The 72,089-nt window shown below is 37.0% G+C and overlaps 4 protein-coding genes and 1 non-coding gene across 5 annotated transcripts in view; all 5 read left to right on the plus strand.

The window, feature by feature from the left end:
• LOC133825634 (uncharacterized) overlaps window positions 1-771 on the plus strand; it is a 1,805-nt gene extending 1,034 nt beyond the window's left edge. Inside the window, exons 2-3 of the mRNA XM_062258548.1 lie at window positions 1-81; window positions 432-771. The exon at window positions 1-81 is cut by the window's left edge and continues 445 nt beyond it. Coding sequence (XP_062114532.1) covers window positions 1-81; window positions 432-771 — 421 coding nt within the window. The remainder of the gene's footprint in view (window positions 82-431) is intronic.
• Window positions 772-5,203: 4,432 nt separating this feature from the next.
• On the plus strand, window positions 5,204-11,527 carry LOC133823999 (dolichyl-diphosphooligosaccharide--protein glycosyltransferase subunit STT3B). Its single transcript, XM_062256860.1, has 6 exons — window positions 5,204-6,365; window positions 6,772-7,308; window positions 8,605-9,059; window positions 9,574-9,696; window positions 10,434-10,493; window positions 11,078-11,527. Exons 1-6 carry the CDS (start codon window positions 5,436-5,438, stop codon window positions 11,205-11,207), a joined length of 2,235 nt encoding a protein of 744 aa, XP_062112844.1. The 5' UTR covers window positions 5,204-5,435; the 3' UTR covers window positions 11,208-11,527.
• Window positions 11,528-45,318: 33,791 nt separating this feature from the next.
• Window positions 45,319-47,768, plus strand: LOC133824001 (17.8 kDa class I heat shock protein-like). The gene is made up of 2 exons (XM_062256862.1): window positions 45,319-45,526; window positions 46,169-47,768. Exons 1-2 carry the CDS (start codon window positions 45,424-45,426, stop codon window positions 46,633-46,635), a joined length of 570 nt encoding a protein of 189 aa, XP_062112846.1. The 5' UTR covers window positions 45,319-45,423; the 3' UTR covers window positions 46,636-47,768.
• On the plus strand, window positions 46,976-47,048 carry TRNAF-GAA (transfer RNA phenylalanine (anticodon GAA)). Its single transcript has one exon. It is a non-coding gene; the product is annotated as a tRNA-Phe (tRNA).
• LOC133825635 (protein BOLA1, chloroplastic) lies at window positions 47,209-47,535 on the plus strand. The gene has a single exon (XM_062258549.1). The coding sequence runs from the start codon at window positions 47,209-47,211 to the stop codon at window positions 47,533-47,535; it is 327 nt and encodes a 108-aa protein (XP_062114533.1).
• Window positions 47,769-72,089: the final 24,321 nt, after the last annotated feature.

Raw genomic sequence — 72,089 nt, forward strand, 5'->3', positions numbered from 1 at the left:
TGCCTATCACGGTGCTTGCTACCACCACATTATTATGAATGTGGTTGCTAAATTCAAGACTGATCATTGTCATGTGTTGATGTATAATGCGGCATATGCTTTTAGGAAATCCGAGTTCCATGCTAACTTCGAAAAAATCAAATCAAAAGACCCAGCCATTGCTCAATACCTAGAAGGCATGGGTTTTGATAAGTGGTCCCGTGCTTACTTTCCTGGAAATAGGTATGTCATTGTGAATTGTATTTTAATTTATGAAATCTTCTAAATGTATGTTACTATTAAATGTTAGTTTTCCTGGATACTAGGTATAATATAATGACAAGCAATTATGCTGAAAGTTTCAACAATAAGACCCGGGACGCTAGGAGCTTTCCGATAACTACATTCGTCGAATTTATTCGCTTCACACTACAGTCCTAGTTCTGTGATAGGAGAGAAACTAGCGAGAAGACAACTACAACTCTTGCACCGACCTATGAGAAAAATTTGGTGGATATGGCTGAGAAAGCTCGATTCTTGATTCCTTATGCAATAGGGAGGCATGAGTTCCATGTGTTAGATGGTGAGCTGAATGGTGAAGTCGACCTCTTGGATAAGACATGCACATGTGGCCTGTTTCAGATTATTGGTATCCCATGTGCTCATGCACTATCTGGATCCCTTAAGCGAGGGGTGAACTTTTATTCGTTGTGTTCAGATTACTATAAAATTGAGACATGGAGGTCCTCTTACACAGAATCTATATATCCTACTGGTAACGAGGAAGAGTAGATTGTTCCACATGACATTATGACAATAAAAGTGAGAACACCTGCGCAGAAAAACCCGGTTGGTCGTCCAAAGAAGAAACAAGGTAGGCCTAAGACGAAATGCCATCCTTCCAATGGAGAGAAATGTGTTGTACAACGCAAGTGTAGCACTTGTGGAGGTCTACGCCATAATAATTGGAAACTTGTAAAGTTCGTGTTTGAAATTTATGGCATCAATGTTAAACTTTTTATTTGGGTACTAATGATCTTTGTTACTCTTTTTATTTGTGTATTGATGGACTTTGTTACTCTTTTTATTTGTGTATTAATAGACTTTGTTACTCTTTTTATTTGTGTATTAATGGACTTTGTTACTCGAAACGACATTTTTTATATACAATACTAAGGAGAAATATACTATTGCGTGTCATCGAAATCAAAATAAATGTTCTAACATCAAGGGTACACATTCTCATAAAAAATGTCGATGCATAATTTATCCCTAAAGTACTGAATGTTGTCCTCGATAGCATATGATAAGGGAATGTCTCCAAGAATAAATTCCAAGTGTTTGATGGCGAATACGCCGCAATCTCCACTAAAACCAAGAAATCTTGATTGTGATTGTATTGAAAATTAAAGGAGAACAGTATTGAAAATCTGAATTTAGTATGTCTACTTGGTTCTAGACTGTGGGACAATATCAGTGGACATGCGCCGCCAATCAAAGTTTGGAACGGTGATCTTCGGTCTAGCTATTTTCAACTTGGGGTGTCCTTTAAACATACCAGAAGCGTTGAGTAAAGATGGAAGCATCCTAGTCCAAGGCTCGATCAACTCAGACAACTTGTTATGGCTAAAGTTGGAATGATCTGAGTCAAATACAGTGATCATCTAATCAGCGAAATTTATTTCTCAAAGGACCCAGTGCCGATTTTCCATGCACCAGTGGAAGTAGACCTCGTTGCAATCACCCCAAGGCTTCTTGTACTTTTTGGCATCTCCTTTCAGGAAATCAAGAATGTCCGAGTCCCATTGGTAAGTCCTGCCATTTTTCTTGAATTCCTCATATCTAGCAGGAATATATTGTGCAAATGATGAATCAAGTACGGTGGCTTTCACGGGGTACGTCTTCGGCAACTCAAAAAGACGTCTCCATATAAGATAATTCGCAGCGTTGAGATGCTGCAAATAAATAGAGTAACATTAAGGAAGAGTGGATTGTTAAAATGAGATAAATGTTCTAACAAACATAAGAGACTTACAGTTTCTGCCAACCATTCTTTTGCCACCTTCAACTTCAAGAACCAAACAGGGGTCCCATCACAACATTCCAACTTCCTCGGTCTGCTGTTGTCAATCTCACCGAGTACCCATCAGTTAAAAGTTGTCAACATATCATGATCCAACACCTTTAAAGGAAGGATCGTAACTGGGTCCTTGAACTTTGGTTTCTTGGTTGCTGGAGTATAGTCCTCGTACCTTACTGGTCTCTGTCTAGTGCGCTTACCTATAAAGGAGCAATTAGTATCTAATCTCTTTAAAACAAAAAAAAAAACTCATGGATTAGTCATACCTAAGACCGTCTGCACTGGCTGAGAAGGTGTGACTTCTCCAACAGAAGGCTCGTAACATGAGGGGAGAATGTCGTACTCTACATCCTTTGTTGGAGTAGGTGCATGAGTATGTGCAGGAGTAGGTGCAGGAGTAGGTATACCACCTAGTGTTGCCAGCTTCTCTAATATGACTTCTTGATTTTTAAGGACGATACCTAGAGTGGCCTTAACCTCGTCCATTGCACTTGATAGTCTGGCCATCTCACCCAACACCTCCTCATAAGCCCCATGAGCAGGAGCAGAAGTAGGTTCTGTACTAGTATCTGCAGCAGTCTCTGTCGGGGCATCCTCCACAAATATGCCAGCCTCAACGACTATCTCAGCCACCGCAACAGCCTTTGCCTCAGGATCATAAGGTCTTCCATCCTCTGGTGTAGGCTGGATCATATTCTGCAGCATCGCATACCTAGGAGCATCCCCCTCTGTCCTCTGATATATGGCATCGAAGAAGTCTCGCTCATTTGGTCGAGGCCTTAGGATAGAAATGCATGACAATTGTAATGGAAACAAAGCAATCAAATTAGAAACGACATAAGTTGATTAGTATAATTCAAAAGTTCTTGAATTATTTAAATGTAATATAACTTACATGTCTCCTCGCAAGTACATCCTTCAAATGCAAATGCTTCGGCTAGCCTATGCTCTCCCACTATAGCATCCTAGGGAACTTTAATCACAGGGCTTGGCGTGTTCCTTCTGTAAATCAAGAATCGTCTCGTATGCCCAATATTGCAAGGCTGGTGGATACCCCTTGCAAGTGTACTTTGCCTCCACCTTAACACCCTTAGAAGACTCCACCTCAGTGATCTTCTTCGCCTTCTTACCTGGTATTGTAGCACCAATTGCTTTCATATCTCTATTGAATTGTTTCACAGTTGTATCGAATGAAAGGGATCCCCATGGATACTTCTCAAAATAATCTAAATCCTCGACCATCGACAATAAATCTTGCCAAATAGCATTGTCGTTCTCAGTGCCCAATAGTATCCCCTCCACAAAGTAAACCAAACCGAGCTTGTACAAATCATCAGGTACATCGCACATACTAAAAGCTCGTTCCAACATACTGAACTGAATGTCTTTCTCGGGTTCCACACTGAAATATGTATCAACTAGGCGGGAGGAAGTAATGTGAGGTTCAATGTCAACGGCAAGTGGTGGACAGGAGCAACTCAGGCCGGTGATAATGGAAAACTCGTGCACCCCAAACTTACATAAGTTTGGCCCATCAAGAAGTGCACCTCATCGCCACGCAGAGACTTGACCTTCCACAAAAGCAGTGTGTGCACCAATGCCCCAGAGAACGAAAAGGGAGGGGCTATGAAGAATGGTCCAAAAACAGACTCATTCACCCTCCCCAACAATCCATGCTCCTCAAATCTTTTCTTCAATTTTGTTAACCTCCCGGAACCCCTATAGGTCATACGACCGACATAATGATCCTCCATAGGGATCTCAAGCGGTGGGATACGTTTGGGTGGCATCTGCAAAATATAAAAAAAAAAAAAAGAAGAGAATTAGTTGAATTTATAAAAAATACTCAATCTATTGTTGTCATCGAAATACTATCGATATACCATCGAAATAGCATCGATGGAGCATGGAATCGATGCCATATATGTTGATTTGGTTTAGCATCGAAATGGACTCAATATACCATCGAAATGGAATCGCGTACAGATGGCAACCATCAGCATCGATGGTATTTCAATGGTACATCGATGCCATTTCAATGGTACATCGATGGAATGTCGATGCTGAGGCGAACATCTAATTTAGATGTTATTTTTGATGTAATATCGATGGTGTATCGATGTTGAATTGATGCCATATATGTTGATTTGCTTCAGCATCGATATGACATCGATGTGGCATCAATATACCATCGATTGCGCATCGATTATGCATCGATGTGGCATCGATATACGATCGATTGCGCATCGATGGACTATCGCCTTCATTTACTGGTCCATTGAAATACTATCGATGGAGCATCGATGAAAAACTTTTCAATATTTTAAAAATCTGCACATGCACTGTATGTCATCGAATTACCATCGATGAAGCATCGAAATGGCATCGATGTGGAATCGAATGAACATCGACCCACAAAATTTTTGCAGAATTTAAACATAATCTTCCAAAATGATGCACATAGAATCAAACCCATTTTAAGCTACATTTTTTGCAAAATAAAGATTAACAATCAAACCTATTTCATCGATTTATACATTACGATTCAATTTTTTTTTTTTAAAAACCACATGACAGCTGTCTTACCTTACCGTGGCTGGCGATGGAGAAGAAGGTGGCGACGGCGGCTGTGAGGAGAGAGAGAGCTTCGCCTGAGAGAGATGGTGAGAATGTGAGCTCGGTTGAGAGAAAATAATGAGAGAGAAATGAGAGAGTTTGGTTGGGAAGAGAGAATGTGAGGGGTTTGCTCGGTTAGTGGTAGGAGTGTTTTTGTCCAAAAATTTAAAAATGGCATATATTTGAGAGAGTATGTTATGTTGGCATTTAAAAAAAAAATTAAGTATGTTATTGAACATACAGTCTAAAATTTCCCTAGTAAAATTGTTATTTTTTATTAATTTTTGGTTATAACAAAAATTTTTCAAGAATTATTAGCCTTATTGAAATAATTTTATATAATATCTTTATTGATGAAAAATAAAATAACTATGGTAGCCATTATATATAAAAAAAAATTATTTATTGATAGATCACATTTATTAATTAGTAATTAAAAAATGAATGAATATTTACATAACAAAAGTAAAAAAAAAAAAACATGAGATGCTCTCACTCACTCACACACCCACACTCAACTCGCTCAATTTCAGTTTCCAGATCGAGTCATTTGTTAAAATGTCTCCGTGTAGGCCGTACTGTGGTTGAGACGTACCACTATTAATTTCTTAGGGCTTGAAGTGTTTCTATTCAGTGCTCCTCCAATGGCATATTCACTTATCTAGTCCCAAGAAAATAAAAATAAAAAAATCTCCCAAATCATAAAACCAAACTATACTCAATTTCATTTTCTTTTCCTTTCTTTTCTTTTCTCCCAAACATGGCCGGGAAATCCCAGCCCGAGCCGGTCAACGGCAGTACCAAATCTGGGTCGTCCTCACCTCCTCCCGCCAATCTCAAGCCCGATCTGTTCAGCCATTTCTCCCTCAAGTCTTTCAAGCTCAAGACCAAGCAACAGGAGCTCCTGATTCGAGTCTCCATTCTAGGCCTCGTCTACATCTTGGCATTCATCACTCGATTGTTCAGCGTCCTTCGCTACGAGTCCATGATCCACGAGTTTGACCCCTACTTCAACTATCGGACCACTGTCTACTTGACTGAGAAGGGTTTCTATGAGTTCTGGAACTGGTTCGACTCCGAGAGCTGGTACCCTCTCGGCCGGATCATTGGTGGGACCCTCTATCCGGGTCTAATGGTCACTGCTGCGTTCATCTATTGGACGCTCCGATTTCTCCGTTTCGCCGTCCATATTCGCGAGGTCTGCGTCTTGACCGCGCCTTTTTTCGCATCCAACACGACGGTGGTGGCATATTTCTTCGGGAAAGAGATTTGGGACTCCGGGGCGGGTCTCGTCGCTGCGGCATTGATCGCAATTTGCCCCGGTTATATCTCGAGATCGGTAGCCGGGTCGTATGACAATGAGGGTGTCGCGATCTTCGCGTTGTTGCTGACGTTCTACTTGTTTGTGAAGGCCGTCAATACTGGTTCGCTTGCTTGGTCTCTGGCTTCGGCTTTTGGGTACTTCTACATGGTTTCCGCTTGGGGAGGTTATGTGTTTATCATTAATTTGATCCCGCTTTACGTGTTGGTGCTGTTGGTCACTGGGAGGTACTCCATGAGATTGTACGTTGCTTATAACTGTATGTACGTGGTAGGAATGTTGCTAGCTATGCAAATTCGGTTTGTGGGTTTTCAGCATGTTCAGTCTGGGGAGCATATGGCTGCCATGGGAGTCTTCTTCTTGATTCAGGTTTACACAAATTATTCCGTTATAAGTCTCATTAAGTATGTGGTGATCTAGTACACTCTAAAAGGTCTTATCTTGTTCCCACATTCATACATAGAAATCCGAGTTTGAGCGACCACCGAGCATCTTTTGCTAGTTAGTTTTTCCTGAAGCGTTTTTATCTTGGCATCTCACTTTTTGGTTTCTTAAATATGCTTTAGTTATATTTTCTTACTTGCATCTTTTTAGGCCATTTATATATTCTTAAGGAATGCGTTTTATTTGTATATGCCTTTCTGTTTTTGGTACGGTAGAACAGTTTCTTGATTTTATGCATAAACCAAAGTTGTGCGGGTTATTTGGGCAAAATTTTGTTTTGTTCAATTTCCTGATTTCTTTTCTTGGGCTAACTTGGATAATTTTTGCTTAGGTGTTTTACTTTCTAGACTGGGTTAAGTACATGTTAAGTGACACAAAATTGTTCCAAGCCTTCTTGAGGATCACTGTTACATCTGCAGTTGGTGTTGGTGGTATTGCTTTGGGAGTTGGCATGGCTTCTGGTTATATATCTCCATGGACAGGCAGATTTTATTCTTTGCTGGATCCAACATATGCAAAGGATCACATTCCAATTATTGCATCTGTCTCTGAACATCAACCAACAGCTTGGTCGTCTTTCATGTTTGATTTCCACATCCTTCTCTTCCTTTTCCCAGCAGGTCTCTATTTTTGCTTCAAACGGCTATCAGATGCGACAATATTTATCGTAATGTATGGGCTCACAAGCATGTATTTCGCTGGCGTCATGGTTCGGTTAATTCTTGTTGCTACACCAGCGGTTTGCCTTATTAGTGCCATTGCTGTGTCTGCGACAGTAAAGAATTTAACACAGTTGTTAAGGGCAAGTAATAAGGTTTCTCAAACTGGTTCTAGCAAAGGAACTGGTAGTGTGAAAAGCTCTTCCAAGGTTAGAGCCATTTGCTACATGCATAATTGTTAATGTTATTAGAACTTTTTGCTACATGCTCACTCGTATTAAGGATTTATTTAATCATCTACTGCTACAAGCAGCTACTTTATGTCCTGGAGTCTGAATGAAACTACATGTTCTTAGCCATTTCATTAAGTTGAGTTGGAGGTTATCAACAATATTGAGGATATGCCCTTGTTCTTTTGGAATTATGATTATGAACTCACTGTATTTTTTTTACTGTAATTATTTCTTTTTGTTAATTATTTATGCTATGTTTGTAAATGTGCTTCTTTCAAATCTGTAAGAAGTTTTGAACTCTCTGGTCATTTGTACACTCGTATTGTCATATAGCTGGTATTCAGCTAATATTATACATCTTCTACAAAATCAAGAAATCTCAGTTTATATGTATTGAGTATTTGTCCATTTTATATGTCAAAACAATCAGTTCTCAGTTTCATTAGAAGCTCTTTCTTTCTAGGTGAAAATCCAATAAAATCTTCAATTCATGTTCTGTTTTTGTTTTTTTATTTCTGAGTGATCTGGTTGTGGTGCATTTGTAAGAAGCATTCTTGAATTTATTATTTGCTGGTCTAGATGAGTAGGAAATGAAATTTTAGGGATCTAATGGTTAAGAGAGGTATTGGCACTTGAATCAATTGAGAATTATTTGGTTAAAGTTTGGTCATAGATGGTAGCGTAAATTTCCTATCAGTGGCTATGTAAATGGTCATGGTCTGATATCGTGGAATGGCTTGGCAAAAACTTTGGTTTGTTATTGTTTCAAAAGGAAGAGGGCCTCAGTAGGGTTAATCAAGGGAAAAACACTTTAACGTATGTGCTTTATAGGATTCAGAGAATTGATGTTATCTTGCTCTACTATACAAGCATTTTTTTTTTAAAAAAAAAAATTATTAGCTTTAGTTGTAGTTGTGTGTTACATTTCTTAGTTTTCCTATTTTCCCTATTAAGTATAATTTTACAAACAAAGTTATAAAAGCGAAACACTAATCTTATTCTTACATATGTTTTACTTTGTAGTATTAGTACCTAGAGCTACAATTAGTGAAGTTATGATAGATACATTGTAATATACAAATAAGAGTATATTTTATCTTCATTTTCACAATGGGGAGTTTTTAATGCTCGGTTCTTGTTCAATCATTTAACATTTGTGAAACATCTACTTTCTTATCTTGCTTTCCTGGTCATTGTAGTATTGGTTTTCTTACTTTAGTTAAATATAAATATATATTTAGTAGAATTTCTCACATTTTGTTGTACAAACAGGTTTCCATTGATCAATCCCAGCCTTTCCAAAAGAATGGTGCTATAGCCTTACTTTTTGGTGCATTTTACTTGCTCAGTAAGTACGCTACCCATTGTACCTGGGTCACATCGGAAGCATACTCATCCCCTTCGATTGTCTTGGCTGCAAGGGGTGCCCATGGCAACAGAGTCATTTTTGATGATTATCGTGAGGCATACTTTTGGCTTCGTCAAAATACTCCTCAGGATGCTAAGGTGATGTCATGGTGGGATTATGGATATCAGATCACAGCAATGGGAAACAGAACTGTTATAGTTGACAACAACACCTGGAATAATACACACATCGCTACTGTTGGACGTGCAATGTCATCTTATGAAGATGAGGCGTATGACATAATGAGATCACTGGATGTTGATTATGTTTTAGTTGTATTTGGTGGTGTGACTGGTTATTCTTCTGATGACATTAACAAGTAAGGCCATAAAAAATTGCATATTTTTTTATTTTTTAACAAAATGATTAATATTGGATTAGCTTTTAGAGACATGTAGTTATTTTCTTCTTTGATTTGAATAAGCTTGTTTTTCAACTTTAATCCCCCCCCCCCCCCCAAAAAAAAAAAAAAAGAAAAAACTAATAAACAATATATGGCTATTAGATATCTGTGTAACGTGCTTATTTTATTTTATTTTATTTCTAATTAGTATTTTTTTTAATTGCTGATGTGTGTTGAGATCATCACAAATTGACCTTGGCAACATGCCAATGTATTCAAAAATAGGTTACTTTTAACATATAATTTTACCTCTTTAGTTGAGGACATGTTACTGGTGAAAACTTAAATGAACTGAGAATAATATTATGAATTCTTATTTGTTATTGTATACTTTCATAGGACTTTTTTGTTGTTGTTGCTTTTCCTTGTTATTTTATACTTTATACAAGTTATGATTTATCATATGATGATGGGAATTACTTCATTCTAGATTTTTGTGGATGGTGAGAATTGGTGGCGGAGTGTTTCCCGTAATTAAAGAGCCTGAGTACCTTGTTAATGGCGAGTATCGTGTTGACAAGGGTGCAGCTCCCAAGATGTTGAACTGTCTCATGTAAGTTGCTATCTCATAAATCCATGCGTGGTATATATTTTTATATATATATATATATATAAATCTTTTCATGAATATGGTTCTCTTTTATCGTGCTTATTCTTCTAGTATTATATTTATTTACCATATTGAAAGAGGCTAGTGTCAGCTCCTCAGTCTTAAAGTTGAATGGGCATCTTTTATCTGCTTTTTCCCCTTCATTTCCTCTCTGTCTCTCATTGTATTGATTGAATTTTCCATATTAACAAAAGCTGGGTTACGTTAATGTGGATTTGGCCTTTTATTTAGAATCTTTTTTTTTTCTCTAACAAACAAATTAAAGATTAGGATTTTTTTTTCCTTCCTCGACATAATGGAACGTAATACCTTTTTCCTTATCACCCAAAATGGGAAAGGAAGAATGGGAAAATGTTAACCATACACCTTAAACACATTCAGTAATTGTACATTTTGCAGTGTTATTATTAAATTAGTTGATTAATTATGATTGTAATAGACCAAATAATCTGGTTACTAATGTCCTATGTTATTCTATTCAAGAAGATAAGCGAATTCTTAAAAATTTTATCATGTCTTTTTCAATTGGTCACTTTGCAAGGTTGTTACACCCTCACATACATACCCAATGATAATAGATTATGTTTATGGTTCTTAGGTACAGAATATATCATACTATCGGTTCCACTTTCAAATACACAATGATAATATGTTTTCCCCTCATTGTGTGTGGTTATTAGGTACAAACTATCATACTATCGGTTTGGAGAGCTGACAACAGAATATGGAAAACCCCCTGGGTAAGCTCAATATCTTGAAATTATTTTGTAAAATGTGGTAATAATCATGTATGATGTATGCTCTCATCTCACACAGATGCATGATTAAGAACAAGGTTGTGTTCTGTGTTCTGTGTGATTTGTGCTAATGCATATTTCTTTTACATGGGGCATGAATTTAAGAATGACGACATTTATGCTCTCTCATTTTAAACTATTAACAAACTTTACTTCTTGCTTTACCTTTCACCTTTTCTTTTCTATGGGAAGCATTGTATGGAGAGCAGTTGCATTGTTTATTGGCCAACTTATTTATTAGGAAAGATGAATATAACTATGCTTCTTAGAATTTTTGTTTTGTTTTGTTGGTTTATTTAAAGTGAGAACAAAAATAATGCTGAAGATTCTCAAAGTATGATCTTTGAGAACTCTACCTTTCAGTTCACATTTTGTTTTCTTGAATAAAGAATGGTGCTGAACAGTGACTTGTTTTGCTTTGTTATGATACCCATTTCTCAGTTGGCCTGATCACATGCTTTAATGTGTGCAGAATATCCATATTAACTTGCTACCATTGGTTTCTTTATGTTTTTGGGTGATAACAGGTATGATCGCGCAAGAGGGGTTGAAATTGGAAATAAGGATATTAAACTAGAACACTTGGAAGAGGCATTCACAACATCCAATTGGATCGTTCGTATTTATAAAGTCAAACCCCCTAACAACAGGTGGTGAGTATTTCTCAGCGTTTCTTGTTCATGCCGTGGTTGTTAGAGAAAGGAGGTGGTAGATAAAACCGCGAGAGGTTAGAGTCTTGAAACATAGTTGTAGTAATAGTAAACCGTGAGAGGTTAGATTTTTAGTGGCCAAGGCTCTTCAAGTGTTCCAAAATCCCGTTTTTGGAGATCCTCTTTTTCACACTTAAGCTATATTTAAACGGTTTTGCTTGATTGTGTACCGTTGAGAGACGCTATAAATTCCGAATGTAACTCATTGGTTTTGTGCAACTTCGAGTTTTATACTAATCATAAATCTAATGCTCTTCTTTTGAATCATTCTAATTGAAAATGGAATAGAAGTCTGTTCGTTGATGGGTGCATGTTAAAAATTTCACTAATTGCAGTTGCTCTTAGCTCTGTCCGAATCTCCACATATAAAATGTGCACATATCCAACACTGCATTGTATTTAAAAAATTGCACCTCTTTTTGTTGTGGGTATATTGTCAATGAGATTTTTGTTTTTCCAAAGAGAAAAATATTACATTTTAAATAAATCTCTACTATATATATATCTATAGACGGATTACCTATACGGTGATCGGTTTTTTCTTATTTTGTTTTTTCCTTTCATTTTTTTTATATTTCTTCAGTCCTAAATTCATCACACCCATACACACTATACATTACATTATATTTTACCGAATAAATAAAAATTTGACACTTATATTTTATTATTAATGTTATTTACTTATTATATTTTTTGTTACCCTATTTTTGTTTTGTCAAGTTTTTTTTTTCTTTTGGAGAACCATCATTCACCATGTATTTTTTTATACTATTATTGTATTGTATATTTTTGTTTTTTCTTAAATTAATTATTCAGTAAAAATTTTTCAAATATTTTTATTTTTCATTATTATTTTTATTTCTTTTCTTCTCTTATTTTGTATTGAGGTTTATTTTTTAATAGTATTTTTTTTAATTAAGTAATTAAAATGTGTTCTCTTTTCATCATTTAAATAAATATTAACATTATAATATGATATATATTAGTTAACTATTTAATATCATATTATTTTTTTATAATATTTTCTTTTTAAATTTAGTAAATAAAATTTGTACTCCTTATGTCATAATTAAAAAAAAATATTAACATTATGAAATGATATATGTTATTTAATTATTTATTATCATATTTTATATTTTTAAAAATATCATATTACAATATCTAGCAAAATTATAAAAAATATCTATCAAACATAATTTTGTTTAAGATTATTTTAAATAAAATCATACTATTTGTAAAAAAAAAAATATTAGTTTCATATTAATTATAAACAAATATATTACAACTTTGTAGAATTATTTTCAAAATAATAAAGAAGAAATAGTATTTTATGATTTTTTTTTTTAAGGCAAATGCGATCATTCATTTTATTTATCTGTTATTGTTTTTTTTTTCTTTTAATTTAACTGTTTTTACATCATTAAAACCATATATGTGTATTAATTTTTGCTGAATATGTATGTTATTGTATGTGTATTATTAACTTTGTAAGATTATCAAATAAAATATATTTTTTAAAAAAACATTAAAAAAATCTATTTTCACTAATTATACTTAATATTTTAGCTAAAGAGTCCTTGTATGTTTATACATTGTTATGTGACATATATCTAAATTAATTTGAAATATATTCTTTACATACTAGATCATTGTGATAAGTGTGTTAGTTTTCTTTTGATATTTTACTTGGTGTTTTTTTTCCAATATATTATTATGAAGTTTTTCCAATATATATAGTTATTTAAAAAAAAAAAAAACTACTTAACGTAAAAAGTGTGTTAGTTTTTTTTTCTATTGGATCTCCTCATTTAAGTTTTCCTTTACACTTTATTGGAGTTTTTAAGAAAAATTATATATATAATTTATTGATTTGCAAGATAGTTATTATTATTTTTTTAATGGGAGAATGTCGCTTTTATTTCTTCCAAATTAATAAACTATTTGTGAAGTTGTAAATAGTTGAATTAAATATTTAGAAAATATTAGTTTACAACCAAGTTATCATCTCACAAAATATCAATTTATTAAACAAAGAAAAATTGTCATAGAATCGAGGAGTGACAAAATAAATAATAATAATAATAAATATCAAATTCAATAAGTAACACAGTTAATTCAATTTCCAACCCCAAGAAAAAAAAATGATTAATTATGAACTATTTGTTTATATTATTATTTACTTTTTTCATCTACAAGAATTCTAAACAAGAATATATTTCTTTACTTGTTCATTTTTAAATTTATTTTAGTTTTCTCAAAAGAAATAAAATGCTAGAGAAAGAGTAACAGTATAAACGGGTTGCCCTTTACTAATATATATATATATATATATTAATTACCTTTTTGTCAAAATTGATTTTTTAAAAAACACTTGCTTTCAGTTTTAAAATTTTAGATTGATTGTGCCATTGATACTCAAAAGCTACTATTTTTGTCTTATGTGCTCGTTTATTATTCTTTTAAGTTTCAACATCGGATCACTTGAAAAAATTGACACTAAAATTATGTATTATAATTCCATGTGTAATATCGTGAACAAGTACATTTTTCTCTTTATTAATTAACTATATCCATAATACAAAGTTTTTAACATGGGTGTCGGTGGAATTTTATGCATTAATTAAAATTTAATTTCTTTGAAATTTTATTTTATTATCAATAAAATAATAGAAATTATTTTTGAGTTAGTCAATCATTTTGCTCACATGTTTTATTTTCATGATTATTTGTTTAATATAAACTTCTATTAAATCCTAATCATATAACTAATTATATTTATAGTGACGTAACCACAGTGAAATATAAATATGATTATATGTTCAAAAATAAGGTAGTCCTAAGATTAGTAGTGCACATGATTTACATCTCCTTCTGGTTCAAAAGTCACCATTCGTCGCTTGCAATCAATCGTTGCTCCATACCTCGTTAACCAATCCATCCCTAATATCATATAAAAATCATCCATGTCTAATTCAACCAGATCAACAAACAATTCCCTACCATCTATCTCTACTGGTAACGCTCTAATCCATCTCTTAGAGACTACCAGTTCTCCTGTTGGTAACAAAGTCTGGAAACCCCTAGCATACACAACACTAGGTCTACAAAGCTGGTCTATCAACCTAGCAGATACAAATGAGTGAGTAGCCCCTAAATCAATCAATGCAGTATACAAAGAACCAGCGCTAGAGATCTGACCTGTCACAACTGAGGGACTAGCCTCCGCCTCAGTCTGAGTCAAAGCAAATACCCTGGCAGGAGCGAGACCATCTCCCTACTTTGGCTCCTCTTTCTTGGCTTGTGGGTAGTCTTTCCTCAAATGGTTGGCACTTCCACAAATAAAACATGCCCTGATCCGGCACTCACCCTGATGTCGTCGTCTGCATCGAGGACACATTGGAAAACTCCTCCAGTTGTCACCTTCGCCCTGACGGCCACCGATAGAACCTCATACCCTCCTATCAGAACTAGGAGGAATAAATGAATCTGGAACTCTTCTTTTCTGCTCACTGGGGCCACTGCCCCGACTAGACCCAGTAAAAGGAGGCACTGTCCTCCTGACATCGCGCCTAACAGCGCTGTTTTTCCATATCTGATCCTCAGCCCTCTCTGCAGTAAGGGCCTTATCCACTACTTGAGCATAGGTAGTAGTCTCCGGATTTAAAGTAATAATCACGCTATGGGCGATCATCACATTCAACCCCCGTATAAACCTATCTCTCTTGGCCGCATCCGTCGGCACTAAGTCTGGCGCAAACTTCGCCAATCTATCAAATCTCAGGGCGTACCCAGTAACTGATAACCTGTTTTGAGTCAGGTTGATAAACTCATCAACCTTCGCAGCTCGAACTGCTACACTGTAGTATTTCTCATTAAAGATACTCTTAAATTCTTCCCAAGTCATAGTTGTAATATTTCTCCACTGACTCACTACATCCCACCAGATGCGGGCATCCTCTCTAAGCATGTAGCTAGCACAAGCTACCCTTTCATTTCCTTCAACCCTCGTGAAATCTAAGATTAAGGAAATCATATTCATCCACTGGGTCTGATCCACCCTCAAAGGTGAGAGGTTGCTGCTTTCTGAATCTTTCGTACAAAGGTTCCCACCTGTTCTCAACCACAGCTTGAATCGACACTGGCACTACATTCTGCTGAATTGGTAACCCAGAGACCTGTGAAGGGGCCTGCTGCCTCAACTGACGAAGTTCTTCCTCTGTTCTTTGCAATCTAGCCTCCATTTCGGCTAATATCTATTACCAGTTCTGTGGGGTAGGTGGAGGGTCCTGACCCTGGCTGTTATCCTCGGCTTTGCTGCCGCGGAGTCTAGATGATTGCCGAGGCATTACAACTATATGCCTGCAATCAATGACGTTGCTCATCAAGCATGATAAAAAAATCCATTTCCACCTCCCATTCTTGACAACCAACCAAGATCGACAATCCAGATAACATACAGATAGCATATACCACACAACGGGCCATGCCCTGACATCATGCATATGTTATTTCATTCATCATGCTTTTTTAAACTAAACAGACAAACAGGGCATTCAAGCACATATTCAAGCATAATAATCAACCATACCAATCAACCCTGAGTCGAGCTTTTCAATGACAACGAGCGTACATGTTCGGTCAATCTCTAAAACCAATAAACCTTGGCTCGCTCTGATACCAAGTTGTAACGCCCTACTACCTTAGAACCGTTACTAAGTGAGTTTAAAATGTGCAATTAACCCGCTAAACGAGGTTTTTAGAACAAAAGTGTGACTAAGCAAAAGTCAAGGCTGTAATATTTGAAAATACTCTAATTCATTGAAAATTTCAAGTGCCTAACATTTGGGATCCCAAAATAAGGTTTATAAAACATTTACAACTCAAAATAGGTTTACAGATAATTAACTATCAAAATCACAGTCTAATATAGCCATTTCTCAAAAATGCCCCCAACCAAAACAGACGGGCAGGCCAAACATGTACGTGCCGCTTCATGCTCTCCGTACTCATGGCTGGTTGACTTTTCCTTTGCCCTTACCTGCAACACAGAGCACCCGTGAGCCGAAGCCCAGCAAGAAAACTCATACAGCACATAACATATGCACATTATATAATCAACATATCAGATAATCCACAGATAAACAGATAGTCCATCAGACTAAACAAATACGGCCATGCCGCCCCAGAAGCGTTACCAAAGCCTGGGGTCTCGGTTCTCACCGTAAGGATATCCCATGTATCCATTGGGGTCTCACCCTGAAAATAAGCACTCCATGTGCTAAGTGTTATTCCCGGCCCTACTGCCGTTCTCGGCCCTTTGCTGTTCTCGGCCCTTCGCCGTTCTTGGCTCCTTGCCATTCATTATACTATAATCACATATAGCATAACTCAAACAACATTCAAGCATATAATAATTCAATCAAGGGCTACACCCTAACAAGTAAATCAATCTAGGGTCATGCCCTGCAACAATACTATGGGCCCATGCCCTGCTCTACGGGTACTACAACTTTCTTACCTGTATCCCGAGCTTCACAATGCACCAAAGTCACGAGCACGGTCCTCTAACCCGAGCCTCTCCGAGAACCTAGTCACAACACATATAAAACACTCTTTAATACTAATCAATCCAAAACCACTTCCCGGAACCAATCCCGTACTCTTGGGACTTCCAATTTCGCAAAACAACGAAACGGTAACATCCCCCGAGCCCCCGGGGCAAATGCCCAAAATTACAAAATCTCCCTGCCCAGAAATAGCCTAGCGCCGCGGCACCCACCAAGGAGGGCCGCGACGCCCAGAAAATCCCCCAGCTCTTGATGTAGCCTTGCGCTGCGGCGCCAAAGAACAGGGTCGCGACGCCCCTTCGCAAACCCAGAATTTTGGGTTTTCCCCTGCATTTTCCCCGAACCAAAACACCTCCAATCCAACCCAAACACATATCTAAACCCCAAAACCAATTTGAAACCTCAAATGAACCATCTAACAACCTATAAACACCAGCAACAAGGTCAAACACACAATCACACCCAAAATCCACACTTTGGTTTCAAACTTCAGAAACTTAAACCAGTAGGCCAAAAACTTAAACCATGCTTCCAAATTCTTAAACCACATCAGATACGAAAACTCAAAGATGTTTAAAACTCTTACCTCAATCAAGAATTCGACTTTGAGCCCTCTCCAAACCCAGCTTCAAACCAAATCCTCTTGATTACCAAGCTGAATTCCCATACAAAACCAGCCACAATAATTTTTCAATTTTCATGCTTACTTTCTAAAATCAAACTTGCAACTTAGTAAAACAGGGGATAAACTCTTACCTCTGAACAAGCCCTAGCCTATACTTGATTTTAGTTGCCTTAAGCCTCTTGATTCTCCTCCTAAGTTCCCAATTTCAGCTCCCCTCTTTTCTTCTTCTTGCCCTTGGTTTTCCTTTTTCCTTCTAGTTTCTCCTCCAATTTAGCAAGAGCAAAATGTGACCAAGTGTTAGAACGTGAATCCTCTTTTCCCCCAGCTGAAGCTATCTAAACCTCTGCCAAAAGACTATTTTATCCCTCCATCAAAATCCTTTCCTAACTAAACCTCAAGGGCATCTTTGCCATTCACCTTTCCTACAAATCTACCATTTTCTCATCTAAAATATGTTACTCTTAATGGTCACCAATGGTCACTCAAGTTACTCAATCACCATTAACCATTAGCTCACAAACTCACATTATAAGATCCCCAAAATACCCCTAGGCTCCTCCCGAGCTGGGTATTTAATCCCGTTGTGACTTTTAAACTAATTAGCTCCCTAGGACCTTCTCGGCACGTGCATCACAATAATATCACCACTCACACGTGGTAGTAATCATATAATACAATTATCACATTTATGTCCTCAGCGAGCTAAAATTACCATTTTACCCCTAACATACAAACGGGGCCCACATGCATATTTATTCCACCTAAACATGCATTCCAATCACATATTCATTTAAATTCATATATTAACATGTTAATTCACTTATTGCCCTCCAGGCACGCTAATCAAGGTCCTAAACCTTATTAGCAAATTGGGGTGTTACATTAGTATTCTAACTAATTGTATTATTCAAGTAATTTGATTTGTTCGTTACCAGCTTACCCTACGGACTAGCCCATACTTACATCTTGGGGACTTGGTAGTATTATTGAGTGGGGGTGTTAATCATAGATATGAACATCTATAGCTTCTACCAAGAAGTGAAATGATGATCACCTTATAGCTTGGTTCAACGAGTTAAATGATTGAGTACTCATTTCTGTGATTAAAGTTCACGATATCATTTACAAGAAACGTAGTGGTATTTAAGGATAAAATACAATGAGGGGTAAAATGATAGTTTGTACCCAACTCAGTTGTAGATCATCTATAGATGATTGAATGAAAAATTATGATTATAACTATGGATAACGTATTTACTTTAAGTGTAAAACGTTCTATGAGTTCAATAGTACAATTTTGAGTCTTTAGTGGAGTCATAAGAAGTTGATAAGGTAGTGAAATTATTCAATAATAATTTTACGGTAACTTATTGGAGCTTGAATTCATGGGTCCATGGTCCCCACAATGCCTTTGATTAAATCATCTAGATAGTCTCGATTAATTGCTTTAATTATAAATTAGGATTGTCAAAATTGTTTTGTGTCAATTTTGGATAGTTTTACTGAGATGTGGAATTTAGAGAAGAAAATAAAAATTTAGGCAAATTTATTAATTATGACAAATTGGTGTCAAATTGATAAATAATATTAAATCAAAATTCAAATTATAATTAGTTGATTTGAATAAATAATTTAATTAATTAATTATTGTTTAAATATATTTATAATTATGTATATATAAAGTTTTAATAAAACTTTAAAGATTCCGTAATATACGAAAAATATATATTATATTATATTTATCTAATTAATTAATAATTATTTTATTTTCATTATTTAATTAAATTGAATTGACCCTAAAGTGTTGCTATAATAGGTACTTAAGTCTAGGGTTTTGTAATCTGAAAGTAGTGAAGTGAAAAAAGCAAAAACATAGACTCAAGAGACCTATTGTAGCCGCTTATATCCTTTCTCTTCTTCTCTATAATTTTTCCATCTCATGTGTTGAGAATTGCCTACTCTAGTCTAGGTGATCAAAAGAAATTGTGGAAGACGGTGTAATTTGAAGATTCAGTTCACTCTCTTGTCATTACTCTGCGACAGAAAGGAATAAGAGTTAGAGAGGGTGAAGAAATGAGTCTCAATATCCGCTGCTTAAAAGTAAGATTCTTAAACTCTACTATTTAATTTACTTAATGAAATTCATTAGAAACATGTTTCTAGGTTGTTTTATATGTTAATTTGTTTAATATATGAAACATACATGAAAATATTTATGATCTTGTAAAATGTATTTCCAAAATCTGGCCTTAGAGCCTTGGTAATCAATATTTTCATGCATGAATATGTTTAATGAATTTTGAGATATGTTTAGCATAATTGATTGGATTTTTTTTTTCGTATGAAGCATATTGTGTTTATGCATATTTGTTGCAATTTTTGTTTATTTTAGGATTGAAAAACTGTACAGAATTAAATTAATTTTTTTGGACTGATTGGACAGTTTGTGTGCCGGGCACATTGTAAAAAGTCATTGGGGACGCCAGAGTCATACGATGGCCCCATGTGGGCCCACGACGAGCTTTTTTCACCAATTTTTTTTTTTTGCCAAAAATATCTTAATTTTAAATTATTATATTTTTATTAATTTATTTTGTTAAATTAATTAAAATTAGCAAATTATCTTCTTTTATAGCCATGTTGATAAAATTGATTATTTTTATTCAAAAATTAGATATTGATTTTAAAAGTTATGGTAAATATCTAAAATATTTTAGTTTGAAAATAGATTTTTTTTAAAAGGAATAAGATATTTTGGTTGATTTGAAAATAGATATTTTAAAGATATTTTGGTTATCATAATAATAAAATTAATTATTTTTATATAAAAATAGAAATTAGTTTCATTAATATCTATTAGATTTTTGTGTAGTTATTCTATAAAATCAAATATTCCATAGATATTAAATTAAATTTTATTAATTTAATATATTTCCTAAAATAACATAATTATGTTAATTGTTGATACATAAAATCCAAATTAACTCAGTTAATTATTGATGAATTTTATTTAAATTGACTTAATTATTTTTGCAAAATTGTAATTAATTATGAATTTTGTGTAGATAAATTCTAGATTAATTAATTATGGTATTTTTGCAAATGTGATAAATTGTGAGATTTTTGTATAAACACATAGATATTGCTTATTTAGTAACATGATTAGAATATTCAATTATGTGACATATCTATGCACTATGTGTAATTTTTGCAATTGGGCTTAGATGCATATAGTGGCCCATATGGTTGGATATATATATATATGTGTGGTTTTGGTTGCCAAATAAAATATTCATAATGTAACGCCGTAATTTTTCATAGATTACCGAGAACACAGCGTTGAATCATAATTAATAAATATTGCTCATTTATTGAATAAAAACTTGAAAATATATACATGGATCCATAGTTTTACAAAAATAAAATAACTGTCTTTAACACAAAAATGAGCAACGTTTAAGTAAAACTTTAAAAGAAAACATTATTTGATAAAAATAAATAAATAGGCCCGCTTGATCTTCATCGACTATATGGTCCCCACAAGTACATCACGAAGCTTTTAGGTCCCACTCGCCATTGGCCTTTCTATCCTTAATTTCCTGAAATAACAACATCATAAGGAGTGAGCTTCTAAGCCCAGTAAGAAAAATACAAACAAGAGTTAGTCATATAATCAAACATATCATAAATTTCACCGAAGTCATAAAAAAACTTATTTATACTAATCACACAACAATAAATCCTAGGTCATATCATAACCCAAATCATATCATAGTCATAAATCATAGGTCATAGATCATAAATCATAAATCATAAGTCATACTCATAATCATAACTATGAGTCATAAATCATAATCATAACTATAGGTTATAGGTCATAAATTATAATCATAACTATAGGTCATAATAACAAGTCAGATATAATAAAAAGATAAGTATTTATACATGGGTGGCAATTAAGCCCCGGGCATAAGTTTGTCATACACCGGACATCACTTAGGTCCTTTATAAAGTTTTGGCAACCGAGCCTACCGGACATAGTTCGTCACACATCATTGGACACCTTAGGTCCAGACACACTTACCCCTTTATTGTACCTGAAATTTTAGGTCATACAAAGATAAACTATATAATAAACTACATAAACTAAGTTATTATACTAAACTATCTAATTTTCCTTACCAAAAACTTGAATATTGGAGACAAGAGTGAGATTGAAACTCCTAAAACCAAACATAAAGAAACCATAAGTTTCCTAAAGAAAAATAAGATGAAGAGAAGATCTAAACCATTGGGATAAGAACTTACCGAAAACTTTATGTTTCAAAGAAATTGAACACCTAACCAAAAGTCACTATCACAAGTTAGGGTTTGAAGAAAAAATGAAAGAATAATAAAAACTATAGTGAACTAAACCTAAAGATAATGAATACCTTGGATACCTTAGAACCTTGATCTATACCTCGAACACCGAATTCACACAAAACATACTTCTCAAGTGTTTATAAAAGCTTTAGATTTGAAAGCTTTAACCCCAAAACCCTAGTGTTTCTCTCTAGAACAAACTTAGCAGCTTGGAGGCTCTGAACTGTGCTTGAGAGATGATGAAAATGGCTGAGTGAAGGGTCCTATTTATAGAGTTCAAGGAGTGAAACTAACGCCCATTTCAATGAATAAATAAATGATTAAAAATGAATAAATTTGAATAATCTGTTCAACAAATTCCCATAACTCGGTCAAAAACGTTCAGGAACGAGTCCAGGTTGTTGAGGGTGGTTTCTAGTTCAGAATTCTACGAAAATTCAAAAATTGGTCATTGGAGCCGATATATCGCCTATGGTAGGAGATATATCGCCCCTACCATTATACCGAGGGTTCGTGGTTTCGTTCGTGCGAAGTCGACGTGTTTTCCGTATCAATATAGGTGATATATCGACCCTTATAGCTATGATATATCGGCATATGCTGATATTTTACGCTGATATTTCAAACACGTTTTTGCACATTTCAGGATCATTTGAAATTGATTAAAACTATTTTGATTGAGTAAAACATGATCCTAACAGATAATGGAAGGTTCTAGAGCTTCTAGATCTTTCTTTTAATTAAACTATTCATCAAAAATACTTAAATCCTTAATAAACATGCTTGTGACAAGTGTCACGTTCTTAGTTATTCTATCTAAACCTTAGTTTATAATAAATAATATTCTTAGGATTATATTCATTAATCAAATCGTATGATAAAATTAATATTTCTAAACCATAGGTTAAACTTATAAAATTCATAACTATTTCTACGAGTTTCTAACTAAATCCCGTCTTTGACCAATATCCACGAAAACTAAAATTCTACAGCTACTACTACTACTACTACTACTACTATCTAGCTAAGTAAAATTTTGGGATGCTACACATAATGTGATAGGTTTTATTTGGGCCCATTAGAAAATGTAAAGTTTAAATTCCTCTCTTGTGGGTGATTCCACTTGTGAATGTTCATTTTCTTTGTATGATTACAGTGGACTTAATCAATTGATAACAATTAATAAAATGAATGTTTAAATTCCTGTCTTTTGAGCTTTGTGTGGAAGTTAGGGGGCCTTAGTACATGGTACAACATACTGAACCCAACCCTCCTCCATGCAAACTAAATTGTTAAGACCCATTTACCTGAGTTGGACTTAATTGTCTTAGGTTTATTTTTCTAGATAGTTGAACCTAATAATTGATTAGCAACAAATTAATTCTAATTTAATTGAATTTGTTTCAATATGACACTTTAGAATTAATAAAAAATTATAGGACTTTAGTTTTAAAAATTATTTTACAAATTAATTTTTTGAAGAACCTAGTCATTAATTTTCAAAAAAATGATAATAAAATACTTAACTTAATTATATAATGATCTTGTTTTAAGAATTTTATTTGATCTCCACCGTTAGTTTAACAAGATCGATAGCTTAATGATGCCTCAAGACGCTTTGATTCGTCCCCCTACGGAAGGTGTTCATTAGTTATTTTGATAATGTTAGATTTTCAAAGATAGATAATTATAGGTAAAATTCTAATAAACTCACCCTAACGGTGACTGCTAGGACTAAATCTATGATTATCAAAACCGTGGGTCTAGCTCATAAACTAAGAAGTTTCATTTTCTTATTTTGATCGAATAGTAGGTTGTTAATAATGAGTTTACAACTTTATTTCACTAATTGTGATAGTCAGAATCCTGTGATCCATAGGGGAAAGACTAGGTAAAAGCTGTGCAATCCCGCATCGCCCGGGGAAGGTCAAGTGTGATGATTCTAAGACTGCGTAGGTATGAAACTACACATGGGTACTACCTATGCCAACACGATGCATCTTCTTTTCGGTAGCCCATCACTTGACAACTCCAAAGTTAAGTGTGCTTGACTTGGAGTAGTCTTATGATGGGTGACCTCCTGGGAGGTTTTCTCAAGAAGCGTGTGAGTGAGGACAAAGCACGCTGGAAAGACTTGTGTTAGTTTGCAGGGTCAGTTGTCATTCCAGGAAGCAGCCATAGTGACGTGGAGCATTACACTAATGGTATTTTTTTGACTCTCGATAACCGGGACGAGGATATACTAGATTAGTTTAAAAACATAAAAAAAAATAGAAATATGATTGCGTTTGGTATTTTTCCTTATATCTTGCATATATTTGGTATATGTTGTGCTATTTCTTAAAATTTGTGTGAATAGAAGTTTTATTGAGAAAAATTGATTGATTTATATTTTATTGATAATTTGTAGTTTTAATTATGGTTGCGTCTACTCCCATCCTTTCTCAACTTTCGATGGAGAAAGTCACTGGAGAAAACATCCTTAAGTGGAAGCAAAGCATCAACATTGTGTTGATTGGTGACAACTCTACGTTTGTCATGATTGAGGAATCCCCGAAATTTCCAGCTGAAGAAGCTACCATGTCTGTAAGAGACAAATACGAGCGTTGGCATGTGACTAATAACAAGGCACGGTACTACATGTTGACTAGTATGGTCGACACTCTCAAGACAAAGATGGAGAATGCCGAGACTGCCTATGAAATAATGGATAAGCTCCAAGACATGTTCGGGGAAAAGTTTGTGCATATTTGTTTTGAGGCCACCAAGAAATATGCCAATGCTCGGATGGCACCGTCTCAACATGTTTGTGATCACCTGATCAAGATGATGAAATACTTTCAGGAAGCTGAATTGCATGGAGCTAAAATAAATGAGGAGACTCAAGTCGGCTTAATCCTCAACAATGTCTCTCTAGCTTTCCTACCGTTCACCATCAACTATCTGATAAATAAATTAATTATGGTCTAACGCAGCTCATGAACGAGCTTCAAACTTTCAAGTCTATCATGGGTGGACCGAGTAAGGGAGGAGAAAAAAAGACTACTGGTGCTGCTGTCGATCTAGCTAAGGCTGAAGCTAACCTTCATCTTCAAGAGCTTGAAACAAGAATAAGGGTGGACATAACACCAACCCCAAGCCTGCAAAGGCTGCAAAGACGAGTGCACAACCAGATGCAAAAACGCCTAAGGGGAAGAAAAAGAAAGGTAAATGTAAATGCTTTCACTGCAATGAAAATGGGCATTGGAAACAAGATTTCCCCAAGTTTCATGCAGCAAAAAACAAAGGTAATGATTATACTTCATTTATCTTAGAAACATGTGTTTTAGAGAATGATAAATCTATTTGGATTATCAATTCTGGATCTACTAACCATGTTTGTAATTCTTTACAGCTTCTTGAATCGTGGGAGGAGGTGGACGAAGGCGGCTTAAAGCTTAGAGTTGGGAACAAAGAGTTTGTTGCAGTCCAAGCTAGTGGAAGAGCTCGCCTGAAGTTCAGAAATAAATATTTAATTTTAAATGATGTATTTTTTATTTCAGATATTAGTAGAAATTTAATTTCAGTTTCCATGTTGCAATTAGAATGATTTGTTATGACTTTTACAAGTCTGAATATATCTATTTCTTCCAATGGATCACAATTGTGTATTGCATGTTTGGAAAACGAGTTTTATATTCTACAACCTAACGAACCCTTTGCGTTTAATAACGAATTATTCAAAGTAGCTAAACCTAGGACCAATAAATGTCAAAAGATCGATAACGATAACATGACATATTTATGACATTTAAGACTAGGTCACATTGGCTATGATAGGATTCAAAGACTTACAAAGGATGGGCCTTTGAGGGAACTCACCTTAGGTGAATTACCTGTTTGTGAATCATGTCTAGAAGGCAAACTGACCAAGTGTCCATTCTCTGCAAAGGGTGATAGGGCCAAAGAACCACTTAGAATAGTACATTCAGATGTCTGTGGACCTCTGAATGTGAAAGCCAGGGGTGGTTTTGAGTATTTCGTCACTTTTATTGACGATTACTCTAAATACTCATGTCTTTACCTAATGCATAGGAAACCAGAAACATTTTCAAAGTTTCAAGAATTCCTAGCTATGACTTAGAACCAATTAGGTAAAATGTTAAAGAGCTTGCAATCTGATAGGGGGTGAGAATATTTGGATATCCAGTTCCAAGATCATTTAATTAAACTTGGGATTTTATCTCAACTTACTGCCCTGGGTACTCCGCAACAAAATGATGTAGCGGAACACCGGAACAAAACTTTATTGGAAATGGTTATATGCATGCTTAGTTACTTAACTCTGCCAACTTCATTTCTGGGACATGCAATTGAAACTGCAAACGACATTCTAAATGTTGTGCCGTCCAAATCAATCTCCAAAACACTTTTAGAACGTTGGAATGGTCGTGAACCTAGTTTACGCCATTATAGAATCTAGGGGTGTCCAACCCACATCTTGAGAAAAAAAGGAAGGAAAGCTAGAAATATGAATTGAAGTTTGCATGTTTGTTGGCTATCCTAAAGGAAATCGGGGTGGACTTTTAATAGTCATTCAAAAAAGAAAGTGTTTACTTCTACGAATGCTACTTTTATGGAAAATGACTATGTCCAAAACTTTAAACCGCGCATCAAAGTAGTTTTAGAGGAGATGGTTGAAGAATTGACTCCAACCAATGTTCCATCATCATCAACACAAGTTGGTGATGAAATTCCCACTCTTCACATCCAATAGACGCAAGTCGGTTTAAATGAAGAAAGTACCACTATTCCTGAGCAAACTGTCACAGAGCCTTGTCGTAGTGGGAGGGTTTCTAGGAAGCCAATTCGCTATGGTTTGGATGGTGAAACAATATGGTTGTTGGTGACATTGGTGACAATGATCCATTATCTTTCAAATAGGCAATGACTAGCCCTGAAAAGGAACTATGGCTCGAAGCCATGAAACTAGAAATGGAGTCCATGTACTCAAATTCCACCTAGGATCTTGTGGAAGCACTTAGTGACTTTAGGGCCATTGGGTGTAAGTGGATCTACAAGAAGAAACGAGGTGTTGATGGAAAGATCAAAACTTATAAAGCTCGATTAGTGGCAAATGGCTATACCCAAAGAGAAGGCATGGACTATGAGGAAACTTTTAGTCCGGTAGCCATGCTCAAGTCCATTCACATCCTCCTATCCATAGTAGCCGCTCTCGACTATGAGATCTGGAAAATGGACTTCAAGGCAACTTTTCTTAACGGGAAGCTTGACGAAGTCATTTATATGGATCAACCAAAAAGATTTAAAGTAGCTGGACAAGAAGGAAAAGTTTGCAAGTTGAATAGGTCCATTTATGGACTTAAGCAAGCTTCTCGTTCCAGGAATCTTAGGTTTGATGAGATAATCAAAACCTAATCCTTGTGTTTACCAACTAAGGGCAAATCAAATAGTGATATTCCTGGTTCTTTATGTAAATGATATCTTACTCATTGGAAACAATGTTAAGAAATTATCAGATGTGAAGAATTGGCTGAGCACTCAATTCCAGATGAAGGATATGGATGAAGCGAGTTATGGTCTAGGTATCCAGATCATTAGGGATCAAAAGACTAAACTCTTAGCTCTATCTCAAGTAACTTACATTGATAAAGTACTTGAACATTTCTCAATGTCAAATTCTAAGAAAGGACGTCTACTGTCCCACCGTGGAATTCATCTTTCAAAGAAGCAGTCTCCCCAGACTCCTGAAGAGGAAGATGCAATGAGAAAAGTTCCTTACACATCTGCAGTTGGAAGCCTGATGTATGCTATGTTGTGTACAAGACCATATATCTGCGATGCAGTGGGATTAGTGAGCAGGTATCAGTCAAACCCAGGACCTGAACATTGGATAACAGTTAAGTATATCCTGAAATATTTAAGACAGACTAGGGATTATATGTTAGTCTACAAGAGTGGTGTTCTGAACCTTGTAGGCTACACCGATTCAGATTTCCAGATTGATTTCAATGACAGGAAATCTACTTCTGGAATGGTGTTTACTCTTAGGGGTGGGGCTATGATATGGTGAAGCGTAAAACAGTCTGTGATCTCAGATTCCACCATGGACACTGAGTACATAGCTGCATCTAAAGAAACTTAGGAAATAGTCTGGCTAAAGAAGTTCTATTCAGACCTTGGTGTTATTCCAGAAATGGATAAAGCGCTTGTGTTGTTTTGTGACAACACAAGAACGATAGCCAACTCGAAAGAACCTTGAAGTCACAAGAGGAGTAAACATATAGAAATGAAGTATCACATAATTCGAGAATATGTGGCCAGGGGAGATGTGAAGGTTATAAAGATTGCATCTGAAGACAATCTTGCGGATCTGTTTACAAAGACACTACCAGAAGCTACATTTGATAAGCAAATCAAAGAAATGAGAATTGTAGAATTAATACATTAGTTTCAATTAGTGCAAGTGAGAGTTTGTTAGGGTATTATGCCATAATTAAAACACAGTTTCTTTGTAATCTCATTTTATTATCAGTAAAAGAATATAAATCATTTTTGACTTGGTCAATCACTTTGCTCACATGTTTTATTTTCATGATTTTTTGTTTAATATAAACTTCTATTAAATCCCGATCATATAGCTAATCATATTTATAGTGATGTAATCACAGTGGAATATAAATATGATTATATGTTAAAAAAAAAGTTAGTCCTAAGATTAGTTAGTGCACAGGATTTACACTGACTTGCCAATCTACGATATGGTCTACTTACACATTGTAGTGTTATGTTCTTTCCAGAATATTAGCAAAGTAGATAAGATCAGATGTATTTGTTACATCAGAGTGGACCGATATTGACTTTAGATAGATAAGTAAATGTACCTGTTATCCCCATTTCCTGCATGGGCTCGGGGCCTTTGTCTTGGCCCACTGTCAAGGGGCCAGCTCAGCACGCGGGCCCGGCCCAAGGTCTCTTGCTATGGAGAATGCCCAAGGGGAAGGGTATGAACCATGGACTCAAGACTGGGCCCATTGGAGGTGTCCAGGATGTCCCTCCGGGTCCATCCTCAGCGAGGATAGTCCGGGAGGCGTGTAGAGCATTCGAACCGCTGCGTCCTACGGATCCCTATCCCGGACCACTGGCGCGGTCCGGGCTGATGGTAAACGAAGCGGGACAAAGGTAAATGGACCCGGATCGTCTCACCCCTGGTTGAAGGGCCAAGCGTCCAGGACCCTGACGCCGCCTCGCTCCACGTGGGCGTTGTCCCCCACTTTTCACCAGTAGAAAAGGCCATCTCGGGATTGCACGCCAATGTGTCAGGACTGCGCAGCCAAGTACTCTGACTGGTCTTGTCTCCTGAATCTGTCTCGTGACTCGAAGTGGCCAGGCCAAAAACGTCGTTTTGTCCGGCGAGATATAGCTCTAAAGGTCAACCTGTTGGGCCTTAACTGGTTTTGGATTTACGTACTTTGTACCTTTTTGTATTGGGCCTCCACTAGAAAGGTCCCTTATATCCATTTCTCTGATGGACCCGGATCGGATCCGGTCCAGACCCGATATTCCCCTCAGCTTATAAATATAAGCTACAGAGCACTGTAAAGGGGGTCTCTTTTCAGAAAAAAGGGAGGAACTCTATCAAAATATAAAAAAAAACTCCATTGTAAAAGATTCTTCAAGCTCTAATAACATAGACTCGTGGACTAAGGCTAGTTAACGCCCCAACCACGTAAAAATCCCGTGTTGATTTTCTGCTTTCATTATTATTATCAGTAAATATCACTTATTAATAGAGTTGCCGAAAATCTCTGTTAACAGTACCGTTATTATTTAATATAGTCGTATCATAAAGTTGACCATAGGTCAATTCAATCTCAATTCTAAGTGGTTAGTATTCTAAGTGATTGTATTATTCAAGTCCTTTGATTTGTTCGTTACTAGCTTACCCTACGGACTAGCCCATACTTACATCTTGGGGACTTGGTAGTATTATTGAGTGGGAGTGTTAATCATAGATATGAACATCCATAGCTTCTAGCAAGAAGTGAAATGATGATCACCTTATAGCTTGGTTCAACGAGTTAAATGATTGAGTACTCATTTCTGTGATTAAAGTTCATGGAAATATCATTTACAAGGAACTTAGTGGTATTTAAGGATAAAATACAATGAGGGGTAAAACGGTAATTTGTACCCGACTCAGTTGTAGATCATCTATTAAGGATTGAATGGAAAATTATGGTTGTAATAATGGATAACGTATTTACTTAAAGTGTAAAGCATTCTATGAGTTCAAGAGTGCAATTTCGAGTCTTTAGTGGAGTCACGATGAATTAATACGGTAGTGAAATTATTCGATAATAATTTTACGGTGACTTATTGGAGCTTGAATTCATGGGTCCATAGTCCCCATAATGCCTTTGATTAAATCATCTAGATAGTCTCGATTAATTGATTTAATTATAAATTAGGATTGTTAAAATTGTTCTGTGTCAATTTTGGACAGTTTTACTGAGATGTGGAATTTAGAGAAGAATAGAGAAATTTTAGTAAATTTATTAATTATGACAAATTGGTGTCAAATTGATAAATAGTATTAAATAAATATTCAAAATATAATTAGTTGATTTGAAAAAATGATTTAATTAATTAATTATTATTTAAATTTGTTTATAAGTATATATATATAAAGTTTTAATAAAACTTTAAAGATTTCCTAAGATACAAAATCAATGCATATAATATAATATATATTATATTATATTTATTTAATTAATTAATAATAGTTTTATTTTAATTATTTAATTAAATTAAATTAACTTTGTTGCTATAATAAGTACTTAAATCTATGATTTTGCAATCTGAAAGTAGTAAAGTGAAAAAAGCAAAAGCATAGACTCAAGAGACCTATTGTAGCCGCTCATATCCTTTATCTTATTCTCTATAATTTTTCCATCTCATGTGTTGAGAATTGCACACTCTAGTCTAGGTGATCAAATGTAATTGTGGAAGACGTGTAGTTTGAAGATCCAGTTCACTCTCTTGTCATTACTCTGCGACAAAAATGAACAAGGGTTAGAGAGAGTGAAGGAAGGAGTCTCAATATCCGTTGCGTAAAAGTAAGATTCTTAAACTATGTTATTTGCTTTACCTAATGAAATTCATTAGAAACATATTTCTAGGTTGTTTTATATGTTAATTTGTTTAATATATGAAACATAAATGAAAATATTTATGATCATGTAAAATGTATTCCCAACAGTCGACTCACTCGCTGGCGGAGGGATTTTGCTTTTCAACTCGACATTTTCTTTGTGAAGGTTAGCCACTTCTGCTTCCAACTTCTCTTGGGCTTCCTTCAGAGTGTTAATGGCTTCTTCGGAGCACTATTGCGATGCTTCCAAGAGCTTACTCATGCAATCTAGCAGCTCATTGATAACTCTACAAAATAGAGTTATTTTACCACTTTTTATATGCTAATTATTGCTTAATTCTTGAGTTTTTAATTGATTTTATTAAGTTTTAAAGTAATTTTGAATTTATTTGGTTTATTTTTATTTTATATATTTTTGTGTATTTTTTATAGTTATATTATTGTAAAATGTTATAGTTTAATTATTTAAAATTAATATTGTTAAGTTAGGAGTAAAAAAATGCAATTTTGAGTTTAAATGTTTAAGTAAATTAAATTTTAATTAATATTTTCATGGAAGTTATATGGTATATTTTATTACAGAAAATAATTAATTTTAATTTAGTTTATGATTATTTTGTAGGAAACAATGTGCATTTTGGTACTTTGAGAAGAAGAGAAAAGAAAATAATCAAAGTTGAAGAAATGAGAAAAAAAATGGCAATACTGAAAAATTAAAGGCCCAAAGCACCACCAAGCCCGACCCCCTGCACCAGCCATTTCCTTTAGCTGGGCCCGTGCCTCTCACAACCTCCCAGGCCCAACCGCTTGATGCTGAAGCTATTGCTTCACGCCTGATGCAACCAATTACTCCAGCCACTCACGCCTGATGCAACCAATTGCCCCAGCCACTTCAGCCCGCCAACATCATCTCCCAGCCGTGCAGCTTCCTTCCCCCACAGGCCCACGACCCAACCTCAACACCCAGCATTTGCCAGCAGCCTCCAATCAGGCCCACCATGCCAAGCTGCCAACACAGCCACCAAAAAGACCCAAAAATCATGTTTTTATTCCCAATATTTTTCACTCAAATATCAATTCACTCTTCCCTATTTTTCTTACCTAAATAAATATTCCTAATTTATTTTTTTACCCTAGCTTTTCACTAATTTTTTACCCAACCAAGCATTTCATCTTTCCAATACTCTTACACTTACTCTATTTATCATACCACTTCCCAACACAATTAAATTAATCAATTTATTTATTTTAATTTGATTAATTTAATCTCCATATTTTGCCTATAAATAGAGTCTTGTAAGACCATTTGGAGAGCTCTTCTTCATCTTTTCAACCTCTTCTACACTTCATATTTTTCTCTCTTCTTTTCACTATTTTCTCTCTACCATTTTCATCTTTTGAAGAGCATGTCAAGTATGTTATTTTGTAATTTTTATTTCAATCTAGTTATGAGATTCTAATCTTTTTTCAAGATTATTAAGATGATGATGAAGTAAAATGTAACTAGATAGTATTTTTTGTTGTATGTTGATTTCCCATTTGTGCAACATTGTTTATGGATTTTTCTATCAAAGATATGCATTTTTCATCTATTATTGATTGTTAAAGCATATCACACTTGGTTCTTCATTATGCAAAAATATGATATTATTTAATTAAATGTTTTTCATTAAATTGTTCACATCTAATTCTTAGAGCATAAATATCATATTTTGCCTAAACATAATCTCTTTGATTTTTTGTAGTTTCATTAGGTTGTAACACAACTAATGCTTAGAAATTATATCTTATATAAGTGAAGAAAAATCATATCTTTTTTAAAGTAACTTGTGCTTGAATAGAAAATGTATTTTGAAAAAAATATAGTGTGATTTATTTCAACTATGTTGACCCAAGGTTTGGCCAACTGACACAGAGTCAGAATATGCTTGATATGAATGAAAGAGATGAGAAGAACGTAATGACAAAAGTAAATAAGACGCAGTATTTTATAGTGGTTCGGCCCCAGGATCTGGTAATGACCTACGTCCACTTAGAATGATATTGATATAAAAATCAGAAGAGTGATCAAAGAACTAGGGTTCAATGAGTTTCACCACTTTCTGAAGAACAATACAGTATTACTAGGATAATTACTATAATCTCTCACGATTCAAAAGCCAAAAGTCCCCTCCCTTGAGCTATCTCTTGCTATTTATAGGCTCAAGGGGGATTACAAAAGATTGTTACAAATATTCTTTCCTGAATAATCGGATACTCAGGAGATTTTGTGAGATAAATTCGGGATTCATAAAGATCTTCCCATTAATATCGCCTTGTACACGGAACTATCGACCAGACTGGTCGCAGGTAAGATAGGCTTGCACTGCTTCTAATGTGTCCCCTGGTCGATACTCTAGCAAAACGTTTCCAGGTGTCAGCCACGTGTCCAGGGATCACTTGCCACGTCACCAATGCTAAATTTATGGATAACATTTTCCCCCCAAGTTTATTTATCACGAGCAGTAAATAAACTTTTGAACAAACGACTCTTCGGTAACCCCTCCTGACGTGTCAGAACCCTTCGTGTGTTCTTGAAAAAAGCAACCTACCTCTGTCCAATCACGTCCTTTCGGTTCCCCAGAAAAGATTTCGACGGCCATTTCGCTTCCCCATACTTTGAAAAAGGGAAACTAATGATTACACTTTTTACTATCAGAGACAAACTTATATAAGACCTTCGAAGCCTTTATTTTCTTTTTACGCACGCCATCGTCTCCACAAGAAAACCTAAAATCCAGAGCCCTTAACGTTCCTGAAGACCGTTCCGTCTGCACATTCAGGACCCCGTCCGAGAGCTCCTTGATCTCCGAAGATCTTTCTTCCATCTCCACGATCACTTTTCTTGGTAAGTTTTCGAGTTCCCACGCTTCTAATTTTTTGTGGTGCATGCTTCTGGATGTGTACTGTTTGAGTTTATCCGTTTCTGGTTTGAGACGCTTGTAGACAGAATATTTTGTAGGCGAAATAGGGTTACGAGTTAGTTTAAAATCCGGGATCATGCTTTTTAGGACGTAAAATCGAAGTAAAAATTCGATCTTTAGGCTAGTTGAAAAATAAATTTTTCCCGCCCTAAGGGGAGTTGAAAAAGCTTTTTCAGAAAAACTTTTTACTTTCACCCTTTGATCTGCTTTTCAAACTGTTCGTGTAGAAAAATTTAGTTTTTTGTTAGAATGCTGTTGTATAAAAACTTAATTTTTATACTCGGCCAGCGTTATTCTAAAAAGCTTTTAAAAGTTTTCTATCCTCACCTCCCCATTCTTCTGTATGCAGACTTTAATGCCAGATTTGTGGGGAGGTGAAAGGCCTATTGACGACGACCTTCTCGCCCAACTGCTCGAGGGAGAAGAACAACCAGCTGACCGTGTCCACGAGATCCCTTTCTCGCGATCTTCTTCTAGACCCCATCCTTCTCCTCCAATGGCCCGTTCCAAATCTTCAGGAAAGAAAAGACCCGAGTCTGAAAACAACCCAAATTCTTCTGCCCGACCTGATTCGCAGGCAAGGGCTCCCTCGACCAGTGGTTGAGAAAATCTTGTTCCTGAACCTAATATCCAAATTAGGGCCAGCCCTCGCTATCAGAACTTGCCTGATGTCGAGTGGTATACTTCCCCAGCCAGTTCAGTAACTCTTCGAATGGTTGCTAACTGCTTCAGGAAATTCCCTCTCACAGGGGTTTCCATTATACGTCCTACTGAAGACCAGAGGGCTAACCTCCCCGGAGGTGCAAACAGCGCCTGGTCTCGGTATCATATTGAGACGGGAGCTTATCTCCCTCTTCATCCCTTTTTTGTGGGGGTGGCCAATTATTTTGGTGTCGCCCCCTTCCAAATAACTCCAAACGGATATAGGATGCTGGCCGCACTCTATATCCTGTATAAACTTAAGAAATGGCCAGAACCTTCGCCCCACGAGGTCAACTATCTTTTTGACCTTAAGTCTAACCCGCAACACAACGGGACGGGTTTCTTTCATTTCTGCCACCAGGAGACTAACCGGACGTTCCTGAGTGACACCACCCATATATCAAACGTGGGGCATTACCATAAGGAGTACTTCTTTACTCCGGATGTAACCAGCAACAACTTGGCCTTCGCGCGAGGAGGTAAGCACCGTTTCTGACTGGTCGATACTTTTACTTAAGGTGTCTCCTTTCGTTTTTCTTAAACTGTAATCTGTTTTTCAGGTCCTTGGTTATGTCCGACCCCAACACCAGACATGGTGTCGAGGTCTAATACTTTGGCCAGGATGTCTGACGCAGCAAAAAGCGTCAAGACCCTGGTGACTGAAGAAAACTTGAGGCGGTCTGGCCTCCTGGCTCTTCGCCATGAAACTAGAGGGTCCGTGGCGGACGAAGCCACTGCCGAGGGGGTTCCCGAACAGCAACCTCCTGTGTCTCCTCGGAGGAGGAGGCCAATGGGGGTTACAATCAGGGAGCCCACGGGAAATCCTTCCGCAGAAAGATCTTTTGCTCCCCAAGGCAAGGGGAAACAAAAGGCCAAAGAGCCTATTGTGGACTTGGGAGAATCCTCTGATGATAATGGTAAAGTTATTTCGCTTTTAAATGGTTTGCCAATTCCCTGTCATCTGTTTGACGGGGAGGGTAACTTTACATATGCTCCAAACTTAGGGCCAGACTTCTTCATGCCAGATAATGAGTATATGACTAATAGAGTCAATAGTGTAGCGACCAGTAGTTGTAGCTCGGGTATTCACTTTGTTGCCTTTCTTCTGTTGCATATAATATATTTTCATCTGCCTCCTATCTTATCAGTTTCCTATGTTTACTTGCATGCAAATATGGCCACTCCCAATATCTTTGACATATACCAGGCCGAGGAGGAAGAGGAGGTTCCCCAACTCTAGCGAAGATCCAAGAGGAGAACTGGCGAATCCAGCCGAGGCCCTCCAGCCAAGAAGGGTCGAACAGAAGACCTTCCCAAGGACACGCCAACTGGGCAAACTCATCCACCAGCTCCTACTGAGAAGCAGACTCCTCCTGCCCCACCAAATCCTCCGGCTGCGCCCGACAGAGAGGAAATTACTCGTGAAGAAGCTCTCGGGTCCAAACTCATGAGCCGCGCCCTTCGATCAGCCAGGGATCGCCTTAACCGCATTGGTAAAGGTGACCGTGTCAGAGATGCAATGGTCGAGGCTGAAAACATGGGGGCTGACCAGGTTCTGAACAGGGCCCTGAATGAAATCTCCAGTGTGAGTATTTCTTCACCTTTTAAGCCTTAGTCTTTTATTCTTCACAGCAGGCTCTAACTTTTTCCTTTATTCACAGGCCTTGCTGTCTGCTATCACTGCTCGCACTCGTATCCAGGCTTCCATCGAGCAGGCCAAGGCAAAGGCCACTGAGAGGCATCAAGTGAAGGCAACTGAGGAGCTTTCGGCTGCAGAGGCCAGGCACGCCAAGGAGTTGGAGGCACTGGCTCGAGAGAGGGATGCTGCGGTGACCAAACTGTCAGAGGCTGAAGCCGCAAAAGATGCCGCGGTGAAGTTGAGGCAGCAGTATCGAGAGTCCGGCCAAACCCATCTTCGCGAGATCAAGCATTTGGAAGAGACACTCAAGTCCAAGGACGAGGCTATTGTCACTCTTGGAGGCAAGGTGAAGTAGCTGGAGCTTGACAACTCCAAAAATCTTGAAAAGTACAAGAGGACGACACTCCGATGTTTCTATAACTTCTAGAAACATAATCAGGGTGCCGACTTTAGCTATCTTTTGGAGGAAGTCAGGACTGCTGAGTTGGCTCGCTGCACCTCTCAACTAGCCGAAGAGGAGGCAAGACTGAGGATCCCTGCCTCTCCAAGCATCGTTGGTGTAGAAGAAGAAGTTGTCGAGGACGCAACCAATTAGGATGCTGCTTAGGACCCTCCGGCCCCAAATGCCTCTTAAATATTCTCATTTATTTTTTCTTTCTTTTTGGCTATACGACCCACGGGTCATAATGTAAAGACAATATATTTCTTTTTAAACTTTGCTGCACGGGCAGCAAATCTTTTTTCTTTTACTTGAACAGTTACATCCAAGCAGCGATGCTTGTGGTGTAAAAGCTTAAATCTTGATGCTATAATATCTTTATTTATTATAACATTTGTCCGTATGACCGAACTTAGCATAGTACTTTGGCATGATTTAACAAAACATAAATTTTGAAAAATACTCTAAGTACTGTAGCATGCTTTCACTCATTTTATTCATGTGTTTACATACATTGCGAGTATGCTTTGCTATCGATGTGCCTTATATGCCCCCCAAGTGATCGAAGAGTTTTAGGTCCTTGGTCACTTGCCTTGACCATGGCCTGTTTAAACATTCCTGTTCGTATGAAAATTGATACTTCTAATACAGCAAAACAACACACGTAATGAACAAATACTTGTAAATGTAAATTCACAATGGTTGGCAAGAATGACTGGCTGCGCACAGTCCCTTATAATCTCATATTAAAAATGGACCAAACATGTCTTTATGAGTGATTCTATAATAGAACCTTACATATACGAGTAGTTAGCCATACAACGTGGCTAACCCTCTTTGCAAAACTTGTAAAAATTAAAAATTTAATACAAGCCAGACCTTTAAAAATGGCTGTTTACTGATAATACTTGCGCAGGTGTTCTCCATTCCAATAGCGTGGAACGAGATCTCCGTTTAAGCGTGCAAGTTTGTAGGTGCTTGGATGAAGGACGTCTTCAACTTGGTAAGGTCCTTCCCAATTGGGTCCGAGCACTCCAGCGGTAGGGTCGCGGGTATTTAAGAAAACTCGTCGTAGCACCAAGTCACCGACGTTGAATTTTCTCTCTTTAACTTTGGAGTTAAAGTACCGGGCGACTTTTTGCTGGTATGCAGCAACTCGGAGTTGAGATTTCTCTCGTATCTCATCGATTGAGTCTAGGGACTCCATCATTAGCTGGATGTTCTGATCCTGGTCGTAAGTTAAACGCCGATGTGAGGGGGATCTAACTCAACAGGCAACATAGCCTCATACCCATAGGCTAAGGAAAATGGAGTATGTCCTGTCGCTGGTCGGTGAGACGTTCTATACGACCAGAGGACTTCAGGTAGCTGTTCTGGCCATGCTCCTTTAGCTTCTTCAAGTCTTTTCTTCAGGGTGTCCTTAAGAGTTTTGTTCACGGCTTCGACTTGCCCATTTGCCTGGGGGTGTGCGACTGAAGAAAAGCTTTTAATAACTCCATGCCTTTCGCAGAAATCGGTGAATAAATCGCTGTCAAACTGGGTCCCATTGTCTTAAACTATCTTTCTGGGCAAACCATACCGACAGACAATGTTCTTGATGACAAAGTTGAGAACTTTTTTGGTCGTGATGGTTGCGAGTGGTTCAGCTTCGGCCCATTTGGTGAAGTAATCAACCGCCACAACTGCGTATTTTACTCCGCCTTTCCCTGTAGGTAGGGATCCAATCAGATCTATCCCCCATACTGCAAAAGGCCATGGACTCTGCATTTGTTTCAATTCGTTTGGAGCTGCTCATGGAATCTTAGAGTACCTTTGACATTTATCACATTTTCGTACAAACTCCATCGAATCCTCGTTCATCGTTGGCCAGAAAGTAGCCCTGCCTTAGAATCTTTTTCGCCAAACTCTTCCCCCTAGCGTGATCTCCGCAGAAGCCTTCATGCACCTCTTTCATGAGTTCCTTAGCTTTTTCTGGCGTAACGCACCTGAGTAGAGGCATCGAATATCCTCTTCGGTACATAACGCTGTCGACCAGTATGTACCTAGCAGCTCGTCTTTGTAGGGTTCTGGCTTTGTTTCTATCTGTTGGCAACGTACCATTTGTCAAATACCCCAAGTAAGGCGCCATCCATGTATCTTCCATTCGAATCTCCATACTGGACTCAGCTGCTTGTATGCTCGGCTTGCTCAGTCTTTCTACTGGCACAATGTTCAAAGTGTCAGCATCCTTTGCGCTCGCGAGTTTGGCTAAGGCGTCCGCGTTTGAATTCTGATCCCGCGGGATTTGCTGGAGGGTGTACTCCGTGAACTGGGCCAGCAAGTCCTTTGTTTTATTTAAGTAGGCTACCATTTTCAAACCTCGTGCTTGATATTATCCTAGGACCTGATTCACCACCAGCTGTGAATCACTGTAGATATCGAGCGTCTTTATGCTCATATCCTTTGCCATTCTCAATCCAGCGAGGAGTGCTTCGTATTCTGCTTCATTATTTGATGCAGTGAAGTCGAACCTGATGGCGCAGTGAAATCGATGCCCTTCCAGCGTTATCAATATCACTCCCGCTCCAGCGTGGGATTCGTTGGATGAACCATCCGTGAATAGCTTCCACGAAGGAGTTTTGTCCTGAGGCACGGGCGCTTCAGGCAGTTCGCACTGCCCACTGTCTGGGAGTTCGGTGAACTCTGCAATAAGATCGGCTAAGACTTGTCCCTTTACTGCTGCTCGCGGTGAATAGGTTATATCGAACTGCCCTAGTTCGACTGCCCATTTTAACAATCGCCCAGTCGCCTCGGGTTTTTGGAGGACTTGCCGAAGGGGTTGATCAGTTAGAACTGTGATATGATGGGCTTGGAAGTAGGGGCGTAGCTTTCTAGAGGCAAGGATCAAGCAATATGCTAACCTCTCGATTGACGGATATCTCAATTCTGCCCCGATCAATCTCTTGCTGACATAGTAGACTGCTTTTTGTGCACCTTCTTCCTCTCGTACTAGCACCGCGCTGGCAGCAACTTCAGTAATCGCCAGATAAATAAACAAAGTTTCTCCTTCAATTGGCTTTGATAAGATGGGAGGCTGTGCCATATGAGCTTTCAACGCCTGGAATGCTTGCTCGCAGTCTTCTGTCCAATCAAACTTTTTATTTCCCCTAAGTAGATTGAAGAATGGGACGCACTTGTCTGTTGATTTCGAAATGAATCTACTTAGGGCTGCGATCCTCCCGGTTAAACTTTGTACATCTTTGATCCTTTCTGGCGACTTCATGTCGATCAGGGCTTTTATCTTGTCGGGGTTGGCCTCGATTCCTCTTGAATTTACAATAAACCCTAAAAACTTCCCTGATCCGACTCCGAAGGAACACTTGAGGGGATTCAATTTCATTTGGTACCTGTTTAACACATCAAAGCACTCCTGTAAATCCCTCACATGCCCTTCTGCCTTCTTAGACTTTACCAGCATGTCATCCACATATACCTCCATGTTTACACTGGTTTGCTCTTTGAACATGTGGTTGACTAGCCGTTGGTAAGTCGCACCTGCGTTTTTCAGTCCGAAGGGCATTACTCTGTAGCAATACAAGCCCGTATCGGTTCGAAAGCTGGTGTGATCCTCATCAGGGGGATGCATGCTAATCTGGTTATGGCCCGAATATGCATCCATGAATGAGAGGATCTCATGCCCTGCAGTAGCATTGACCAGCTGGTCGATCCTTGGGAGTGGAAAGCAGTCCTTTAGGCAGGCTTTATTGAGGTCTGTAAAATCCACACAGGTCTGCCACTTGCCGTTAGGCTTGGGGACCAGCACCAAATTGGAGACCCACGACGGATAAAAAGCCACCCGTATGAACCCGTTCTCCTTTAACCTTTCGATTTCTTCTTTTAAGGCTCGTGATCTATCTTTATCGAGCAGCCTCCTTTTTTGTTGCACTGGTGGAAAGGTCTTGTCTATATTCAGGACATGGATGATTACTGCAGGATCTATCCCAACCATGTCTTTATGCGACCAGGCGAAAATCTCCTGGTTTTTTTGCAAGAATTCCACTAGTGTGTGCTTCGTGGTAGGCTCTAAGTTTTTCCCAACCTTTATGACTCTGGTTAGGTCTTCTTTGTTGAGTTGGACCTCCTCCAGGTCCTCGACGGGTCCAACATTTTCCTCAAAATCCCTAAAGCGAGGATCCAAATCTCCATCCTCACTTTGGGCAACACCCTATTTGGTGACTTCACCACCTGATTAGGCTTGCGTATCAACTGCCATCTGCAATCTATATGAGGTAGAGCTACTCGACGTTCCACTTTTCGCCTTTGTGATCGAGGTGTTGTAGCATTCCCTGGCTTCCCTTTGGTTTCCCAAAACGCGTCCTACCCCCGCGTCTGTTGGGAACTTCATGGCTAGGTGCCACATAGAGATGACGACCCGTAGATCAACCAGTATGGGCCTTCCAATAACGGTGTTGTACGCCGAAGGACAATCGACCACTACAAAAGTGGCGAGTAATGTCCTTGTTGCAGGCGCTGTACCCGTCGTTACTGGGAGTTTGATTAATCCGGCTGGGGCGAGTCCTTCTCCAGAGAAGCCGTATATTGTCTGATTGCAGGGCTCCAAGTCCTTTACGGACAATTTCATGCGTTCCAGTGTTGACTTATACAGGATGTTCACTGAACTTCCTGTATCGACCAGTACCCTCTTCACCATCATATTGGCCATCTGGATGTCCACGACCAGCGGATCGGAATGTGGGAACTGGACGTGTTGGGCATCTCCATCAAAGAAGGTTATCTCACCTTCCTCTGACCGAGCCTTTTTTGGTGCACGGTCCTCCACAGTCATCATCTCGATGTCCTGGTCGTTTGTTGTCGGAGGTGGAAGGCTCATTATACGGCCGTTTTCCACCATTCTTGCCATTACCGTTGCCGTTCCCGTTGCCTTTGCCGTTGCCATTAGGTTTGGAACCATTGACGGCTTTGGCGGGTTCGGCCGCCTTCTTACCCTTGTTCGAGGGTTTTCCATCATCAGCAATGGCTTCTTCGAGCTTGATGTAGCGGTCAGCTCGGTCTAAGAATTCTTGGGTAGTTCTCACTCCTTCTTTTCGGAGACTTTTCCAGAGGGGAGAGCAACGTTTAACCCCTGCGGTAATAGCCATCATCTTGCCTTCGTCCCCCACTGTTTTTGCTCCAGCCGCCGCTCGCATAAAGCGCTGGACGTAATCCTTTACTGACTCCTCGTCCTGCTAGCGAATTTCGACTAGCTGGTTTGCTTCGGTTGGGTGCACACGACCAGCATAGAACTGTCCGTAGAACTCTCGTACGAACATTTCCCAGGAAACAATGCTCGCGGGGGGGGGGGGGACTTGAAAAACCACTCCTGCGCAGCTTCAGAAAGTGTTGCAGGGAAGATCCTGCACCGAGTGTCTTCAGACACTTTCTGAATGTCCATATGAATTTCAAACTTATTGACATGCGAGACTAGGTCTCCATACCCGTCAAAGTTTGGAAGCGTAGGCATATTGAATTTGCTGGGAGTTTCGGCGTTAGCTATCCTTTGTGCGAAAGGAGTGCCTTTTCTCCTATCGTGGTCGATGTAAGAAGTCCTTCCTTCGACCAGCTGCTGCACAGCCTGGTTGAGGGTGTCTATCTGGGCCTGCACCGCGGTAGGAATTGTTGTGGCCCCTGTTGCCGGGGGGACGTTCTCGCCGTGCCTCTCACGGCGATCATTGAGTACATCTCTCAGGTCCTCTTCTCTTCTCCGCTGCTCGCTACCCCCGAGCCGTTCGAAGACATTATTTTGTCTGGGTTGCCCCCCAGCATCCTGTCTATTTGGTTGGTCATCTTGAGGTACTTGGCTTCTGCCTTTACCTCTTTCTTCACTCCTCCCACCGGCATTTCCTTTGCCTGAGTCGGCCTCATTGTATCCGTGGCCATCTTTGAACCTCGACTGGCTATGGTGAGATCGACTGTTCCCCCGATGTCCATTTCTGGCTGAACCATCCCGAGCGTTAGAGGGTGGCCTGTGCTGGTCGTGGTGTCCTCGTGCATCATCGTGCCGTGGGGGACCCCGAACCGCAGAGCCTAACTCCGAGTCCCTCCTGTGGCCAGGAGGGTAGTGACCTCTGTTCGGTAGGTTCGGCCCATCATCCCTACGACGTCTAGGGCTGCGAGGCTGATGCTCGGCCCTATTCTGCCTCCGTTGCTGGGGGTTACCCCGAGCAGCTTGGGACGGTGGCTGTACCTCAGGCTCCAGTGGGACATCTTCATGGGGCATCTGAGGCTGTTCGGGTCTTTGCGGACTCGAAGGCTGGATCGGTGGGCTCGGATTAGGACCCCTCTGGGGTGGCCCATTCACAGGTGGGTCAGGCTGCGAGGCAGGTGCAGCCTGATTTCTAGCCAATAGCAAGGCTGCCTCAAGGGCTGCCATGGCTTCGTTCTGGTGGCGGTCCACCTCCGCCTGCCTTTCGCTCAATTCTGCGCGCTACCGTTCAATCTCCTGCTGCTGCCGTGCCATAACTTCAGCGGCAGTCTCCTGACTGGCCTTCAGACTAGCCAGCTCTTCCTGCAACGTGCCCAGGGTACTCTTTAACGTTGCATCATCCATTTCCTCCTCCTCAAAATCCAGTTGTGGATCATCCTCTGCCATGCTTGCAGGAGGAGGAGGAGGTGGCGGGTTTGACGGCGCAGCGGCGGCTGCTTGTCCAGTTTTCTTTCCAGCTTTCGCCATTAGTTTTCTCAACAACGGTAAATCAAGCTCTCAATGAAAGCACCAGAATGTTGACCCAAGATTTGACCAACTGACACGGAGTCAGAATATGCTTGATATGAATGAAATAGATGAGAAGAACGTAATGACAAAAGTAAATAAGACGCAGTATTTTATAGTGGTTCGGCCCCAGGATCTGGTAATGACCTACGTCCACTTAGAATGATATTGATATAAAAATCAGAAGAGTGATCAAAGAACTAGGGTTCAATGAGTTTCACCACTTTCTGAAGAACAATACAGTATTACTAGGATAATTACTATAATCTCTCACGATTCAAAAGCCAAAAGTCCCCTCCCTTGAGCTATCTCTTGCTATTTATAGGCTCAAGGGGATTACAAAAGATTGTTACAAATATTCTTTCCTGAATAATCGGATACTCAGGAGATTGTGTGAGATAAATTCGGGATTCATAAAGATCTTCCCATTAATATTGCCTTGTACGCGAAACTATCGACCAGACTGGTCGCAGGTAAGACAGGCTTGCACTGCTTCTAATGTGTCCCCTGGTCGATACTCTAGCAAAACGTTTCCAGGTGTCAGCCACATGTCCAGGGATCACTTGCCACGCCACCAATGCTAAATTTACGGATAACAAACTATATCTAAACTTGGGAATCAATATACTTATAAATACTATTGAACTTGCATTTTGTGGATTCTAATATCTTAATAATCTTATTTTACATATTTCATTTGAAAACCATTTTTCTATTTAATCTTAAATCTTTTTATTACTTGTCTTTTATTTTTCTGAAACAAAATCTCATCAAATATTTGGAACTAGGTTAGAATCTTCTTGCTTTGTTTGAAATAGTTTATTTTGATGTTAGTCAATTCCCATGGGTTCGACCTCGTACTTACATGAATATTATATTCCGAAACGATTCGTGCACTTGCGAGTATAATTATTAAAACACCCTCTTTTGGGCTCAACACTCATTAACGTGTGGCGTATTCATCAATGCTGGAACGATGATTTTTGATGCCATAGCTTTTTTTTCCCTTTCAAGTCACACGATCAGACTGTGTTTCTTGAAGTCGTCGATGACGATTTTCCCACATACGATGCCAATTGTTGAGGTTGAAAATTTGTTGTGGTATTTTTAAAAATGCGATCTTCCTTCTCTGGCGTCTTCGATTCCCTTCTCTGATTGGAATCTTGAATCTCCGAAGTGAATAAAGTGCCATGGGTTACCTGCAAGAAAACTCTATAATGCTTAAGCCAGATAATTGTTTGTTCAAGTAGAGTAACGATATAAAATCTTCGCCCCCTCCGCTGGATACAACGTTGGCTATTTATAGCGATGAAGAGGGGATCTATGGAGCGGATGGAGGAATTCGAATGGTTGTGGAATAACAACTTTCCTGCCTTTTGTCCTTTGCTCCCCTTAAGTAATTAAAGCAAAACTGTCAATCTTTATATCGCTTCCGCCAGTAGATCTTACATTTCTTCTTTGCAGAAGCAACTTTTATTAATATGTTCAATTTGCTACTTACTTAAACGCATCGTATTGAGCTATCTCCTTAAGAAAATGGTTATCTGAGCCGCGCAATGATTTTGGGCCCAATCGCATATGGTATAATCGTTTTCAGGCCCAATGAGAAATTTTTTTGAGTTCTAACAAGGGCAAGAAAGAATATTTCATTTGAAAGACTACATTATTCACAAAAAGAATAACGTCAAACAAGATATCAAATATATATCTATGTTGCGCTTGCAATTGCTACAATTAGTTTAGAAAGACTACCAATAGAGAGAAAGTATATCTCATCTTTGTCCTATCAAATAGAAAAGGAATAATTCTCATTTAACAATAAAAGTAACCTCAACTTCAAGTCAACCAAATTCTATGTCATACAAGAACAAGAGTAGTTCCCATACAATATTTGATCATACACAAAAACATAATTAAATAGTGGTAAAGGGAATAAGGAAAGGAGGTGAAGACGAAGACCAATGGAAACTACAGCCACCATAGCAGACACGTACGTGGACTTCGAGCCTTATTGCGCTTGGCTAAGAGACGAACAAAGCCACACTATTGCCATCCATCTCCATGGTTTTTATTCTTCTTCTTCTTTTTCTCCTTACAATACTCTCAATTTCATATAGAATAGAGGTTTTAGCATAAATATTCCCGGAGTTTTATCTAATTCAACAATTAATCCTTAAATTTTATAAAAGTAGCAATTACTTTTTTATTATTTATTTTCTCATATTTTTTTTTGGAATTATACTATTTTATATCCTTAAGTTTTAGCTAAATATCATATATAATTCTATTTTTTTTAAATTCACAATAATACCTTGTGATTATTAAAACAACAAAAGATAACTTTAGACTTAATTCTTGTCAATTTATTTTATAATTTTTTATATTAATAGTAGCAATTAATAGTCCTTATTATTTATTTTCTCACAAAATTCTTAGTGTTTGAATTAACTAAAAACCTAAATGTTTTTTTTCTTATGTAGTATGATATGTGTAAAAATATTTAGAGGTGTATAATATATATAAAACAAAACAAAATTGTTAATAAAAAATTTAGAATTTCATAAAAATTTTTTTTAACTAAAATAACTTAATTACTATTATTTTTGAAACTCAAGAATTTAATTATCAAAAAAATATTTCTTAGAAATAGAATTGACAACAAAAAAACTTTAATGATAATGTATATTAATTTTGGTGTAACGTAAGGTTTCAAAAGGGAGCAACTGAGGGTTCAGATAAACAATCAAAGAATAGTAACAATAAATGGGCAACGCCTTGTGGATGAAGGCAACAAAGTCTGGAGCCGATTCAGCAAACAACTCAAGCTCCCTGAAGATTGCAGTGACTACGGCATTCGAGCTAGGTTCTCTGCCGGAGTTCTCACCATTACTATGCCTAAGCAACTACCCTCAGCCTCAGCTTCCCCCATCAATACGTTAGATGATCATCACCAACGACGTCGTTTTGATGATACTACTGATCAGCAAGAAAAGAGTAGCAGTAAAGAACCCAAATCATCATCACCATCATCCTGCTCACAAAATAATTATAATAAGAATTCATCTGTACTCCTACTTGCTGCCACAGTTGCTGCAATTGTGCTTGTTCTTGCCGTTTCTGGAGCTTCTTATGTTTTTAAACACACATCATCATCGTCAACCCCTACAAATTAGAGTAGATCATTACTCATATTGGCTATATATTTTGTGATTAAATTTGTTTTATTATTTATTATTGTGCAAAATTACCGTTTTATCATTTATTAAAGAGTGTGACACATTATTAATTGTTGTTTTCTCTCTACGTACGTCCATTTCTAGTTAACTAATTCTTTTAAAAAAATATATTTTAAAATTTTCATAAATATCAAAACCTGACAAAAATACACCCAGTTAACCCGATATCCATAATTAAATTTTATTTCGTATAAATTTGACTGTTTCGGGAATCATATGTTATAATCAAATTTTTTTAAAACATCATATATGTTTTAAGCGAATTACTAAACAACTTGCGGGGATAGCTCAGTTGGGAGAGCGTCAGACTGAAGATCTGAAGGTCACGTGTTCGATCCACGTTCACCGCAAGCTTTTTTCATTTTTATTTTTAAATTTGAAATTATTATTTCTTTTTTTTTTCTTACCCATTTTGTAGCGTTTGAGTTAACCAAAAGGTATTAGAGTAGAGAAGAAAATATCCAGTAGGCAGTTGTGAATATCATCGATAAAAAGCTTGGAAAGAGAAAAATGGCGTCGATTGGGGGCAAGGGATTGATATCGAGAGCGAGTAGAATGAGATCAAAGCTCCAATCTGCCTTGGAAGCAAGCCTTCTTGAGATCGAAGACGTTTCCTACCAACACGCTGGCCATGCCGCCGTCAAAGCCAACCCTAACGCCGCCGCCGGCGAGACCCATTTCAATCTCAGGATTGTGTCCCCAAAATTCGAAGGGCAGAGCCTTGTCAAGCGACATCGCTTGGTCTACGATGCCCTTGCTGACGAGCTTAACTCTGGTCTTCACGCCCTCTCCATTGTTGCCAAGACACCAACGGAGATCGAACGCGCCTCCAAATAGCTAGCTTCTCTCTCTCTCCGATCAATAGCAATAGCAAAGTATTCCTACTATCTCTCTCTCCATAAATATATGTGTGAAGAATTTGATTTCTATTGTTCGGATTTTGATGCAAAGGTAATTTTGTAATGATAGTCCTTTCTGCTATGTTCTTTGATAATTGGTTGATTCATGAGACTGTCGCGGTTTTGATTGATGCTCTTAACTAAATGAAGAATGAGACTCAGTTGCTATGAGATATGACTAATTTCAAAGGCTTTGTTTGAACTAAAACATGGTTGAACTAAAACATGGTTAAGCCAATGCATATGATGAAATCATATTTCCATATTTTTTGTCAGCATGGAGCTAATATATCTGAACTAATATAATAATATATGTCATGGTTTCTGACTTTATTTTGTTTCAAAGCAATACTGCTTGTATTATTAATAAAATGTAATACAAGGAAAAAACAGGGATTAAATGAAAACACCCCAAAATACAACCTACAAGGCAGCACAACTAGGAACAACACAAAAAGAAGTATTACAAAAAATAATGTCACTGTACAAAAATCAGAGTATAGAATATCTCCAAATTCTTTAGTGTTGAACAGCCATATAGCTATCCAAGGTCTAGCTTTATCTCAAATAGCTTCTGCACATTCTTCAGCATCTTCAAAAATCAATCTATTACTTTCCAGCCAGATAGCCCACCAAATTGCCACTACTCCAGACTTCCATAGCACTTTCTTAGATTCATTTCCTGATACAAACTGAATGACTTACGAATAGTAATCCCATCCCAACTAAGAAAGGCAAGTTATAGATGTGTAGTCTTTACCTTCCTGTTCTTATAACTTACAGAACACACAACTAAGTTTTCTCTTTGATATTGATGCGTACTCTTTCCCTTCCGTTGTCGTTGTAAATTATTACATTGCCAAATAAGAAAACTATTACTCTTTGGCCGAAAATCCCATACAGCCAATTGTTGAAGCTACATAATTACATTAGAGTAAAGACCAGATAGTATGGGCAAGCTACTACTGACATAGCAGATGACTAAAGTATGATGAACAACTTTAACCAATATAAATTAGTTAGGCATCCATAATTATATTGGTGTAGTTCTAGCTTTATGGGTTGTTAACGGAAAGCATACGATATTCCTCAAATAGTCTAATTCCAAATAAATCAGAAGAACCAGGTCCTTTATGGCTAACTCTATGCCGATCATGCTCTAGTCATGACATAGTAATCCCAAGCCAATGAAAAGCTTTGAGGGTAAACTTTTCTTGTTGATTGGATAAATTATAGACAAAGTGTAATGTGTAAAAGTGTGGCAGTCTGGCAGATTTGAGATTTTGCTAGTAACTTCCACCTTTGCACAAGGTTAAATTGCGATGGAAGTGGTCTGTTTATTCTCCAAGCCAACAATAGTTCCCTTAACAAAGCAATCGTCTGATCCTTCTCTGCCACTACTTTGGTCAGTTGACCACTTTCCCTTTAAGACCTTCTAACTCATGGAATACCTTGTTCATCCTCAGATTGAGAGCTTCGATCTGACTTGAGGTCATCCATTTCTGCTTGAGTCATTGTAGCTTTAGCTAGCTCTTCCTCTAGCCCAGCTTTGCTTTGTAAGACCTCTTTCTTTGATATAGCCAAAGCTTTGCGGACCTCATCCATCTCTTATTCTTCTTCTTCTGTGTGAAGCTCATAAACCTTCTAACTAGAACTCATCAGGTCGTACAAGAAATCTTTTTAAGATTGAACTCATTAGCACTAATTTGAATGACAAAAGATACCACTGCCTCTTGACGAAATCACAACTACGGAGTTATCAATAACATGGTTAGTGTCTCTGTAATCGGGTTTGAAGTGACACTTCCATTCTCTTCCACCTTGAAAAATATCAGTGGTCAGGCTTGACTCCAGCTTAAGGTTCAAAACCTAGTGCTGCAACCTCCTCAATCACCTAGACGGTTGTTCCTTACAAAGTTCCTGTCTCAGCTTTACTAGGAAAAGAGAGGATAGTTATCATAACAATATTACAAGAAATGCCCGGAAGAGAAGCTGTACACGTGAGAAGAAAAATGCACATAGGTAGTTACAACTTCAAACCAATTTAGTTACATTGCAAATAGATAAGTTGACTACTTCCATAAAATTTGGAGCCATTTCTTCTATAGAAGCGTTAGCCAAAGATGACAGAATTTAGTAACCTTAGGTGCTACAAAGGTAGAGTTTCACTTTTCAGATAGAGGAGAAAGAAGAATATGTTGTATTGGAGGAACAAAACCATTCCTTAGGATAAAGGAAGCGCGAGAAGAAGTTTGTACAAATGACAAAGATGACAAAGAAGTAGAAAGAAGAGTTGAAGTAGGAGAAATTGAAAAGGCTAGAGAAGAAATTGAACAAAGCCTACTTGGGGATAGCACAGAAGTTATGGAACAAAATTTGAGACGAAAATGCCTGACAGATCTTTTTCTCGAAGAAATGGGAGATCAAAGGACTTAGACCCAGTGTTCGACACTCGTGTTATTTTGACTGTCTTTTCAATGACCATTTATTTGTCAGGATCATACTCAGAGTTTTTTCTTTTCTCAACTGTCTGAGGAGTAGAAGTTTATGCTTGGGACACTCTCTTCTTCTTACCTTTTGTAGAAGCTTGAGAGCCACTACAACAGGACAATTTCTTGTACTTGATTTGAGGATTTTCCCCTCCTTTTGGACTTTGGTAGTCTTTTTTGTTTTTGTTTTTGTATTTAGCCATTTCATCCTTGTTGAATTAGTAATGCAATTGTTGGGGATGACACAAGAGTATCATTCTTCTACATATCTCCCTCATGACCTCTGTGTGTGCGTCATTAGAGTAGCCCCGTAAGAATTGACAATATCATCAATGTACCTTGTGAAAGTCATTCGTGGCATCTAATTTGTATTTAAAGGGTTGTAGATGGCATGGATATTAGGAGCATTATCCTTTTCATGGAATAAGATCCCTTCACGACATAGTTACTAAATCCTGCTATTGTAATATTTTAAAATAGGAATAGTTGGATTTGTACACAGAAATTCATATGGTAGAAGAATATTCAAATCATTCACAAAGGGAAAGGAGTGAACTTACCATCATTAAAGACTCAAGCAAAATGAAAGTCTTCTAGAGAAAAAAACGAAGAATACCAATTTCCTCCAATAACGAAAATACACTCGTCCTAGTTGTAGTCGAATTTATTGAAATGAGTAAACTCAAAGCGATTATTCTTCTTGGGAGCAAGAAAGGTTTTCAAAGAGCTACTGTTGGATGTGTTGTTCTTTTATCAGTACATTTTATTTTCATATTTGTAGCTTACTCAAAATGATTGCTACGCACAAAACTTGAATACAATAGGGGTCATTTGCATAGGATGAAATTCGTAGACTGAACATTCCTGTACTAACAAGGTGGGAAGACAAAGATTTTGGATATTTAGGGAGATAGAATGAATAAAAACTCAGCCCAATTAATTGATGACTTAGGAGTGCTCTCATATACATATGTAGCAAAATTTTTTTATTGAAATATTTCATAAGTGAGCTCCTTTTAGAGACAGTCAGCTATCTGATTCGCTGATGGTTTTGAGCTCCTTCCTTAGCACTTTATCTCGGAAAAAATGCACATCAAGTTCGATATGCCTTGTTCTTGTGTGGTACACTGAGTTTGATGCAAGTGCAACAACAGTGATGTTACCATACCATGTAACAAATTTGCATGACAATGGAAGCTTTAATTTTTCGAGTAAAGATTCATTCTAGGCAATCTCGGCTGCAACATGTGCAAGGGCTATATATTCGGATTCTGTGCTAGATTTCGACACAACAACTTGTTTCTTTGATGACCAAGACACTAGGGAATCTCCAAAGTACACACATTAACTTGCAACCGACCTTCTGTCATCTGGACAATAAGCCCAGTCAACATCAGAGTATCCTACCATGCTTAGAATGTCACTTTTGCCAAAGTGGAGACCACTGTGAATGGTTCCTTTCAAGTATCTTAGTAATTTTTTAGCTCAAATCCAATGTGTTGTTGTAGGTTCTTGAAGAAACTGGCTTAACTTATTTATTGCAAACGAAATGTCTGGTCGAGTATGACACAGATATTGTAATGCTCCCAAAAGGCTTCTATACACGTGGGATTATTGAGTTTTTCTCCATCAGTTACAAAGATGGGTTTGCCAGCAATCATAGGAGTGGGGCACGACTTTTGGTTCACCATATTATAACTATGCAGCAACTCCTCAATATACTTGGATTGAGTAAGATAAATACATGTTTCATTTATGAAAGCTTCAATGCCAAGGAAAAAGTTTAGTGGCCCCAAGTCTTTCAAGGTAAAGCTCTTATTTAGTGTAGCAATGAAAAGAGATAACTTCCATGTATTGTTCCCTGTTACGATGATATCATCTACATAAATGAGGACCAAAATTACCACCTTGTTTTGATTGTAGAAGAATAGAGTTGTCTGCCTTTGAATTTTGAAATTGCCACTGCAGAAAGGTTGTTTTAGTCTCTCGAACCAGGCTCTTGGGTCATGCTTTAAGCCATATAACAACTTGTACAATTTGCATGCATGGTCTTGTTTGTCCTGGTCCACAAATCTTTCAGGCTGAGACACGTATACGACCTCTTCTAAGTAACCATTCAAGAAGGTGTTGTTGATGTCCAACCTCTTCTAGGTAATCATTCAAGAAGGCGTTGTTGATGTCCAACTGTCGTATAGGCTACTGTTTGGACACGGCTATGGTGAGTACAATCCGAACTATGGGGGCCTTCACTACATGACTAAAAGTTTCACCAAAGTCTATGCCCAATCTTTAGTGAAATCCCTTGGCAACCAGCTGCACCTTGAACCATTGGAAAGAACCATCAGCATTAGTCTTAACTTTGAACACCCATTTATTTCCAACCAAATTTTACTAATCCGAGGTAAATTATTTTGAGTAAATTGAAGAATATGCTAATCCCATATGCTGATATTTTCCCAATTTATCAATTGAAACAGAATAACACATCCAACAACTTTTTGAAGACTTTTGCCTTTCTCCCAAGCTGAATAATCACTTCATATTTACTGTTTTCAATGAACTCGACAACAATTGGGATGAGTGACTGTTTGTTATTGAAGGAAATTGGTACCCTACGTGCTTATCCCTAGCTTCCCTCCTGCTCAAGTCTTTAATAATGGTAAGTTCAATTTTGTCCTTCTGTCAATTATTATGTGATATGAAATATTGTAAGTCCACTCATTTCCTTTCCCTTTGTACATGGTATGAATTTGTGTGTAGATACAACTTTGCCTATTCTAAAAGATGATAATGGGCGGGTGTTGAATAATATATATATTTATATATAAATGGGCTTTTTTCTGGTATACCCATATATAGAGCAAATTTTACAAAAATACAGTCAAGTGGTATTAATAACATTTATAAAGTCAATCAAATTTTTAAACAAAAATACGGGTTCCTCTTTAATTAGGTCCGACTCAAAGGAAACTTCTCGCTTCGAAAACCCACAAGTAGTAACAACAAACAAACCAATCCACAAATCATGGAAAGCAACCCAATACACTGACTAGAAAACACCTGAACAACATTTAGTTTCAACAAAATTGAAACAAATACGAGTAAAAAACGAAAACAAAAAATTCAATTATGGAAATAAATTTCAAAAACTTAATCTTAGGTATAAAGATGTTTTTTATTTTGTGGAACAATGAGGTATACGGGGAAACATTGATAATGAGTTTTCATACGAAGTGGATTCTTAGTCTCAGGTATGACGATTTTAATATTTTCCTTAAGTATTTTAATCAAATTTGGTTGCAAAGTGTTTTACTCGTTGCTTAACAATAATTTTCTTTCAAATCTTGTTGTTTTTTGGTTTTTACAACAAATCGAGACGAAAAAACAACTTAATATTAATTATGGTTGTTTTTACAACAAATCGAGATGACAAGAAAATAGAATATAAATTCTGGGTTTTAATACAAAAACAAGGATGATCTTTTTAGTTTTTTTTTTTTAAATGAAATTGTTGTGGGGTTGTATTGTAGTTGCCATTGCAGGACACAACATCTTAAAATGCAAAATAGTATCAATTGGAACATTACAAATAGTAATTAGAAATTTCAATTATATACATTTCAGGGAATGGATGTAGTAGCAATCTTGATACAGAAAAATGGACACTAGGATGACAACAATAATTACATCAATTTTGAACCTAGTGGAGAATTCATACAATAGATTGCAACTATGAAGTCCTATGGAGCAAGTTGGAGTATATGTGCATATATGTGTGAGACCATATTATTATGTGAATATATTTTGGTTACTTGGGACGAGGCGATCCTAGGGAGCAAGTTAGGGGGAAAGTCACAACGGGACCAAATACCTCGACTCGGGGTGAGTCAAGGGGTATTTAGTGCATTACCGGAATATCGGGTAACATGAATAAATATTTGAGGAAATATTTTTGAGTTAGTGAGATTAGGAGAGAATTCTGGGGATTTTTACCATTTTACCCTCGAGGACGTTTTTGGGTACCCCGAGCCTTGGGATTTACTTAGAATTACTTGAACTGTAAGTAATCTCTCATAAACTGAAAAACACAGAAAAACAGAGGAGCAAATACTCTCTCTCTCATTCATACACTCCCTCTCTCGATTCGTTGGGAAATTATTGTGATCTAGGAGGAATCAAAGCTAGTTTAGGCTCGGGATTGCTCGGGGAAAAGCTTGGCATCGTGTTGGGCAGTAGAGGTAACGATTTTTAGCCACAAATCTCTATGTTTCTCTGATTTTTTTAGATGATTTTTAGAGTTTTAGATACTCAATTTGAATTTGGAGATTTGATGAGGTTTTGGCCAAGTTTTAGCTTGGGTTTTGATGGTATTGAAGTGTTGAGTTGTTTAGGAACTTTTTTTTTGAGATTTAGCTAGGTTAGGATAGGTTTTTGATGAGATTTGGCTTGAAGAAAACGGGGAAAAAAAATTGGTTTTTCATGTCGAGTTGCAGCCCTATTTTTGGGGCGTCGCGACTCATGAACTCAGGGAGAAGGAGGTGCTGAAATCCCTTTTGAGCTGTGACGCTTGTAGGGGCACGCCGCAACGCGTGTGGTCTAGAGAAGAGCCCTTGGGATCTCTGACTTGAGGCAGGCTATGGCTCTTTTGCCTTTGGTCGCGACGCTTGAAGGGCTTTTGAGCCCGGGGAAGGTTTTGAGTGCGGGAACTCAAACTAAGGGCTCGAGATCTATCCTTCTATCTGATTTAGTAGGATTCGATGTCCCGGAGGCTAGGACTTGGTCCGTAAGCCTTTGATCGCTCGTTATTGACGGGATTCTATATTATGGTTGTGAGTGGGTTATCGCTAGGGACTCGGAACATGGATTGTGCTCGAGGGTCGTTCTTAATAAACATTGCACTCAGACCTGAGGTAAGAAAACTGCACCGTATACATGATATATGTGATTAGGGCTTGACCCGGTTGTTGAATGTAACTATGAATAGGGGCACTGGCCCCTGTGAATGAACGTGATTAAGGTCATGTTTGTGCTTGTTAATTCAGCATGCTTGAACAATGATGGTTTGCATTGTCTGCGTAATTAGGGCTTGGCTCCGTTAAGGAACATGGTTATTACTGTGTCTGTACTTAATTGGTTGAAGTATATGATTAATATGTATGCATACTTATATTGTCTGAAGTATGCTTATTTGTATCTGATTATCTGAATATCTGGTTAAGGCATTGACTTATTAGTTGAGGGCGGCAATAGCGCGTTGGGCATTGGTCGAAAGGCTTGGGCCTAATCAGGAACGTACTATTACGTTGTTCGACCTTATCGTCGTTGGAAAACAAAGTGCTTGGCTAACTCTATGGCAAGTTACTCAGAGCTAAGGGCAAAGGGCCCCAAGTGACTCTATGGTCACATAGCTTGGGTAAGGGGCCCCAGGTGACTCAATTGTCACATAACTAGGACATAAGGCCCCAAATTGACTCTATGGTCATCTATTCAGAGCAGCGGGCCCAAGAATGATCCAATGATCATTTATTTGTAATTGTATGCATACATGAGTAGGTTATTACTACTGGGCATGCTAGATATGCATCTAGAATCTATATTTACTGTTCATGCACATGTTTAAGTTTTCTTGCTGAGCCTTAACTCATGGGTGCTATGTGGTGCAGGTAAGGGGAAAGGAAAGTCGGACTAGCATTGAGTTGGAGAGCTTCGGTGGCGGCGTGTACATATGCAGTTGCTCGACCACCACGACCAAGGATATCTCATAGGAACTAGGATTGTATCTCTTGTATCTCTTATTTTGCCGCTTAGGCCGACCGATTGTAACTTTTGACTTGTATATAGCATTTTAAACATCTGTTTATATTATTTTGGGATCCCATGTATGTTTTAAATTTTTAAATGAAAAGTCAACATTCCTTTTGACCAAATTTTTTAACCCTAACCCTTAACATTAACCTTAGTTACACACTTATAACCAAATGACTTGATTAGCAAGTCAGACACTATTTAAAGTACACATTGTAATAGTCATGGATTAGGAGAACGTTACAGTCCACAGACAACAGAATAAACCACAAAGCAGCACATAGAAGCAAACATAGAAGAACACAATAACAAGTTTGACATAATTGATTATGCAACACTAATCAGATCAGAAATTCTAGAGCAACTCGAGAACAATCAGAATAAAGAAACTCAAGTTGACACTAAAGACTCACTAGTAATCTCAAATCCTCATCATCAAGATATTCTAAGTGTAATGCCCCGAAATCCCTAATGCGGTTTAATGGCTGGATTAGTAGGCCGGGAGGGCCATAATTGTTTAATTATACCATTAACTAATTATATGCATGTTTATGTGAATTATATTATAATATGATGTTAAATGCATGCATGTGGGTCCACATTTGATTATTAGGGTGTTTTGGTAAATTGGCCCGTTGAGGGCATATTTGTGTATTTTGGTGCATATTGTGATTTTTGGATGAGATCCAATTATTATGGAGATATATTCGAGCTATTCGGCATGAGATGGTCTTATATTGTAAATTAGCGGTTTTGTCATAACTGGGTCATTTATTGGGATATTGGATAATGAGAATGTTTATTTGATGATAAATTGGGAGTTATTGAGATCAGGAGGAAATTCTGGGAGTTTTGAATATTATGTCCCCGGGGGTGTTTTTGGGACCCCGAGCATTAGGTTTTATTTAAGGTTACTTAAGCCTGAAGTAGTTCGTCAGATAGAACCGTACGTTAGAAAACACTTTCTCTATTCCCGTTAGTTCCTTTTATCGTTCGAGGCAATTTCGAAGAAATCTTGAGTTCTAGGAGTCGAAATCAAGCGTGGATCGAGGCATAGTGATCCTAGGAAAGATTAGAAGCTTCTTGACCGAATGATTTAACGAGAAACAACCCAATCAAAGGTAATCTAAGCTTTAAGTTTTTGGAGTTTCAAAGTTTTGAATTGGATTTTGTGAATTGTTGAGTTTTTGATTCGTTTGAGCCTCGGGATTTGATGATTTTGGATCATTGGGAAGTTTAGGAACTTTGATTTTTGGATTTGGAAGTGTTTATGTATGTTTTTGGAAGGTTTAGGATGGGAGAAAACGAGGTTATGGCTGGTTTTTGGGTGGGGGCCGCGGCTCTGCTCTTGGGCGCCGCGGCCCAAGCTCGAAGAAGCAGGAGGAGGAGTTTTGGGCATGCTGGGCGCTGCGGCACTGGGTAGTGGGTGCCGCGGCCCTTGCTCCTGGTGTGGCTGGGGGCCGCGACTCAAGCTTCTAGGGCCGCGGCTCTTGGGTGGTTTTGAGGCCAATTGAGTGTTTTGATCTCGAGAACTTGGTTTTAGGCCTCGGGATTGTTCCTACTACCCGGATTAGTGGGGTTCGATGTCCTGGAGGCTAGATCTTGGTTCATGAACCTTTGTTATTCATTTTATTGATGGTTTCCCGTATTTGGTTATGACTAGGTGACCGCTAAGGAACTTAAAGGTTGATCGTTCTCAAGGGTCGTTCTTATATTAACTCTCTCTCGAATCAGAGGTAAGAAAACTACACCCTATATGTGACATGCGTGGTTGTTACAGAGGCATGTTGGTTATTAAATGTGGACATTGATTGCATATTAAATGCTTAGCGAATCTTGTTTATTTGTGTATGGCACTGATTATTCAGATTCAGCACTGGTCGCCTATTATTGACCTGAGAGTCAGAAACGGCATAAGCGTCGACAACACAGAGCCGATAAAAGATTAGATCTAATCGATATCAGCATTGAATGACTCTAGGAGCATTAATGCTGGACCGACCCTAAGGTCGATGAAACTTATACGCGCTTGACTAGTTACTCAGAGCCAAGGCCTAGGTGACTACTTGTCACGTGGCTAGGGAGCGGAATCCCATGGTTGTGACTCTATGGTCATGCGGTAGGTTATATTGGTGACCAGTTCATCGAGCACCTATCTTGATAAGCTAGTGAAAGGATCACTTATTCGTAAAGCCCCGGTGACCCTATCGTCACATGGCTAGAGGGAACGAATCCCACCTTAGTGACTTTTCAACTATCACTCATATGTTTGGACTGAAAGTCCTGAATGATTATTATGATCATTGTTGATATTATATTCATGCTATATTGTGTTTTTTTGCTGGGCTTTGGCTCATGGGTGCTATGTGGTGCCGGTAAAGGAAAAGAAAAGCTCACCCAGCCTTGAGTGGAGAGCTTAGGTGGTGATGTGTACATATGCGGCCGCTTGACCACCACGACCAAGGAGTTCTCAGAGGAACTTGGGGGTTTACCCTATTTTTGCCGCTTAGGTCGGTGGGTTTGTATATTTGAAACTATAATGACCATTTTGAGTTGTAAATAGCTTGTAAATGTTTTTGATGGGCCCATGAACAGCTTTATGTTTTAAATAAAATATATCCTTTCATTTTGATTAATTTTCCACCTTAGCCTGTTAATAACACCTAGAAGCACGTTTTTAACCAAAGAACTTGGGTAGCGAGTTAAATTCACGGTTCACCGTAACTGTTCTGGGGTAACCAGGGCATTACACTAAGTGGCCAAATATACAAAGACAAATCAACACTAAAGAGTGTGCTCAACTACTATGCAATTACATATCACTTCCAATATAGGGTGCAAAAGTCATGCTCCAAAGAGTACAATATTGTTTGTTTGGACCAAAAATGCAAGTGGTCACTAAGAGCATCAAGGAACAACACCACACATGCATTTATCATCAGAAAGTACTAATAGGTCCACACTTGCTCCTTGGAAATAAGATTTGGTGACCACTGCCAAACAACATCAAAATTAATAGGCGACTACATAAAACCAAAGTTCCTACACATTAAAACAACAACCATGCCAAAAGACATCAAAAGTAACTTAAATGACAAGTATGGTATAAAAATGAACTATATGAAAGTATGGCGGAGTAGGGAGCACGCACTCAAAAACTTGTGTGGAAAAGAAAAAGAATCATACAACCTCTTGCCAAGTTACTTGTACATGCTATAAAAAAACCAACCCTGGATCAATATTAGAAATCAAAACAGGAGAAGACAACAACTTGCTATTTCTATTCATGACATTGGATGCATCTTTGAAAGGTTGGTTGAAATGTAAACCAATAATAATTGTTGACAAAAATTTCCTAAAAGCTACATATGGTGGAACACTGCTCTCTGCTAGTGCACAAGATGCTGGAGGTAAGAAATTTCCACTTGCATTCAGTATCGTAGATTCTAAAAATGACAAGTCATGGGAATGGTTTTTTTTAGAAACTAAGAGAAGCCTATGGAAATAGAGAAGAGCAATGTCTAATATCATATAGACATGAAAGCATCATCAAAGCAACCAAACAAATATACCCAGAAATAATGCATGGGTACTACATGTTCCACCTGCTTGACAACCTGAAAACCATCCATATGAAACATGCAAAAAAATACAGGGAACCATTCTTTGGGGCTGCAACAGCGTACACCAATTTTTTTTTTTTGAATATTACATGATTGAGCTTGACAGCCTGCATAAGAGCATATGTCCATTTTTAAACAAAATTGGTTATGAAAAATGGACAAGATTCCACTCCAGAAACAACAGGTATTCAACAATGACTTTAAATATTGCTAAATCACTCAACTCAACCACTTTGGCATCAAGAGAGGCACCCATAACAACATTGTTGGAGTATCTGCATGGATTACTCCAAGATTGGACATACACAAGCAGAAGGCAAGCCCAAAATACACTCACAACATTAGCACCAGATGCAGAAAAAAATCACTAGCAACTACAGATACTCGTTGAGACTAACTGTAAGTTCTTTAAACACTTTTTTTAACATTTTTAATTACATTTTTCTGAAGTTGTGCTAACATTGCCGCTGTGTCCAAGCAACGATGAGTGTGGTTCATATGTTGTTGCATTTAGAAATAGGTAGCATTATAGTTGTTTAAATAAATAAATTATTTATAATGTGATACATGCAAATGCATCAAATGAAAATCTATTTGAGGTGTTCAAATAACAAAAGTCATGGATTGTAAACCTCAAAAATCAAACATGCACATGCAATAGATTCCAAATGGATGAAATGCCATGTGGCCATGCAATCACTGTGATGAAGGAAATGAATCTAGACCCTTACAGTTACTGTCCACACTACTACACAACAAAGACATGGTTGGAAACATATGAAGCAACAGTATACCCGGTAGGAAACCAACACAATTAGGATGTGCCACAATTTGTTAAAGACATGATAGTAATGCGTCCATTTGAAAAAGTGAAAGCAGGAAGACCAAAGAAAAGAAGATTCAAAGTTGTTTGGGAAACTAAAAAAAAACAAGTGCAACAAGTGTGGACAAATAGGTCATAATAGGAAGACATGCTGAAACCGAGGTCCAAGAAATTGAAACAACAAGACAACAACAAAAACATTTAATTGATTATTTCATATTGTTGACCATCGATTTTGCCAACGACACGGAGTCAAAAATATGAAAGGAAATGAGAAGATAATTAAGAGTTTAATCTAATGGTAAAGAATAAACACAAACGATTTATAGTGGTTCGACCCCAGTAAATGGTAATGACCTACGTTCACTTAGTGCTATTATTAATATTGAATCCCAATGTCGTGATCAAAGAACTAGGGTTTTTGAGTTTCACAAACCTTGGGAGAATTACAACAAGACGATGGATAATCACACTATATGCTCTCTCTTTCAATATTCGAGAAAAAGATTCAAAGATCAAAAGTCTCCTCCTTGAGCTATTTCATGCATATTTATAGGCTTAAGGGGGGTTACATGGGCCAATGGGCCTTAACTATCCTTAATATCCATGTATCAAGGCAATAAAGATGAAATAATCAACGTAGTTATTACAAGATTGCAATCTTTTAAGGAAATAAACTGAATCATACGACCAGCCTGGTCGTATCTAATAGCCAGGCTTGACGAAGCAAACGAAGCAATGTATAGCTGGTCGATAATCGAACAATACCTCTTCATTTCAACTCTGCCACGTGTCAACCACGTGTGAGAAAATCCTTGCCACGTCATCAGTAGCCAGTTTTGGGTAAACACATACAATAACATTGATTTCATTTCTTTTATTTTTCAGAACCTATATTGTGAAGCAGAGTTATTAGTTCATAAACAGGGAATGAAAAAAGATTGCCATGTTATTTTTTTAATTAACAGTTTCTGTTACATTGCTTTAACGTTGCTATGCATTTAAGAAAACGTTAAACTATAAAATGACTAAAACATAAACTTTAAAATATCTAATAACAAATTTATTACTAAATAAACAATTTTGTTTTCATAACCTATAAATTGAGCCAATGTTAGCTGTTCATAATAATGGCATGAACAAAATTTAGAACATTTTTTTTTAATTTCCAAGGTTTTTGTTTTGTTGCTTTAGAATTGATGTGTTGTTGTCAAAACATAATAATATATCGATGACTGAAATGAAAAAAAATAAAAAAAACTAATCACATAATTGTTACTAAGAAATTCATATTTGTTTTCATAACCAAAAACTTAAAAAAAAAGTACACATTTAAACTAAAAACAACCAATATCCAAACAATTATTTAATATCCATAAAACAGAAAGACAAAATAACAGCATTAACATACATTTTTCATACGTTTCCCTAAAAAAAATTCATAGTTGATGCAGTGTTGTTTCCACCGTTGTTGCCAACCAAATATGAGCATCAAACATTCATGCTCCATTCCACATTCTTCCCTTTCAACTTTTGTACGATTTTTTTTGGAGACTTTTTAGAAGCTTCAGTTTCACTAGCAACATTTTCATCATGCTTCATCTTCCCACAAGAATAAAAAAGCATAGCAAGTTTATAACAATGATCTTCAACAGAAAAGTTACTTGAAGGAACCTCCTTGCCATCAACAAAATATTCAACAAATGATGCAACAAAAACACCAGAATCACTGCAAAACAAAACATCAAAAGATTAATAAAAATGCAAAAAATGCACAAAAGTTATTAAAACACAAAACACATAACACTTACGTGTTCTTTTGCTAAGGTAGTTTATCAGCACTAACAACTGAGAATGGGGACTTATAATCAACCAAGCTTCCCTATTATCATTTTTGGTCTTATAGAAATTCATAAGGTCAAGGAACAACGACAACAAAACAAAATATAGCTCCATAGCCTCCAACGCATCACTTTCATACTGCCAACTTTTAAATGAGTTATACATGTATATGATCCTTTCATTAATATTCAAATGGCCTAGAATCGAATGACTATCCTTCCTCATATTTATTGGAAACAAGACATGATCACATTCAATCCATGGTTTACCACACATCAACCTTTTTCCTTTGATAAACTGAACAAAATTATGCTTTAGATTCACAATAGAACCATTCCTATTCTTCTGCACAATTTTCTCATACAAAGAAGAAATACTATCACTAAAAAACAATCTGTTGTAGTGAATTTCTCCTTATGCCCAGGAATACTTCCCCTTTTCTGATGTAATAAAATATTACATCAATGTGCTGAAAACAACATGAGAAAAACAAAAAAAAAAATCATAAATAAACCTATAAACAACTAAACTATAACAAAACAACAAGCATTATAAAAATAATTAAAACAGCCTGCAACTATAAGTAAACTGCACAACAACTTGACATGCAAAAACAACATTAAAATTGAAAAAACTTACCGAATCAGTAAGACATTCGCCACAACGAACAAGAGTGTGGAACCACATCTTATCATTCACAGAATCAAGAAAAAAAATTAACAAATACATATTATAATTGAATAATGAATTCAATACAAAAAATAATAAGAAAAATAATATTAACATACCTCGCACTTTTGTTTTGACCACTAGTTAACCAAGCATCAATCTTCTTCTCGTGAACTGGATTAGGAACATTCCCAATGTTCTCATCTAGCGGCAACAAACCTCTAACATAACTAACCATCTTATAAACTTCATCTTCTAGAACTGAACTAGAACCAACAGATTCAAAATCCTGACAAAATGGAGACTTCAAAGCAGCTCCGGGCTTTGCAAGCCTCTTCTCCATAACTAGAGTTGCTTGAATATCAACTAAATCAACATTGTCTAAAATAACAACTTCAAGCTGATGAACTGATCCAGTAACGAAACTTACATTGTCCACAATCCACTTGAAGGCAACTGGAAAACAACAATGAAAAATACGTATCAAATAAAATTTTATAATAACCAAAGTAAATCAGCAACACATACACAACATTTAGAAAACAACACACCTAACCATCATTTTTGACACAACTGCTAATCCAGTCAACACAAGATCATCAACTTGATGCTGGCTTAGTTCATTGAAAAAATTATCTAAATCCTTCTCACTATCAACCTTCAAAAAGAAAACATAATAAACTGAAATAAATTAATGTTACAATATTGAAATAAAAAAAATGAAATAGACATAAGTACCTGTCAACTTTTTCCTCATCAACAATGTGTAGTGTCCCAGAATTTTACTTAGCTAGATAGTAGTTAGTAGTAGTTTGTAGTATGTTAGTTTCCGTGGATTTTGGTTCAAGCCGGGACTTAGTTGGAAACTCATAGCAGCAGTTATGGATTTTATAAGTTTAACCTATAGTTTAGAAATATTAATTATTATAACCTAAGGTTTAGATAGAATTATTAAGAATGTGACACTTTTCATAAGCATGTTTATTAAGGATTTAAGTATTTTTGATGAATAATTTAGTTAAAAGAAAGATCTAGAAGCTCTAGAACCTTCCAGCAGATGTTAGGATCACGTTTTGACTCAGTCAAAGCTGTTTAATCAATTCAAAATATGCTGAAAAAAATGCAAATACCTGTTTGATATATCAACGTATGCCGATATATCACAGCTATAGGGGCCGATATATCGCCTACGGGAGATACGAAAAACATGTTGACATCGCACGAATGAACGAACGGGGCTTGGGATATAGGTCTAGGCAATATATCGCCCAGGGTAGGCGATATATCGCCCCTGGGAGTCAATTTTTGGAATCTTGAGGTTTTTAAACTTAAAAACAGCCTTAACCACTTGGACCTGCCCTTGACCGAGTTTGACCGAGTTCTGGGCATTTGTTGAACAAAAATTCAAATCTTTTTCATTTTATATTCATTTATTTATTCAAATTAAAAAGGGTTAGTTTCACTCCTTGAACTCTATAAATAGGACCTAGTACTCAGCCATTTTCTTCATCATTCAAGCATTCTTCAGAGCCTCCAAGCTGCTAAGATCACTATAGAGAAAAACACTTGGGTTTTGGGATAAAAGCTTTTCCAATCTAAGTTTTTCTAAACACTTGAGAAGTAAGGTATAAAGTTATTTCGGTATCGAGGTATATATTAAGTCATAAGATCATTCAAGGTATTCCTCTCCTTAAGTTCAGTTCTTCATGGTTCTTTTATTCCATTTTCTTTCAGATCCTAACTCTTGTTTATGATTCTTGTTTAGGTTTATAAGCTCCTTGAACATTAAGGTTTTCAGTAAGTTTCTACTTGGATGGTTTAGTTCTCTTTTTCATCTATTTTCTTTAGAAGCTCATGATTCTTACTGTTGGTTTTAGGAGTGTTCCAAAATCCCATTCTTGTCTCCATATCTCGGTTTTTGGTAAGGAAAATAGGTTAGATTATATGTGTTTATATGTTTATGTTATGATATGTTTTATGCTATGATATGTATATGTATAAATATGTTTTGTAGTCGCTTGGGCATATGACTTGCTTAGAATAGTAAGCCCCAAGAATTTATGTTGTAGTCGCTTGGGCATATGACTTGCTTAGATAGCAAGCCCCAAGAATTTTTATCATTTTCATGGTTTAGAGTTATGATTTACCCTACATCGGTTAGTAGACAGAGGACCTAGATGAGCTATCACATACTATAGTTGTGATCTAACCTACCTCGATTAGTAGACAGAGGACCTAGATAGTTTTATCACATACCATGTTAATGAGTTATTGGCCATTAATATTGTAGTCCTATATGATATACATTTTTATAGTCATATGTTTTTATAGTATATGTTTATGATATATGTTGTTAGTAGATTTTCCTTGCTGGACATTAGGCTCATTCCTTTCTTTTTAGAATGATGCAGGAAAATGAACATGGAAGGTGGGAAAGATTTGTGGCAGCTTGGCATGTGTGTTGAGGATGAATGGATTGAATGGACTGCTGGAAGATCGAGGATGACGTTGTTTAAAGTCTTTTAAATTATTTTCTTATGTATTTTCGCATTTAGTATTTAAACAATTAATTTAAAGTTTATGTTTTATGTTTTATAAAAAATGGGATTCCATACCCTATCACATTTTATATTTCATATCATATTTTGTGTTTGGTACAATATTTTGGCTTTTAAATAAAGTTATGTTATTTCATATGTATGTATTTCAAATTAGTTGCTATGTCATAGTAGATTTTAATGGTCTGAGGTCTTAGAGTTAGTCGGGGCATTACACGTGAGAAGATTTCTCAACAACATTTGAATCTTCAACAACCTTCTTTGCATACACCACAACTTCATCCACATCAACTTTCCCATATGTGCTCATCACTTTCAGTCTCCTCACCATCTTCAAACTCCTCAACCTTTAACTCCTCATCATTCTTTTTATCATGAATGTGCTCATCACTTTCAGTCTCTTCACCATCTTCAAACTCCTCAGTAACCTTAACATGAACATTTTCCTACAAAAAAAAAAAACATTTGTGTTATTTTGTTTCTTTAACAATAAAAAAATACTAAAAAAATAAGACAAAATTTTCAATACTTTTGAAACAGAATGATCCAACACAGAATCAAATTTTTGGTGTAACTCTTGTACAACAGAAATAAGGTCCTTAAAATTCAACTTAACAAAGACTTTCAAAATAACCATGTTAGTGGACAACGACTGTTGTTGACTTACAACCTGATAAAGTTGGCTCTTTAATTCTTCAATACTAGATGAGGAAGCACATTCATCTACCTTTGAAGAATATCCACCATCAAACGTCTTCTCTGGAAAATCATTATCTTTAACATCTTTGACACCAAGTGTTGTGTCATGAACAACACCTTTACCTTTCCCACGATCATCAAGTGTTCCATCTTGAAAAAACCCATCCAAATTCAACTCAGCAAGCTCTGTATAAGTAGGAACCAAGTTGTGTACCCATAGTTGCAATAGTAAAACAACATATAAAAAATATCATATTTAAAAAACAAAACCCCGAGAAATAGAAATAAACTAGAAATAAACAAAATAGCAATGTTAAAACAACATAACAAAAAAAAATACCTTTCCCATAGGGATATAAAAAATGTTCCTCTTCAAATCGTACAAACTTGGAGTTCTTACACCAGTGTTCTAGTTTAAATCCTTCGTACTATAGCACTTTCATGAATAACATACTTGCCTTCAATGTACGGGCAACACTCACAAAACCAAACTTGGAATACATAAGGACAACCTAACAATCTATAATAACCTTCATAATGATCATTGTTATGAGCACTTATGTATTTGTTTTTCTTCTTAATTTCACTAGCAACCTTCCCCTTAAAAGACTCCAAAGTAACTGCAAATGACTCATTCCCCCAACAATATTGATTATATCAGCCACTATCAACAATATCTATATCTTCCTTAGAAACTACTCTATCCTCAGAACTACTCAAAAGAAAACACTAAACAAATACAGAACAACTAACTTGATGGCAAGATCATCATCATTTCCCCACCTCTCACCATTAAATGCATCTTCAATACTTTTTGTTAATTTTGCTAACTCTAACAAGACAGTCTTTAATAATATTATTGTAATCTTGTCTATAATCAATTTTGTTACATTCCCCATGAAAATCCAAACCAGTTATCAAACTAAATTCCTCAATACTAAATCTGATCCTATGACCAGGAATATTGGCCCAAAACTCATCAAGATTTGGCTGATGAACCTCCCTTAACAAAAAACTATGGGATAGTTGAGGTTGAAATGTGTAACTAGGAATACCCAAAAAATGACCAAATATGGTCTCAGAAAATATCACCTTATGCCTATCAGAAAAATGTTTAGTCAAGTTTGCAATGACACTATGATTACGTGTTGCAACCAATTTAGTATGAAAATGGTCTGACTTGGCATAACAATTTTCCCAAATCTACAAACAAAAAAAAAACAGTTACATAAACATGGAAAAAAGATCAAAACAATTCATGAACTAGAAACAAGAACAAGTACAAACAAAACAAAAAAAAACCCAAATGAAACCCTAAAACAACCTGTAATCAGAAACAAAACCCCAAAAAAAACAAAAGAAAAATTTAAACCAATCTATAATTAAAATTACATAAAACTTTGAAATCAATACCATAAAAAAAAAACTAGAATGCATTACCATAATTACACAATAATGATGCCAATTTTTTTTAAAAAAAAAATACAGAGAAACGAAAGCAACTACAAATAAATGAAACATAAACTAAAAAAAAAACCTTAGTCCCTTTATTCGCTTGCAAAATTTTCCCTTCATTTCAGAATCTTTAGAAATTTTGGGACCACCACTTTTAGTTCTTATCCTTTTTTTTTCATATCTTCAACTTGATCAGAAACAACTCGTTTCTTACTAGATTTAGAACTAGCTTCATCAACTTTTTCTTGGTTGCCTTTAAGTTGTTTTCCTTTTGCGGATCGACCAACAACATTCTACTCCATTCAGAAAATTTCTTTACAAGACTTAGATGATTTTCTGGGTTTTTTTTGGAGAATGGGAAGATGAAGCAGAACGCATAATAACTATCTCTAGTCACACACTAATATTTATAGAGATAAAAAACGGTTTACAAAAATTTGAAATTATAATTTTTATTTTAGAAAGAGAGGGAAAAACAAAAACAAAAATGCTTCAATAACCTTAAATTTGATAGGCATGTGATCGTGGAGATGAAAACCTTTCGTCTAACCAAGAAGATCATGAGTATAGAGAGAATGGATTGACAAGAAAGAAAGTGGATTGAAGGTGCAGGGGTTGTTCAAAATGTGTAAGCATTTTCAAAAATAAAATAATATATAATACAAAAAACGTGTCAAAAAGTAAAAAATGTGTCACACTTAGAGGAAATCGTAAATGTGTAATTTTTAAACTTATTAAACAGTAAAATAATAATAACGAAATCGTAAAAAAGAAAAAATAAGTGTTTGGTAGTAAAAATGTAATAATACTGCCAATTTCCGCATTTTGTGTAAAATTCTCTAAATAAATTATATTCTTTTTTATAAACGGTATAAAACTTAAGAAAGAAATGATTTATTTATAAAACAAAATTAAAAAAAAAAAGAGAAGAGTGTCAAAAGGAGAGAAAAATAAGGAAAGATTCTCTCCACTTCCCCATTTCTCCTCACTCGTACGAGAAATATGCTAGAGAAAAATTATAATTGAAAAAATTAGCTCTATAAATAGACAATGGAGCGGTAAAGGGGATTGATTTTTGGCAACAGAAAAAAACAAGAGATAAAAAAAAAGAAAACAGACAGAGAAAAAGATGCTTATTTTCAAAGTTCTTCGAGATCTTTCAAGGTAAGTAAAACAAGTATTTATGAAACTTGCATATTCTTATGCTCTCTATCTTTCTCTGAAAAAGAAAAGTAAATCTATTTTTATTTTTGGTTCACTAGACGGAATGAGTCAATATGTGATACATAATCAAATGAAAAAAAAGAAAATCCTTAGTAAAATATATTGTTATACTGTCAAAATTTCCTTAAAATTTTGATAAAACAGAGAGAACAAAACTTTTCAAAATCTAGTACCTCATTCGAAAAGATCGAAGTAGGACATTAAGGCTCGATGAATGAGTTCAAAATATTTAAATATATACCGATTATCAAAATTTATTGTTGATGCCAAGAAAATAAAAGGCACTCTCATTTTTAAGGCTCCATTCTCAATCCTTATCCAAATATATATAAATGTATGAGATATTTGCGGCAAAAATACTTAACACTTATGTTGACTGTGAATTTAGCCAACGACGTAAGAACGTCAACTACGACAAGCCTTCAAGAGAATAATAAACGACAACAGACAGTTTTTATCAATGAAATTAAATAACACGAGATTTTATAGTGGTTCAGCCCCGATGATCGGTAATAGCCTAATCCACGTAGAGATTTTATTACTGTATTTACACTCAAGATCAGATGAACCGTGTCAACTGAGTTTCTTCAGTGTAAAATATTCCAGAATACAAAAAGGGGTTCTCTCAGGGAAAACACTTTCTCTCTCTAGAACACAGGTTAACTCTTGATTTTGCAAAAAGTCCCTTTACGATCCTCCCAACTCTCTATTTATAGACCTGGGATTCTCAACTGATATCCCCTTTAGATCGGGATATTTCATTATTTACCTAATATTTATATTACAAAATAAATGTTTAAAATACAACTGATCCCTAAATTCGAGTGAGGATTGAGAGATTCCCAGACGCTTAGACCAATTCTCACTGAAGTAGTTTCGGGCAGTTTGACGTAGTCTCTCATGCATGTTGACTACTCTTCAAGATTTTCATAGGTCAAAGGTGGTATGTGCATGGCTCTCCTCGGACCAAAGGTCATGTACATTTAGCTCTCCTCGGACCAAGATGGTCCGAGGGTACTTACTTTGCTTCTTACTTCGGGCAGATTCAAGGCATCTCCCTTCATTGTGTCCGATCGGACACAATAGCCTTCTTCTTTGGCTTAAGGTGGTTCAAACCACCCTCTTTGGCTCCTCTAGTCAAGGTCCGATCAGACCTTGCACTTTCCTCCTCGGACCAAGGTGGTCCGAGCCATCTCTCCTTGCCATCTCCTCGGAGCAAGATGGTTCAAGGCACTCCCATAGGCATCTTGTTCGATCGGGCACAATGCCCCTCTCCTCGGACCTAAATGGTCCGAGCCTTCTTCGTTCAACCAAGGTCCGATCGGACCTTGGACCTTTCTCCTCGGACCAAGGTGGTCCGAGCCACCATTTACATCTCCTTGGACCAAAATGGTCCAAGGTACCTCCTATGAGTATGTCCGATCGGACATAGTCCTCTTCTCCTCGGACCAGAATGGTCCGAGCCTCCTTTGTTCAACCAAGGTCCGATCGGACTCCAACATCTTCTCCTCGGACCAAAGTGGTCCGAGGTATACTTTTCCTCCTCACCTCATTCAAGCCCAAGTGTACCTCTTCCACATCATACCCGATCGACCATTATGGGGCTTTCCCCTTGAGTAAAACTTGAGCCTTGGTCATTCTTTGAACACACTCGAGCCAAACTTAACAAGAGGTCCCCTAAGCTTAGGTCCAATCGGACCTATTGCTTTTATCCTTTGCACCAAAATCCAAACCACCCCTTCAACTTTTTGGACTTGGCTCCAATTCAATTATTAGGGTCTTTAAACTGAGGTCTGAGCCAAGCAACCCCCAGTCCAAATATTCTCTTCGGTCGGGTGTATTTGGCCTGACTATCTGTCCAACTCCTTAACTGATGTATTGGGCCATTACTAAGCCAGATCACCCCACTAACTCATGCCATGTGTCAATTTTACTGCCACGTCATTCTTTTCAAATTTTTGGGATAACAACTTAAATACCAATTTTTTTTTTTTTTGCGGTGAAAATACATTCCGTCAACAATCTTTTGCATCCGTAGGTACCTGGCTGTCAAGTGCCATGTAGAGGTACACGTGGAAATATATAATTGGTTCATGCAATTTTAAACATTCTTGGTCACTTAATGAATGCAACGTCAATATTTTTAAAGAAAAATAAAAATGATATATTAAATAAAATTAATTTTTAAACTTAAAACTAATATAAATAAAAAATTAAAAAATAAGAACTTAACCATTGGAAAACTAATTTAACAAAACAATGTTCTTAAAAATTCAAATTTGGTTCTGGAGCTCCTGCAAACGTGAAGAAAACGAGACAGGTAGGGCACAAGCATTCACACGAAGAAGGAGGAAACGACTTTAAAGCCTTCTCACGTTGAAGGAAGACGAAACGATTTTCAGAAGTCAACGGCACCACCGACATTTGGTAAGTTTGCTGGAACCCATTTCAAAATTGTTGTATGTATTTAGGGGGTTCTAAATGAGTTAATTTTTTTTACATTTTTTATATCAATTTTGTTAGGGTAAAGGGGTTGATGGAGATGCTTTGAAGCATATTTAAGAAAAGAAAGTGGTAATCTCTATTTGACGATTTTGGGGTTTTGGCATTTTTTGTGGACTAAAATACTACATCTGATTCTTTGTTGACTACTTTCTCCACTATTACTACTTTTGACTTGGTTTGCTTCTCCTGTGAACTGCTGTTTTGGTGCATATTGTACTATTAATTTACACAGGTGAAAATTCAGGGTTATTTACAGTCAAATTGCATCAAGGGGGCATTGGTTCATGCCCTTTGGTAATAAAAGATATAAGAAAGGGCTAAAAGACTACTTTGACACTATTTCGAAGAGCAAATTCAGCAGGCTTGTGTTAGGGGATATTGCCAGCAAATTAGGCTATTCTATGCCTTTTGGGTTTCTAGATAAGCCACATGAGAATCATCTTAATGTTGGTAACATGGTTGTTGGGCCTAAGGAAGCGTCAGAAATACTTAATGAAACGAATGTCAAGAAAATATCAGAGGTTGAAGTGTATTTGGTCCTTCCTAAGGCTACATTTGGTTTGGAATGGAAGGAAGACCCCACTCTAGTACCTCATATACCTGACCTCCCCCTAAAATATTAAAGAGATGCGTGATTGAGGAGTTACCAACCGATGATGATGTGGTGCCTGATGTAGTGGGTATACCTTGTTAGGAGTTATGCCCTAAAAGTATGTAAATACATTTTATTAATTTAAATAAAAGTAAAATTTCATTATATTTGACTGTTATAATTATTATTTGAATAATTTATATGAATA

This window comes from Humulus lupulus, chromosome 3 (assembly GCF_963169125.1).
Source record: "Humulus lupulus chromosome 3, drHumLupu1.1, whole genome shotgun sequence".
In the NCBI taxonomy this organism is placed as follows: domain Eukaryota; kingdom Viridiplantae; phylum Streptophyta; class Magnoliopsida; order Rosales; family Cannabaceae; genus Humulus; species Humulus lupulus.

Bases quoted from the DNA above. Each gene is read 5' to 3' on its own strand.
- LOC133823999 (XM_062256860.1), top strand. From the start codon at position 5,436: ATGGCCGGGAAATCCCAGCCCGAGCCGGTCAACGGCAGTACCAAATCT. The intron at 6,366-6,771 runs GTTTACACAAAT...ATTTTTGCTTAG, and splicing joins GAGTCTTCTTCTTGATTCAG to GTGTTTTACTTTCTAGACTG. The intron at 9,060-9,573 runs GTAAGGCCATAA...ACTTCATTCTAG, and splicing joins TCTTCTGATGACATTAACAA to ATTTTTGTGGATGGTGAGAA.
- LOC133824001 (XM_062256862.1), top strand. From the start codon at position 45,424: ATGGAAACTACAGCCACCATAGCAGACACGTACGTGGACTTCGAGCCT. The intron at 45,527-46,168 runs GTTTTTATTCTT...GTGTAACGTAAG, and splicing joins TATTGCCATCCATCTCCATG to GTTTCAAAAGGGAGCAACTG.
- LOC133825635 (XM_062258549.1), top strand. From the start codon at position 47,209: ATGGCGTCGATTGGGGGCAAGGGATTGATATCGAGAGCGAGTAGAATG.